This window comes from Henckelia pumila, chromosome 1 (assembly GCF_033568475.1).
Source record: "Henckelia pumila isolate YLH828 chromosome 1, ASM3356847v2, whole genome shotgun sequence".
Classification (NCBI taxonomy): domain Eukaryota; kingdom Viridiplantae; phylum Streptophyta; class Magnoliopsida; order Lamiales; family Gesneriaceae; genus Henckelia; species Henckelia pumila.
In genome coordinates, this window is record NC_133120.1 from 169,002,710 (window position 1) to 169,074,568 (window position 71,859).

General features: G+C 35.1%; 6 protein-coding genes and 1 non-coding gene across 11 annotated transcripts; 3 read left to right on the forward strand and 4 right to left on the reverse strand.

Annotated features, from left to right (window-relative positions):
• Positions 1–13,906: 13,906 nt before the first annotated feature.
• LOC140876778 (small nucleolar RNA R71) lies at positions 13,907–14,013 on the forward strand. The gene has a single exon (XR_012149012.1). It is a non-coding gene; the product is annotated as a small nucleolar RNA R71 (small nucleolar RNA).
• A 4,664-nt stretch (positions 14,014–18,677) lies between these two features.
• LOC140874434 (peroxidase 40) lies at positions 18,678–20,063 on the forward strand. Its single transcript, XM_073277723.1, has 4 exons — positions 18,678–18,935; positions 19,024–19,215; positions 19,402–19,567; positions 19,651–20,063. The coding sequence occupies exons 1-4, from the start codon at positions 18,678–18,680 to the stop codon at positions 20,061–20,063; spliced, it is 1,029 nt and encodes a 342-aa protein (XP_073133824.1).
• A 4,442-nt stretch (positions 20,064–24,505) lies between these two features.
• LOC140879086 (galactokinase) lies at positions 24,506–28,740 on the forward strand. Its single transcript, XM_073282733.1, has 13 exons — positions 24,506–24,944; positions 25,038–25,225; positions 25,606–25,652; positions 25,857–25,951; positions 26,069–26,151; positions 26,372–26,440; positions 26,664–26,849; positions 27,081–27,215; positions 27,427–27,561; positions 27,807–27,877; positions 27,979–28,056; positions 28,138–28,279; positions 28,368–28,740. The coding sequence occupies exons 1-13, from the start codon at positions 24,782–24,784 to the stop codon at positions 28,476–28,478; spliced, it is 1,503 nt and encodes a 500-aa protein (XP_073138834.1). The 5' UTR covers positions 24,506–24,781; the 3' UTR covers positions 28,479–28,740.
• Positions 28,741–28,996: 256 nt separating this feature from the next.
• Positions 28,997–31,706, reverse strand: LOC140875320 (protein REGULATOR OF FATTY ACID COMPOSITION 3, chloroplastic). Its single transcript, XM_073278982.1, has 5 exons — positions 31,289–31,706; positions 30,620–30,674; positions 30,434–30,490; positions 29,887–29,964; positions 28,997–29,590 (listed from the first exon to the last, which is right to left on the reverse strand). Exons 1-5 carry the CDS (start codon positions 31,550–31,552, stop codon positions 29,169–29,171), a joined length of 876 nt encoding a protein of 291 aa, XP_073135083.1. The 5' UTR covers positions 31,553–31,706; the 3' UTR covers positions 28,997–29,168.
• A 1,912-nt stretch (positions 31,707–33,618) lies between these two features.
• Positions 33,619–36,038, reverse strand: LOC140875325 (uncharacterized). Of its 2 annotated transcripts, none has more exons than XM_073278989.1 (3): positions 35,893–36,038; positions 35,346–35,611; positions 33,619–34,210 (listed from the first exon to the last, which is right to left on the reverse strand). In XM_073278989.1, the coding sequence occupies exons 2-3, from the start codon at positions 35,523–35,525 to the stop codon at positions 34,037–34,039; spliced, it is 354 nt and encodes a 117-aa protein (XP_073135090.1). In that variant the 5' UTR covers positions 35,526–35,611; positions 35,893–36,038; the 3' UTR covers positions 33,619–34,036. The 2 variants fall into 2 exon arrangements, with proteins under 2 accessions (XP_073135090.1, XP_073135089.1); XM_073278988.1 differs by having other exon boundaries at positions 35,873–36,038.
• Positions 36,039–36,887: 849 nt separating this feature from the next.
• LOC140875026 (uncharacterized) lies at positions 36,888–39,126 on the reverse strand. 4 transcript variants are annotated; one of them, XM_073278542.1, is made up of 5 exons: positions 39,062–39,126; positions 38,379–38,528; positions 37,960–38,155; positions 37,548–37,567; positions 36,888–37,183 (listed from the first exon to the last, which is right to left on the reverse strand). In XM_073278542.1, the coding sequence occupies exons 2-5, from the start codon at positions 38,492–38,494 to the stop codon at positions 37,153–37,155; spliced, it is 363 nt and encodes a 120-aa protein (XP_073134643.1). In that variant the 5' UTR covers positions 38,495–38,528; positions 39,062–39,126; the 3' UTR covers positions 36,888–37,152. The 4 variants fall into 4 exon arrangements, with proteins under 4 accessions (XP_073134643.1, XP_073134642.1, XP_073134644.1 ...); XM_073278541.1 differs by having other exon boundaries at positions 38,379–38,534; positions 39,062–39,122; XM_073278543.1 differs by lacking the exon at positions 39,062–39,126 and adding an exon at positions 38,904–39,023 and having other exon boundaries at positions 38,379–38,534.
• An 824-nt stretch (positions 39,127–39,950) lies between these two features.
• On the reverse strand, positions 39,951–43,818 carry LOC140891794 (beta-glucosidase-like SFR2, chloroplastic). Its single transcript, XM_073300446.1, has 10 exons — positions 43,582–43,818; positions 42,790–43,141; positions 42,500–42,638; positions 42,065–42,231; positions 41,567–41,788; positions 41,243–41,411; positions 40,928–41,161; positions 40,687–40,836; positions 40,469–40,598; positions 39,951–40,262 (listed from the first exon to the last, which is right to left on the reverse strand). The coding sequence occupies exons 1-10, from the start codon at positions 43,754–43,756 to the stop codon at positions 40,057–40,059; spliced, it is 1,944 nt and encodes a 647-aa protein (XP_073156547.1). The 5' UTR covers positions 43,757–43,818; the 3' UTR covers positions 39,951–40,056.
• Positions 43,819–71,859: the final 28,041 nt, after the last annotated feature.

Genomic DNA, 71,859 nt, shown 5'->3' on the forward strand with positions numbered 1-71,859 from the left:
AAACAATTCAAATCCAACACATCTCAAAAACCAATTTTTCGAATTATGCTTCCAAAAATCATAACAAATTCAAACGACGCTCTATTTCAAAACCGACTGAGAATAAACGATAAGAACTAGCTCAAGAGCAACATAACCGAAACTCAATCGATTCTAACAACATCCAAAAATAGAAGTATAACTGCTCGGAGAAATACTTACTATAGAACGAAGCTCTTGCTGCCGTGATCGCTAATCTGCCTTTGGATTTAAATTCTAACGGACAGATCGACCAGAAACCGGAATCACAAAGCTTGAAGAAAGCTTTGGGTGCCTTCAATGGAGAAAACGAGATGGGGAAGGTGATGGAGAATGAATACTAGTCAACCAAGCTAAGATATTATAACAAACTCCATATTTGCGTTTTAGTCCCTAAAAAATCCAAAAATTGCAAAATAGACCATGATCAAAATCAAGTCGGCTGTTAAATTCTGTAATCTCCGATTATCTCAAATAAACTCAATTAAGTTAAATTTGGGGCATTACATATGCAATCATCGTTAAGGAGTTACTACTATATACCTAGAAAATAATTTCCCGACTACGATAGATGTGGGCATCGAAAATTTTCAAAGCAATTCGTTGCAGTCCACTCAAAAAAAGCAATGGATGTCTGCATTAACAACAATATTAATCTTTAAAATTACTAAAAAAAATAAATAACTTGATGACTTGACTGATGGTTAGATCTACTTATTCTTCATTTTTTTGCACCTCAGCAAAACTTTAATTTCATTTAAGAGCAAAGCTTTACTGAAATCTTCTTAACTAAGGGTAAAACAACTTAGTTTGAATATGCAAGACAACTTGTTTCTCAACGCGAAGACGTCCGTTTTCCATCCTGCCTCCTTTTTGTGAGCGTCTGGAGAATATTTTGGGTAATTTTGGAGTCGAAAAATCGGATTCACGAGAAAGCTTTTGAAAAAACAAGTCAAACCTGTCCATTTAAAGATCAACATTTGCTGAAGGTTCGCCATGGATCAGAATCTTGCGATCACACCAAAGAAAAATGAAACATAAATACAATAAATAACAACAAAAAAATATATGCAATCATAGTTAAGGAGTTACTACAACATACGTGGAAAATCGTTTTTTGACTATGGAAGTCGTGGGCGACGATAATTGTCAAAGCAATCTGTTGCATCCCACTCAGAAAAGAGCAATGAATGTTTGCATTGACAACAATATTAATTTGTAAAATTACTAAAAAAAGAAATAATTTGATGGCTTGACTGATGGTTAGAGGTACTTCTTCTTAAATTTTTTGCAACTCAGCAAAGCTTTTATTTCACTGAAAGCTTCATAAATGAGGGTAAAACAACTCAGTTTGAATATGCAAGACAACTTGTTTCTCAACGCGATGACGTCCTTTTTCCATCCTGCCTCCTTTTTCATGTGCGTCTGGAGAATATTTTGGGGCGATTTTAGGAGATTAAAATCAAATTTGCGAGAAATATTCTGACACAACAATCCAAACTTATCCTTATACAGATCGATCTTTGCTGAAGGTTCACCATGGATCAGAAGCTTGCGATCACACCTAAAAGAAATTTAAATATAAATACAATCAATAACAACAAAAACATATGCAATCATCATTAAGGAGTTACTACTATATACCTAGAAAATAATTTCCCGTCTACGTTAGATGTGGGCGTCGATAATTTTCAAAGAAATCCGTTCCAGTTTACTCAGAAAAAATCCATGGATGTCTGCATTGAAAACAATATTAATCTGTAAAATTTAAAACAAAAAGAAATAATATGATGATTTGACTGATTTTTAGATCTAATTCTTCTTGACTTTTTTTTTAACTAAGCAAAACTTTCATTTCACTGAAAGCTTCATAAATGAGGGTAAAACCACTCAGTTTGAATATGAAAGACAACTTGTTTCTCAACGTGATGACGTCCATTTTCCATTCTGACTCCTTTTTCATAAGCATCTGCAAAATATTTTGGGACAATTTTAGAACCTAAAAATAGGAGTCGCGAGAAAGATTCTGATACAACAAGTCAAACATATCCTTATACAAATCGATTTTTTTGAAGGTTTACCATGGATCAGAAGTTTGAGATCACTCCTACAAAAAAATGGAATATAAATACAATCAATAACAACAAAAACATATGCAATCATCGATAAGGATTTACTACCACATACATGGAAAATCGTTTCCCGATTAGAAAAGTCGTGGGCATCGATAATTGTAAATAAAATTCGTTACATCGTACTCATAAAAAGAGCAATGGCTGTATGCATTGACAACAATATTAATCTTTAAAATTACTAAAAAAATAAATAATCTGATGACTTGACTGATGGTTAGATCTAATTCTTCACATTTTGGGAACTCAGCTAAACTTTAATTTCACTTAAAGCTTCATACCTGAAGGGAAAACCACTCAGTTTGAATATGCAAGACAACTTGTTTCTCAACGCGATGACGTCCATTTTCCATCTTGCATCCTTTTTTGTGAGTGTCTGGAGAATATTTTGGGGCAATTTTAGGAGTCTAAAAATCGGAGTCGCGAGAAAGATTCTGATACATCCTTATACAAATCGATCTTTGCTGAAGGTTAACCATGGATCAGAAGCTTGAGATCACTCCTACAGGAAAAATGAAATATAAATACAATCAATAACAACAAAAACATATGCAAACATCGTTAAGGAGTTACTACCACATACCTTGAAAATCTTTTCCTGACTAGAAAGTCGTTGGCGTCGATAATTGTCAAAGAAATCCGTTACATCCCACTCATAAAAAGAGCAATGGTTGTCTTCATTGACAACAATATTAATCTTTAAAATTAATAAAAATAAAAATAATCTGATGAATTGAGTGATGTTAGATCTACTTTTTCTTCACTTTTTTTCAACTCAGAAAAGATTTAATGTCACATAAAGCTTCATAACTGAAGGGTAAAACCACTGTGTTTGGATATGCAAGACAACTTGTTTCTCAACCCGATGACGTCCGTTTTCCATCCTACCTTCTTTTTTTCGTGAGCGTCTGGTGAATATTTTGGGGCAATTTTAGGGTCAAAAAATTGAAGTCGCAAGAAATGTTTTATACAACAAGTCAAACCTATCCATATATAGATCAACATTTGCTGAAGTTCACCATAGATCAGAAGCTTGCGATCACTCCAAAGGAAAAATGAAATATAAATACAAGCAATAACAACAAAAACATATGCAATCATTATTAAGAGTTATTACCGCATACCTGGAATATAGTTTCCCTATTAAAGAAGTCGTGGGCGTCGATAATAGTCAAGGAAATTCGTTGCATCCCACTCAGAAAAGAGCAATGACTTTTTGCATTGACAACAATATTAGTCTATAAAATTAATTTAAAAAAAAGAAATAATCTGATGACTTGACTATGGATAGATCTACTTATTTTCACTTTTTTGCAACTGAGCAAAGCTTTCATTTTACTGAAAACTTCCTAATTGATGGTAAAATCACTCAGTTTGAATATGAAAAACAACTTGTTTCTCAACGCGAAGACGTCTGTTTTCCATACTGCCTTTTTTTTTGTGAGCGTCTGGAGAATATTTTGGGGCAATTTTGGGAGTCGAAAAATCGGAGTCGTGAGAAAGCTTCTGGTACAACAAGTCAAACCTGTCCATAGACTGATCAACCTTGTTGCAGGTTCACCATGGATCAGAATATTACGATCACTCCAAAGGAAAAATGAAATATAAAAACAATCAATAACAACAAAAATATATGCAATCATAGTTAAGGAGTTACAACCACATACGTGAAAAATCGTTTCCCAACTATAGAAGTCGTGGGCGTCGATAATTTTCAAAGCAATCTATTACACCCCACTCAAAAAATAGCAATGGATGTTTGCATTGACAACAATATTAATCTGTAAAATTACTAAAAAAAGGAAAAAATAATATGATTGCTTGACTGATGGTTAGATCTATTTATTCTTCACTTTTTTGTAACTCAGCAAAGCTTTCATTTTATTGAAAGCTTCAGAACTGAGGGTAAAACCACTCAGTTTGAATATGCAAGACAACTTCTTTCTCAACACGAAGACGTATGTTTTCCATCTGCCTCTTTTTTTGTGAGAGTATGGAGAATATTTTGGGGAAATTTTGGGAGTCGAAAAATCGGATTGGCGAGAAAGCTTCTGAAACAACAAGTCAAACCTGTCCATTTACAAATCGACCTTTGCTGAAGGTTCACCATTAATCAGAAGCTTGTGATCACTCCAAAGGAAAAATGAAATATAAATACAATCAATAACAACAAAAAACATATGCAATCATAGTTAAGGAGTTACTACAAAAATACATGGAAAATCATTTCCCGACTAGGGAAGTCGTGGGCGTCGATAATTGTCAAAACAATCTGTTGCATCCCACTCAGAAAAAAGCAATGAATGTCATAATTGACAACAATATTAATCTGTAAAATTACTAAAAAAAAGAAATAATTTGATGGCTTTACTGATGCTTAGATCTACTTCTTCTTAAATTTTTTGCATCTCAGCAAAGCTTTTATTTCACTAAAAGCTTCATAAATGAGGGTAAAACAACTCAGTTTGAATATGCAAGACAACTTGTTTCTCAATGCGATGACGTCCGTTTTCCATCCTGCCTCCTTTTTCGTGAGCGTATAGATAATATTTAGGGGCAATTTTATGTGTTTAAAAATCGAAGTTACGAGATATATTCTGATACAACAAGTCAAACTTATCCTTATACAGATCGATCATTGCTGAAGGTTCACCATGGATCAGAAGCTTTGCGATCATTCCTACAGAAAAATTGAAATATAAATACAATCAATAACAACAAAAACATATGCAATCATTGTTAATGAGTTACTATTATTTACCTAGAAAATAATTTTCCGACTACGTTAGATGTTGGCGTCGATAGTTTTCAAAGAAATCCGTTGTAGTCCACTCAGAAAAAATCAATGGTTGTATGCATTGACAACAATATTAATCTGTAAATTACTAAAAGAAAAAAAAAATAATCTGATGACTTGACTGATTTTTAGATCTACTTCTTCTTCACTTTTTTTAAACTAAGCAAAGCTTTCATTTCACTGAAAGCTTCATAACTGAGGGTAAAATCACTCAGTTTGAATATGCAAGACAACTTGTTTCTCAACGCGATGACGTCCGTTTTTCATCCTGCCTCCTTTTTCGTGAGCGTCTGTAAAATATTTTGGGGCAATTTTAGGAGTCTAAAAATAGGAGTCACGAGAAAGATTATGATACAACAAGTCAAACCTATCCTTATACAAATCGATCTATGCTAAAGGATCACTGATCGAGCAAATACTAACACTTAAAATCGATATAAAAATCTTTCTATTACGCTCAAAATTATTGCAAGTTCACGACTCAAGTTATAGTAAAGTGCACTGAGTACGAGTATCGTCCTCAGGGACTATGTCGACAATGATTTATTTATCTTATATTTTCTACCCAAAGTATCAAAATTTTGAAAGTTTTATTATAACTAATGAAATCAACTTGAATAACTAGAATTAATGCAGATAAAGAAACCAATTTTTCCAAGATCGAAAAATATAATATTAAAGGATTTTGTTAGAATTTCGGTTCACCTTCCCCCTAATTGAACTGGACGCTTGAATCTTAATTTAATACAAATAAATTTGACAGAAATTCCTGAAGTATCGCAATCTCTCTCGATTTTATGTCAATCTAACTCAAGTTAATAAAACAATTAAATCTTTTTAATTATTTATCATTACTGATTGCTTTGCGTTCTTTGAATTCCTCAACTTTCAACCTAGTGGTCTATGGTTATCAACATGTACTAAATATTATATCTCTATGCATATTTTAAGTCCATGGATTTTATCACTCGTCCTAATCATGAATCTATATCTCGACAGGAGTTAACAACCTACGAATCTATGCTAAAGTTAGCTACTCCTCATCATAGAATAATCAACCATGATAAAATCAAATACTAGTATAAATCAAACTCAATTCATCCAAAGATTCAATCACACAAACATGTTTTGGGGTTCGGATCCCATAAATTCCAACAGAATATTGTTTTGTTACTACAACTCATCATAAAAATTCAATCTAATAATGTTTTTCAACGTAAGAATCCAGAAATTGTGAAGAAGAAAAACTCCCAATGAGAAGAAGAAGTCTTATATCTTCAGCAGCTGCCTCCTCTCGATCTTCTCTGTGTCAAACCCTTCTAAAGTCTTAAAATCTTCCTTTTATATTGCCCCCAAGATTCCTTTCCTTTTTAAACCCAAAATAATATTTTTCCAAAATAACACGGGAGCGCCCGACCGGTAGAAAACAGCCGCTCGGGCGCAGGATTTTTGCCCACCTTACTGTCTGAAATTTTGATCACGCGCGCGGGCGGTAGAAAATTACCGCTTGCGCACATGGTTTCTTCTTTGCTACTGTTTTCTTCAACGAGTGCGCGCGGGCAGTAGAAAACCACCGCTCGGGGGCACCCCCCTGTGAACCACTATCTTTGCTGCTCTCTGGTACAATTGACTTTTCCAAAATAAATACTTATTTTTCTTGTTTTCCTGCTTAAACAACCACAAAAACCAGAGGAGTGAACGAAATGCATGAGAAAACACTTAATGCAACAAGAATAAATTAAAAACAAACAAAAATGACATGAAACAAAAACAAAACACAACTAAACTGAGAATAAAACACGTAAAACGGACTCCTATCAACATCCCCAAACTAAAATTTTGCTCGCCCTCGAGCAAAACATGTGATAACTAGAATGCAAACACAAAAGAAAGTAAGACGGTTCATGGGAATTCATGGCCTCAGAGAAGTCCCTTCACAACACAACACAAAATTACCACCGCTCTTAACTTTTCATAATATACCTTCGGTTTAACGTGAACGTGTGTGTGTAAAATGTCATTCCAGTTTCATACAACTCAGACAGAATCCATTTCAAATCTGCTTAGCTACCTATGACAAATCAGTGCATGTTTCACTCTCAAGTATCCATTCCTTCTAACGACTCTAGACACACCCACCTCCCTTGAGATAATGAATTGCACACCTCCGGATTTTACACCCGGTATTGCTTTAGCTCCATTAATTAACCGCTGACTTAGCTATAACTGGCTAGGATATGAAAGTTTTATTTTATTTTTTTTCTTTCTAATCCCCTCGTCTATAGCCCGGATGGAGCATCAATCCCATGTAATCCGCATACTTAGCCTTTGATTTAATCATTTAGGATTTTAATCCTTTCAAGGCCCGAATGGAGTTGTATAAAAAAAATGTTTTTTGTTTTTCTAGGTACGCCCAAGATCATAAGTGTCATGCTAGTAGCACGCCAAAATTCATAGAAACAATTAAGATCCACAAACACCCATTGTCGTGCAATGGTCAAACAGACAGAAATTTCATCTAATCTTTCGTTACAATCCACTGTTCTAACACAAGTGCTTAAACTATTCACGGGTCAACCTACAGTTTCTCATGTCAAATCAAGAGCAAAACAACAAAAAAAATTCACCATAAATTCACAACTTCAAATCGTCATCGGCCCCCATTCATCGTCTCACTCAACACACATGCGAACAATAATGAAAATGCAAACACTTAATATTAAACAAGAATAACTTTAAAGTAAACACCCTCCCCAAACTAGAAACTAGAATTGTCCTCAATGCTAAACAGACACAACCAATTTCTGACACCTCGAAACACAAACTAAAGCAAAACACAGACTAGAAGGAAAAAAAAACGAATGACAAATAAAAAAAAACAAAACAAAATGAACAAGAAAACTATAAACTCCCCTGGCTACTGGTCTTTGTCATCTCCGCCAGCTGGTTCTTCCTCGGAATCATCAAAAAGCTCATGGATAGGTGCAACATATTTGAATCGAAACGGTGGTGGATAAGGTGGTGGTGCTGGAAAATTCGCAGGGTCCAAGCCAGCATTGGCGCACAACCCTCTCATCATAGCATGCATCGAGTCCATATAAGCAAAGACAACATTCTGGAACTTGTCATGATGTTGGGCCCAAGCAGATAGTTCATTCACCATCTCATTACTGGTGCGGCGAGCAAGTGGTGGTTTCAGGGCATGGCTCGAAGATTGACCGGTCCAGAACTTGCCCGCCCATGCGAAGTAAACTCTTGCAGTCTGAAAGTTTGCTTTGTATTCAAAATTGAATCGTCCACATCATGCATTGGATGTTGCCATTCCTCGTCGTCTCGCACTACCACTCCAGCTTGCACACAAAGTGCAGATACAATAGATGGGAAAAATATGCCAATATTCGTCGAGCGGATGGACGTGTACAAATCCCTATTGATGAGTTTGCCTACATTGATTGGCCAGTGTTTGTGCAAGGAAAACAACAAAAGTGCCCTGATTATCACCATGTCGTGCGTGTGGGACACCGGCATCATCCTGTGAGTTAGAAATGCATACCAAAAGGCCGGTTCCATCTTCAAAAACTTTTATTTAAACGACAGGAATTTGATCGAGTCCTTCCAAACGTTTCCATCATAGCATAGTTCAGCAGAGACTAGATTATAATCTGGGCTAGCCTTAAACGCTTGGAATTGGCTATCGTCTACCTCCGGTGTTTGCAATAAAACATTAATAGTTTCAGGGTCGATGAACTTGCCGTCGATAATGGTGGAGGAGGAAGAATAAGCACGAGAGGAAGCAATCTTTGATCTCATTGGTCCCATCTTGAGCAAAATTAGGGAAATAGAAGAGAGATACCTGCTATTGGGAGGACAAAAAGTGAGAAATAGGGATAAGAGGAGGCGGCTTAGGGTTTGAAAGAAGAAGAGGAAATAAAGAAATAAGAAAGTAAAAGGGATCGGGGCTTTTAAAAATCTGGATCTGCGTGAGCCGCCCGCGCGGTAGCACCCCTCTTTGAATAAAAATTTAAAAAACAGAGAGTTCGTGCGCGGGCGGTAGAAAACAGCCGCTTGGGCGCATACCTCTTTGAGCAAAAATCTTGAAACAGTGACTGGGCGCTCAGGCGGTAATAAATTACCGCTCGAGCGCACTGAAAATTTTGAAAACAGTATGAAAATTCACTAACTAAAAAAAACTGAAAATAAAATGAAAATAAAGTTTGACAAAACTAAACAAAAGAGAGTGAAGAAAGTAGTTCTCAATTTAAAGTCTAGAGCTTGACTTTTCTCCTCCCCAAACTAGTCTTGGTCAGTCAGCGTGGTGATGACTGGCATGGAATCAACGTCACCTCCCACATAATGTTTTAGCCTCTGAGCATTGACTGTCAAAGACTCATTTCGGGCATCTTTTATCTCAATGGCCCCCGATGGATACACCTTAGTGATTTTGCAGGGACCAGACCACCTAGACTTCAATTTTCCGGGAAAGAGCCTCAACCGGGAGTTAAATAACAAGACAGCGTCTCCTTCTCTGAATTTTTGATGGCAAATGCGTCTATCATGTATCCTCTTAGTCTGCTCCTTGTACGATACCGCCATATCATATGCGTTGTCTCAAAATTCCTCCAATTGGTTCAGTTCGAGCAGTCTTTTCTCACCTGCAGCAACAAATTCAAAGTTTAGTGTCTTAATGGCCCAATACGCTCTATGCTCTAACTCAACTGGCAATTGACATGCTTTACCAAACAACAGTCTATATGGCGAGGTGCCTATAGGAGTTTTGAAAGCTGTTCTACAGGCCCAGAAAGCATCATCAAGTCGAAATGCCCAATTTTTCCTGTTCGTACTCACACTCTTTTCCAAAATTTGTTTGATTTCTCGATTGGACACTTCTACTTGGCCACTTGTTTGGGGATGATAGGGTGTAGAAACTTTGTGCTCACCATATATCTTCAAAAGTTTTTCAAAGAGTTTGTTGCAAAAGTGGGTGCCACCATCACTAATAATTGCACGGGGTGTACCAAACCGGTTAAAAATGTTTTTGTTCAAAAATTTTATGACCACCTGTGCATCATTAGTTGCAAAAGCTTTAGCCTTTACCCATTTAGAAATATAATCGACGGCAACCAAAATGTATTTTTCTGTAAAAGAGTTTGGAAATGGTCCCATAAAGTCGATTTCCTACACACCAAATATCTCACACTCAATAATATTATTCAACGGAACTTCATGACGGTTTGAGATATTACATGCCCGCTGACATCTATCACACTAAATGACAAAATACCGTGCATATTTAAACAGATTGGGCCAATAGAACCCACATTCAAGTACCTTAGCTACCGTATTGATTGGCCCAGCATGGCCACCTACTTCACGGTCATGACAATGACTGAGGATACTTTTCATCTATCCTTCCACCACATGTCTCCGGATCATCGAGTCAGCACAAATTTTAAACAAGAAAGGTTATTCCCAAAAATAATGCTTTACATCCGACACAAATTTTTTCTTTTGATGAAAAGACAAGTTATGTGGAAGTGTGCCCGTGACCAAGTAATTTGCAAAATTAGCATACCAAGGTGAATTTTCTATGGCAAACAACTTTTCATCAGGAAACCAATCATATATGACCTCAATATCATTCTGTGCACAATCAGGAATGCATTCTAGTCTAGACAGATGATCAGCTACGACATTTTCTACTCCTTTCTTATCCTTTATCTCTAAATCAAATTCTTGTAAGAGCAGGATCCACCTAATCAACCTAGGTTTTGCATCTTTCTTAGAAAATAGGTGTCTTATGGCAGAGTGATCAGTGTATACAGTAATTTTCGAAAGTACAAGGTATGAATGGAATTTGTCAAGTGCAAAGACTACAGCTAGCAACTCCTTTTCAGTGGTGGCATAATTTAGTTGAGCTTCATTCAAGGTTTTGATAGCATAGTAAATAGTACGGAATACCTTGTCTACTCATTGGCCAAGTACCGCGCCAACAGCTGAGTCACTGGCATCACACATGACCTCAAATGGGAGATCCCAGTTAGGTGATGTCAGTACTGGTGCAATCATCAATATATCTCTCAGATATTCAAATGCCTGTAAGCAATTGGAATCAAACTAAAAGGTGTATCTTTCATCAATAAAGAAGACAGAGGTTTTGCAATTTTTGAAAAATCTTTAAAGAACCGCCGATAAAAAACCGGCATGGCCTAGAAAAATTCTGACTCCCTTGATCGTCGTCGGCGGAGGCAAATTCTGAATGGCGTGCACCTATGCCATGTCCACCTCGATTCCCTGCTCAGATATTCGGTGCCCTAATACAATACATTCTGTCACCATGAAGTGGCATTTTTCCCAGTTTAGTACAAAGTTCGTTTCCTCGCATCTCATCAAAATGCTATTCAGATTATTCAGACTGCATCAAAAGATTGACCAAAAATGGAAAAATCATCCATGAATATTTCTAGAAAATTTTCAACCATATCATGAATTATAGCAGTCATGCATCTCTGAAAAGTTGCAGGAGCATTACAAAGACCAAAAGGCATATGTCTATAAGCAAACTTACCATATGGGCAAGTAAAAGTTGTTTTATCCTGATCTTTAGGTGAAATCGCAATTTGATTGTATCCTGAATACCCATCTAAAAAGCAATAAAATTCATACCCAGCAAGTCTTTCTAGAATTTGGTCAATGAAGGGGAGGGAAAAATGGTCCTTGCGGGTTGCGTCATTCAATTTCCTATAATAGATACACACACACCAACCTGTAACTGTCCTAGTAGGTATCAGCTCATTTTGCTCATTCTTAATGATAGTTATCCCTCTTTTTTTTGGTACACATTGAACCGGACTCACCCATGCACTATCAGAAATGGGATAAATAATACCTGCATCCAGAAGTTTTATCGTTTCAGCCTTTACTACTTCTTGCATCTTGGGATTCAATCTCCGCTGTGGTTGGACCAAGGGGTTGATGCTCTCTTCCATTAGAATTTTATGCATGCAGATGGATATGGATTAATGCCTTTGATATCTACTACCTTCCAAGAAAACACACTCTTGTGATTTTTTAGAACATCCTGCAGTCTGGCCTCCATCTCACCTGTCAAAGAAGAAGAAATTATGACAGGTAAATTTTCATTCTCACCTAGAAATACATATTTCAGATGGGCTGGTAATGGTTTCAATTCAACAGTTGACGGTTCTTCAAGACTTGGTTTCTGGAGGACTAAATCCTTCCGGTCACCAAGATCTTCAAGTCTGAGCTTGCCACCTTTTTGCCATGACTAGTTATCATTCAAGTAAGCAGTCATTTCTTCTATTCCTTCATTGATTTCATCCTCATGAGGTGGAGATACAAGTTCATCTTCTAACGGTTCCTGAAACGTATCCTGCACATAATTATACATAAGTGAGTCCACAGCATATATTTGAAAACACTATTCATTACATTGTGAAAATTTAAGTGCATTAAAAACATAAAAGGAGATCTTCTCCTCTCCCACTCTCAGAAGTAGTTCTCCCTTTTCGACATCGATGAGTGATTTTCCTGTTACCAGGAAAGGTCTTCCCAGAATAAGTGGCATGTCCAAGTCTTCCTCCATATCAAGTACCACAAAATCCATCGGGAATATGAATTTGTTGACTTTCACCAGCACATCCTCTATTATCCCTCTTGGATATTTGATAGACCTGTTCGCCAATTGCAATGACATTCTGGTGGATTACGGCTCTCCCAAGATCAGTTTTCTGAAAATAGAATATGGCATTAATTTTATGCTAGCACCTAAATCACACAAAGCTTTATGAAATTGAACATCATTAATAACACAAGGGATAGAGAAACTCTTTGGATCTTTTTTCTTAGGTGTGATCTTGTTCTGAACTATTGCTGAGCAATTTTCTGTTAGACTGATCATTGCATGCTCCTCCAGTTTTCTCTTGTTGGAGAGAATCTCCTTCAAGAACTTATCATAGCTGGGCATTTGCATCAATGCATCGGCGAAGGGGATGTTTATATTCAATTTCTTGAATAGTTCTAGGAATTTAGCAAACTGAGAATCTAGCTTGGCCTTCTTGAGAGCTGCAGGAAAAGGTGATGGAACAACAATATTTGACTGTGATGTGGGTGGTTGTGTAGAAGTAGAAGACTTACCTGCAGTTTTCTCTGATATAACTGATTCTGGCTCTTTCTCGCCTCGTCTCTCAGGTTCGATTCTCTTCCCACTTCTCAGTTCAACAGCCTTGACCTGCTCCTTTGGATTTTTTTTTTCGTGTCACTTGGCAAAGTACCCAGCTCTCTGCTAAACATCGTTTTAGCCAACTGCCCTATTTGATTTTCCAAATTATTAATCGATGCATCCTGATTCTGAATTCTGGTTTTGGTGGATGATATGAACTTCTACATCATCTGTTCCATGCTTGACTTCTCCTCCTGATGTTGTTTTCCATAGTTCTGATTCCCATATGGCCTATTGTTCTGTCCTCCACACGAAAAGTTCGGATGCTGTTTTCACCCTGGATTATATGTATTTGAGAATGGATCATTCCTAGGAAGGTTTTGATTTCCTACATGGTTTACCATGCCTCCCTATGGCTGATATGATGGATTGCCTGTCTGACAGTCTTTCATGAAGTGTTCAGCACCACATTTCTCACACCACACTTCTTGAATACGCATCGCAGACTGCCCTAGATTTAGCTCTTCAATCCTCTTATTCATGACTTCAAGCTGAGCTGCTACTGAGGTGAATGCATCAACTTGATGCATTCCTGCGGGTCTCCTGGCTGCACTTCTCTCAAACTGAGGGTGATAGCTACTAGATGTCATATCCTCAATGCACTTATATCCATCCTCTGGTGATTTGCGTAATAAATTACCACCTGCAGCTGCATCTAGCATGGTACGGTTAGAGTGAGGAAAACCATAATAAAAAGTTTGTACCATAGGACCGTCTGGTAATTGGTGGTGTGGGCATCTCCTCAATAGATCTTTATAGCGCTCCCATGCTTCATAAAGTGTTTCCTGGTCTCCTTGAGCAAAAGTTGTGATCTCAGCTCTCAGCTTCATCGATTTAGATGGTGGAAAGTATTTGGTGAGGAAAGCTTTTGCGAGATCATCCCAAGTGGTGATGGAACCTGCAGGTAGATTTGTTAGTCATGCTTTAGCCTTATCTCTCAAAGAAAAAGGGAATAAACGCAAACAAATAGCGTCATCAGAAACTCCCTGCATCTTGAAAGTATCACAGATTTCTAGAAAATTTTTCAGATGAGCATATGGATCATCGATTGTCATCCCACCAAATTGGACTGTGTTTTGCACCATTTTGAATGATAGCAGGCTTTATTTCAAAATGATTTGGTGCTATGGTTGGCCTGATGATGCTTGGTCTAGCATTTTCGATGGATGGCAAGGCGATATCCATCATTGACCTGTACATAGGTGGTGCATTATTCTCAGCTTCTCCATCTCCACGTAGTCGTTCTTGTTCTGCCATTGTTTCTCTCTGTTGCCTTCTTCTCCTGCGAAAGGTTCTTTCGATTTCAGGATCAAAAGGGATTAGTTCCAACTCGAATGGATGTTGCATGCACTTCAAGAGAATCCTGCAGTTCAAAGATGAAAATAGTGATTAAAATTGGTGCAAATCAAATTAAATAAGATAAATCAAAGTAATCAATAGTCCCCGGCAACGGCGCCAAAAACTTGATCGAGAAAATACTAACACTTAAAATTGATATAAAAATCTTTCTATTACGCTTAAAATTATCGCAAGTGCACGACTCAAGTTATAGTAAAGTGTACTGAGTACGAGTATCGTCCTCAGGGACTATGTCGACAATGATTTATTTATCTTATCTTTTCTACCCAAAGTATCGAAATTTTGAAAGTTTGATGATAACTAATGAAATCAACTTGAATAACTAGAACTAACGCAGATAAAGAAACCAATTTTTCCAAGATCGAAAAATATAATATGAAAGGATTTTGTTAGAATTTTGGTTCACCTTCCCCCAAATTGAACTCGACGATTGAATTTTAATTTAATACAAATAAATTTGACAGAAATTCCTGAGTATCGACACTCTCTCTCGAGTTTATGCCAATCTAACTCAAGTTAATGAAACAATTAAATTTCTTTAATTATTTATCATTACTGATTGCTTTGCGTTCTTTGAATTCCTACAACTTTCAACCTAGTTGTCTATGGTTATCAACATGCACTAAATATCATATCTCTATGCATATTTTAAGTCCATGGATTTTATCACTCGTCCTAATCATGAATCTATCTCTCGCAGTTCACAACCTACGAATCTATGCTAAAGTTATCTACTCCTCAACATAGAATAATCAACCATGATAAATTCAAATACTAGTATAAATCAAACTCAATTTGTCCAAAGATTCAATCACACAAACATGTTTTGGGGTTCGGATCCTCTAAATTCCAAAAAAATATAGTTTAGCTACTACAACTCATCATAAAAATTCAATCTAATAATGTTTTTCAACATAAGAATCCAGAAATTATGAATAAGAAAAACTCCCAACGAGAAGAAGAAGTCTTCGATCTTTAGCAGCCGCCTCCTCTCGATCTTCTCTGTGTCGAACCCTTCTAAAGTCTGAAAATCTTCCTTTTATATTGCCCCCAGGAGTCCTTTCCTTTTAAAACCCGAAATAATATTTTTTCCAAAATTACGCGGGAGCGCCCGAGCGGTAGAAAACAGCCGCTCGGGCGCAGGATTTCTGCCCACCTTACTGTCTGAAATTTTGAGCACGCGTGCGGGCGGTAGAAAATTACCGCTCGCGTGCTTGGTTTCTTCTTTGCTACTGTTTTCTTCAAAGAGTGCGCGCGCAGGCGGTAGAAAACCACAGCTCGGGCGCACCCCCCTGTGAACCACTGCCTTTGCTGCTCTCTGGTACACTTGATTTTTCCAAAATAAATACTTCTTTTTCTTGTTTTCCTGCTTAAACAACCACAAAAACCAGAGGAGTGAACGAAATGCATGAGAAAACACTAAATGCAACAAGAATAAATTAAAAACAAAAAAAAAATTACATGAAACAAAAACAAAACAAAAATAAACTGAGAATAAAACTCGTAAAACTGACTCCTAACAATCACCAATGATCAGAAGTTTGAGATCACTCCTACAAAAAAAATATAAATACAATCAATAACAACAAAAACATATGCAATCATCGTTAAGGAGTTACTACCACATACCTGGAAAATTGTTTCCCGACTATAAAAGTCGTGGGCGTCGATAATTGTCAATGAAATCTGTTACATCCTACTCATAAAAATAGCAATGACTGTCTGCATTGACAACAATATTAATCTTTAAAATTACTAAAAAATAAATAATATGATGACTTGACTGATGGTTAGATCTACTTCTTCTTCACTTTTTTGCAACTCAGTGAAACTTTAATTTCACTTAAAGCTTCATAACTGAAGGGTAAAACCACTCATTTTTAATATATAAGACAACTTGTTTATCAACGCGATGACGTCTGTTTTCAATCCTTCCTCCTTTTTCTTGTGCATTTGGAGAATATTTTGGGGCAATTTTAGGAGTCTAAAAATCGGAGTCGCGAGAAAGATTCTGATACAACAAGTCAAACCTATCCTTATACAAATCGATCTTTCGTGAAGGTTCACCATATATCAGAAGCTTGAGATCACTCCTACAGAAAAAATAAAATATAAATACAATCAATTAACAATAAAAACATATGCAATCATCGTTAAGTAGTTAGTAACACATGTGAAGTCACTAGTTATTGTGATTCAAACTATGCAGCAGATCTTGATAAAAGAAGATCGATTTGAGGATATGTATATATTTACAATTGGAAAGAACATAGTGAACTAGAAATCAAGCTTACATAGTGTTGTAGCCCTGTCCACTACTGAGGCCGAACACATATCACTCACTGAAGCAGTAAAAGAAGGGATATGGATCAAAGGATTTGTTGGAGAAATGGGATTTGATCAAAAGGATGTTACTATCTTTTGTGACTCACAAAGTACCGTAGACTTGTCTAAGAATTATGTGTTTCAAGAGAGAACCAAGCACGTTGATCTTTGAGTGCACTTTGTGAGGGAAATTATCTCTAAGGGCCTGGATAAGGAAGATTGACACAACGATCAACCCTGCAGACATGCTAACAAAAGTGATACATGTGAGCAAACTCAAGGATGCTTTGAGTATGCTCAATATATTGGAGTAACTATTTTTCGTGTTCATGGGATCTCAGTTGAGCTCACTATAATCATCTAATAGGGCCGAAAGTGGAGATTGTGAAGACTTTAGTTAACCTCAATTAGATTTCAAGTGGATGGTCTAGATCACTTGTGGCTATTAATCTTGATCCAATGGCTGTAACTTGTTCAAGCTTTAGTTACTTAAGTCGTTAAGTTGGTTGAATGATATTAACAGCGGCATCACACAATTCCCCTCTGATTCTCGATCGTATTCTCTGAAGCCAGGGGTTCTTCTTGGAATCAAGTTCATCTCCAAGAATTCTTGGAATTGAGTTGAAGACTGGAGCAGATTTGCGACATTGATTCCTGTTTGTATAGCATAAGCTTTCTTTCATAGCTTGTAATTTTGCCCTTGAGAAGATTGGAATGATTGTCTTCATTGTTTTATAGTGGCTTTATAAGGATGTTCCCAGAACCTTGGAGGTAAGATTGATTACAATCCGGACCAAATAATTTGTGTTGTTCTTGTGTTTCTTGTCATTTACTTTCGACTATTTGTTATCTTGAATGTGTGCTATATCTGTTTTTGAGCTTAACATGCTACATGCACGTTGAATAATGATCAATGCTAAGAACCCTATAAACAAGAAAGTGATTTTGTCATAGCTAGTTAACGTATAAAACGATCATTTCACTCCACGTATCTTGGTTAGATCTTGGTATCGTTTAGATTCCAATATCGATCCAATAACATGTGAATATTTAATAGCAAACTAAAGAAAATTATTTGGCTCCACCTCCGTGTTTATTATTTGTAACACACACACACACATAAAAGTTGGGGTGCAATAATTGCCTTCAACTTTATCAATCGGTCCTACAACATCATCATGAAACTATTCATTCATTTATATTATAATTAATTCTACAAGTACAGATTTCTTGAAATTAATTTTGTTATTTCTGTGTATCATTTTCCAAACTGATATATATATGCACTCTTATATATAATATTAAAAGGGGGAAATACTAGCTAGTTTCCCTCTAAAATATAAATATATGCACAAATCAAGCTGGAGGTGGATTATAAACAGAAATTTTTGTCATCTTGCTTTCTCATTTGAAAAAAAAAATACTCTTATAATTAATTTTCATTAATTTTTAGAATTTATTTGAATAATACCAGGACTAGTTAAAATATATATGTAGGAAAACCACGTTACGCGACTAGATAGTAATTACTATAATAATATCGAAAAAAACTGGTCTAAGTGATAATGGCATATGCATGCATGCATGCACATGGCATTAGGTGAACAGTTATGGAGTACTGATCATCTCATACAACACTGACCTTTTCTTTCCATTGCTTGACTCTGTCTTCTTCTCACCAAATATTTGGTAAGTCCCACAAGTGCAAAATTTAAATATTTTTTTCTATATAAACAGTAATATATGTAATAGTTTTATGCCTTATTCCTAGCTAGCTTTCTCAAAACTAAGTTAATCAGAAGCAAAAATGTCTGTATACTTGGTTGCTTTGTACATGATTCTATTCAAGTTTTCAGTAGCATTGTGCAGCACACCAGACGAGTCTTTGAACAAGGAATGCATCGATGGTGCCACGGCCTCCATCGTGTTAACCTTCGGTTTCTACCAAAGCAGCTGCCCTGAGGCGGAACCCATAATTTTCTCTTGGGTTGAAAAGGCCGTGTCTGATGATCCTAGGATGGCCGCTTCGTTGCTTCGCCTCCATTTCCATGATTGTTTTGTTAATGCAAGTCACTTTATATCACATGCATGCACTAGCTAGAAAATTTGGTATTTATATATATGGAGATATATTTTCTAATAACTATGTGCAGGGATGTGATGCATCTGTGTTACTTGACGACACGCCGAATTTTGTTGGAGAAAAGACAGCCGCGCCAAACTTGAACTCGCTTAGGGGATTTGAAGTGATCGATGCCATAAAAGCTGATCTTGAATATGTTTGTCCACAAACAGTTTCTTGTGCTGATATTCTTGCTGTTGCTGCTAGAGATTCTGTTGTTTTGGTGAGAATATCACCTATTGCATGAATTTTCCAACCAAATGATCTAATATTACTATGCATCAAACTCTTTGCTTTCAAAAAAACTAAATAAACAAAGCATGAAGTGAGCAAACTAAAGTCCTCAAAAGAAAATTATTTGTGCATTGTGAAAAAGGGTTGCCAAAACTATAAAAGTTAATGTTTGTAGTCAGGTGGACCTGGATGGGATGTGCAAATGGGCAGGAAAGATAGTTTAAGTGCTAGCTTAACAGCAGCTAACAACAACATACCTGCTCCAAATTCTGATGTACCAACATTGCTATCCAAATTTCAAAATGTTGGCCTCTCACTTGAAGATATGGTTGCACTCTCTGGTAATATATATACATAATATTGGCCAAAAATATTCAATTTCCACTATATTTATATATTACATATTTCATGCATGCATGTGCAGGTGCACACACCATAGGTAAAGCTAGATGTTTCACGTTCAACGGTCGCATAAGCGGCAGCAACGGTACTTCCGACGGCCCCGACGTCAACCTGGACTTCCTGCAGTCGCTCCAGCAACTTTGTTTGGATTCCGATGCCAATGCAACGCTGGCCGATCTTGATCACATGACCCCATCGACGTTCGACAACCAATACTATGTTAACCTTGTTTCCGGCGAGGGCTTGCTTGGCTCCGACCAAGCTCTGGTCACCGGAAGCGGCGAGACGCAGCGACTTGTCGAATCTTACGTGGATGATGTGGGGGTATTTTTCGAGGATTTCAAAAGGGCGATGATGAAAATGGGAAGCTTGGCATCAGAAAATGATGGAGAGGTCCGAAGAAACTGTAGGGCTGCTAATCAATTCAATAAATGAATCCTCTTTTAGAAATATAAAAGCTATGCTAGTTAAGTAATGATCTATATAATCGAGCTTAATTCTCAAAAGCTATATATTGCTCCACTTGGTTTGAAATTTCCTAGTGCAATAAATTGTAACAATGTATTCGGTTCTCAAATTTTATAAAAACCTTCTAAATATATATATATATACATGTATATATGTTCTGTGTGGTTGGTAGATGTAAGATAGTAATCTTAATTATCCTATATATTAGCAGCTTAGAACATACGTGATGTGTATGATCTGTAAAAAATATATTTTTTAAATAAACATAAATTAAAGTTAATTTTGAAATGATAGAAGATAAAATATAGGAATAAAATATCTTCGTAAAATATGAAATTGAGTGGATAAATGACATTTTTGGATGTATAAAAAAGTTTCACAACACACCAAAACAGATTAATTATTTCTTCGTAAAATATGAAATTGAGTGGATAAATTACATTTTTGGATGTATAAAAAAGTTTCACGACACACCAAAACAGAGTAATATAACAATTTATTAAAGATTCAAATCGCAAACAAAACAAAAAGTACGTACACACTTAAATCGAAACTTTTGACATAACAAAATACTGAAATCTCAAAACGATAGTCGATAAACGTCCATTATCAAAATTATAATTATTCTATAATTTCAATATTAATAATATTATTTATCGTTTAGCCATATGGCGTATATTCTCAACTTTTCTTACCCCACTAAGTGGACAACGATGATTAAAGGCATATGGCCAGAAAAGTAATAAAAGGACAAAAAGAATGCTTTAATAAGCTTAGATCCCAAAGTTTCTGTCTGCCGATCGAAAATGACCATTTCAATCAAATAAATAATGGCAAGTTGTGGTTCACTTGCATTTTGTGATAAATAATGCTCCTTCATTTTTTTTTTATTTGGGTCATAGTTATTACAATTAGGATAAATGATTAACGGATGTGTCGATTATTTATCGCTCATCTGACAAAAAAATTTCAAATTTAAGACGAGTTTTTGTAACAATTACTTTTCTTCCCCTCAATGAACAAAAAATATTAATCGAAGTAACTAGATATCCAAGAGAATCCCCACCAACCAAAAAGTGTGTGTTTCCAAAAGTTTTAAGCATCTCCCATAATATTAGAATAAGTACTTTGTGAGATAGTCTCATAGAGTTTTTTTTTTTTTTTTTTAGGAGATGGTCTCATAGAGTTATATTCATGATATATGTTGACCTAATTTATATTTATAATAAAAAAATTGTTTTTTGATCATGTATGTTTGTCACTTTGCGATTTCGGTCATCTGTATTTTCAGATTTCATGTTAGTCCGTTGTCTTTGTTTTTTTTTTTTTTGGCAATTTTAGTCCATTTTTCGATGTGGTGCTGATGTAACACAAATGCAGTGTTGATATGGAGCTGACATGTATAGTGCCAGACTTTTCGAAAAAAATGGATTAATTGCAAAAAAATCGGAACATGCAGGACTAAAACTGAAATATGAAAACATAGTGGAGCAAAACTCAAAGTGACAAATATATAGACCAAAATTGCAGTTTTCCCTATTTCATAATATTTTTGACATAAAAAAGTAAGGAAAAAATATAATTTTAGTCTTGTATATTTGTCACTTTGCGATTCGGACCTCTATATTTTCATATTTCAGTTTTTGTTCTGCATGTTCCGATTTTTGGTAATTTCAGTCATTTTTCTTCGAAAATGCTTACGTGATACTATACGCGTCAGTTTCACATCAGCTCTGCAATGATGTCACATCAGCGCCACATCGGAAAAGAGACTAAAATTGCAAAAAAAATAAAGATAACGGACTAAAACTAAAACATAAAAACATAAAGGACCAAAATCGCAAAGTGACAAACCTACATGACCAAAAAAACAAGTTTTCTTAAAAATAATATTTTTTAATAAGTTGGATCGGCCGAAGATCTGTCTTACAAAATTTATCCGAGGATTTCATTCCAAGCACATGAAATTTGTTGGTTGAGCAGCTTAAAATTTTTTTTACCCACCCCCAATATCTTTTAACTTCCTATCCAAATATTAATTAAAAGAAATAACACACACACACACACACATATATATATATATATATAATTATATTTTGCAATACATAATATGTTTGGTGTATTATACATGCACTCAACCCATGTTCATGTTGGTGATTTAAAACAAAAGTGACTATGAATCTATGATACAGAAAGTGTAGCTTATTTAATTTCTTCAAATATGATTCATGATGTTAGAATTAAGAAAGCGACTTATATCACGCCTACCCACCCATTTACTATCATTGAATTCTTGTTACACGATGTGATGTTCATATTTAAAAATATTTTTTTATAAATTAAATTAACTATCTTTGAGTAAATTTTTTTACTTCGAAGTTTATGTTTAAGTTCTTATTTTGTAGAAGACGTAGTTGAAAAAGAAAATTTGTAAGTATATTATAAGATAATAATTGATACTTAAATAACTATATTGTCAAGGAAAAAATTGCTTTTTTGGTCCTGTATGTTTGTCATTTTGCGATTTTGGTCCTTTATATTTTCATATTGCAGTTTTAGTCCGCTATCTTTATTTTTTTGGCAATTTTAGTCCTTTTTCCGATGTGGCGCTGACGTGGCACCAATTCAATGCTGATGTGGAGCTGACGTGTACAGTGCCACGTCAGCGTTTTCGAAGAAAAAGGACCGAAATTTCCAAAAATCGAAACATACAAAACTAAAACTAAAATGTGAAAACATAAAGGACCAAAATCGCAAAGTGACAAACATACAAGACTAAATTTGCAATTTTCCCTATTGTCAAGCATGAACCATATATTTTTTAAATTTATTAACACTAAATTTAAATTTTTATTTGATGTTAGATATTGACAAAAAAAAAGTATGTTAAATTCTCTAGCTAACAAAAGATCTCAATTGTACTCAAATCTTATCCAAATTTAAATAATCCTATCATCATATCACTCTTCATCTAAACCAGCGCTCATTGCATGCAATACAAACATATACATAAAACTTTTTATTCTAATTATTTTTTATTTATATTAAGACTCGAACAAAGAATTAAATATTTAAAAGTTTTTTATGAATTTTTAAGATATATATATATATATATATATATATATATAATAGTTAAAAAAAACTAAAAACGGATAAGATTTGATATTATAGATAAATTTCAGATAAGTTATTTACACCATACTCTTTAAAATTGTTAATTACTATTCTATCGATGAGAATATAATTGATGTAATTTTGATATAGGTTTCATCAAATTAGTTGAAAAATAGTTAGCGCCAAGTGCATTATATATATATATATATATATATATATATTACATGTCCACAAAATATAAAACAAAGTCAATAGATTTTTATAAAACAATTAAGTCGATTTAATATTTGGTCGAATTTTTCTATTTTAGATAGATGATTTTGTTAATAATGACCAAAACAATTAAAAATGATTTACACGAGAAGATAAAATTAAGCGCAAAAGAAAAGTGCAAATTAGTTTGAGAAGTTAGGGGATAAAAAATTTTATTTTTAAAAAAACATTTTTCTTAAAATTATTTTGTTTGGTTGCAAAAATCATTATAAAAAAATACTTTAAAATGATTTTTTTAAATTTATAATTTCTATTTTTGTCGCTTTTGCTTCTAACCGTTTGGTTAGAGAAGCTAGAAAGCACTTTTTTTAAAAAATAAAAATAAAAATATTTTTCTTAAAAGTGTTGCGTTTAGTTACAAAAGTCATTTAAAAAAATACTTAAAAAGTGCTTTTTAAAGAACTAGAATTTCTATCTTTTTGAGCATTTGCTTCTAATTAAAAATATTTTTTTAACATTTATCTAAACACCAAAATGACTTCTGTTTTTTTAAATCAAAGCACTTAAAAAAGTTGAAATCATTTAAGCATTTTTTTAAGCTTCCAACTTCTGTATCCAAAATGGCTTAAAACTTTAAAAAGTTGAACTTATTTAAATATTTTTTTAAGCTTTCAGCTTCTGTACTTTCATGTACAAAAATACTATTTAATATTACATGTGTGTGACATCTTTGTAAATATAAATATATCAAATGTCACAAATTTAATGTCATTTTGGTAAATATAAGAAAAAATCTAATGACTAATAAAAGATAATGTCATATAAAATGACTAATTTGATTAATAATTTTGGTTTTGTTATAAATTAAATTGGGATATAATCATAATTTTATCTCAAATTTCATCAATTTAATGGAAAATTGATATATATATATATATATATATATATATATATATATATATATATATATATATATATAATATAATATAATATAATATAATATTATATTATATCACTCGTGGAAAACAATGCCCAAAATCAACAATTATTTTTAATTTTAAATGTTGATTTCTTCCCCCTGCTTCATCCACTCCAGTAGTTGGTTCAGTTGCACAAAAATAAGGAAGAACTAAATTTCAGGAGTCTACTTCTGTCATCTAAACTTTATCAAGAATCTTTTCCTTTCCTTTTCCTCGATCCGCAAAGGCAGTGCAACTTTTTGGAAAAAGATCAAATCTTTCTACAAAATTTATCTTAATCTCATCCAATTAAACCAACCCACAAGCCTACCCTCTCTGCAAGTTTTTCTCTCCAAAACATCTGAAAACTTGTGAAGAAGAAATATCCATCTGAATTCAATGGCGAGAAACGAGGAGCTGCCAGTGCCCATTTTCAGTTCTCTTGAGCCTGTTTACGGAACCGGGTCTCAACTGGAGGAGGCCGAACTCCGATTTGCCAAATTGAAATCCAAATTCGTCGAGTTCTTTGGCCATCCCCCTGATATTTACGCTCGATCTCCAGGTTATGTATATTCACATACCAGCTGCAGATTTGTAATCCATCTATATTGGATTGTTTTCCTTTTTTGAATTTTCTTTTTTTGTCTGTGTGCAGGGAGAGTCAATTTGATTGGGGAGCACATAGATTATGAAGGATATTCAGTTTTGCCGATGGCTATCAGGCAGGATACCATCGTGGCAATACGAAAATGTGACGAAAGTGGAGCGGAGAGAGTGCTCAAGATCGCTAATGTGAATAGTGAGAAATATCATATGTGCACATACCCTGCTGATCCTGATCAGGTGTGATGAGATTTAGCACAGAATGTGTGTGTGTGTGTGTTAGATCTTGAATGTGAGGTTTAAAGTGGGATTTTCTGCTGCAAATTTCTTCTCAGTTTAGATCAGTTTGGAGTTTCATTGCATGGAACTACAAAAAAAAGAAAAAAAAAATCTTTGTTAACGATTAAGATGGTTTAGGATTTTGAATACCACAGAGGCCAAAGTTATGGAAGTAAAAAAGAAAATTAAAGAGAGGGTAACGTTGACCTTTATATCTTTAGTAATCTGGAAATCTTACTTCTTAACCAAGATCTTGCATTTCAGTAATTTGTAAACACCCTATTTCGAGTAGTTGAACTATTTCTATGTCCCATTAAATGGTTTTTTTTTTCTTTGGGCAGGAAATTGATCTGAAGAATCACAGATGGGGTCACTATTTTATCTGTGGGTGAGATGCCTTTTATATTTGTTAAACTGGTGTACATTATTTTCCACTGGTCTCATGCCCTTAACTCCAGTGAAACTCTTATTAAGGCATGGTATTCATCCGGTTGTAGGATCAAAACTAACTTTTATATATATTGTTTGAATGATATTTAAAAATAGTGCAGTTTTTTCCATCCCATTCTCTTTATGTTCTTTTCTTTTTCAGGTACAAAGGCTTCTATGACTTCGCAAAATCGAAAGGTTTAGATGTTGGTGAGACATTGGGACTTGAGGTTGTAGTTGACGGCGTCGTCCCTACTGGTAATTTTATCCATTTTAATGAACATTTGTATCAAGTTTGACCCGCTGATCTTGATGAAAATTTTCATTAATTCCGCTATTTTATGTTTTAGTCTTAGATGGTTTTTTCTTATGTAGGATCTGGTTTATCGAGCTCTGCTGCTTTTGTTTGCTCATCTACAATAGCTATAATGGCTGCTTTTGCCGCAAACTTTCCCAAGGTATCTTACCAAATTTGTGCTTTAACTTTTAAGTCATAAATTAGTCCTATCCAAGACGCTGTATAACTTAAAGTCCATATATTGGTCTCTAACCGTTCTTGTGTTTTGTTCTTTAGCTTGTGAGTGGTGAGCAGCGATTAGTCAATAATAATTTCATGTTTTCATGCATGAATTGATTGTCAGTATCTCTAACTCTGCTTTTTAAAATTTCAAATTCCAGAAAGAACTTGCTCAACTTACTTGTGAGTGCGAAAGACACATTGGCACTCAATCTGGTGGAATGGACCAGGTATCTACTGCAAGAGTACTCCTGTATTATTTGTTGTGTATCCTTAAAAAAGCTGTTACTTCAAAAAAAAAATGCTGTGATAATTTTTTTCATGAATTCGACATTCTCATTCAAGATTTGCGCGCCTTTTACTTGCAATAATTATCTCATTTCCATGGAAAATGTATTTGGATTATCTCCATTACTTAATGTTTACAAGAGATTGTATTGGTTCACTTGACAGGCAATCTCTGTGATGGCTCAATCTGGTTTTGCAGCACTCATTGATTTCAACCCTATTCGTGCTACTGAGGTGCAGCTCCCTGCAGGTGGAACCTTTGTCATAGCTCATTCATTGGCTGAATCTCAGAAAGCTGTTACTGCTGCAACTAATTACAACAACAGGGTTGTTGAATGTCGTTTAGCTTCTGTGAGTTCTTTAACTTTGGGTTTTCCTTATTATTGGGCATTTGAGAATGCTGAAATCTCTCATTAATAATTGATTGTATCTCACAAATTCTTTCAATTGTCAATAATTTTTTGAGTTCAAAATGGTTTTCAACTGTCGGTAACTTTTCGAGCTCAAAATGGTTTATTTCAACAGTTTCTTTTCTTTTTCTCCCAATCTCTTAAGAGTGCCTTAATTGCTTGAATATTTCAGATTGTCTTAGGCGTAAAGCTAGGAATGAAGCCGGAGGAGGCTATAGCCAAAATCAGGACACTTTCAGATGTTGAAGGTCTGTGCGTGACATTTGCGGGTACGCATGGATCTTCTGATCCAGTTGTTGCTGTCAAGGTAGATATTCATCATCTAAAGTTCCTGACAAAAATCTTGTCACGGGATCCAGATATACTTGGTTATTAGATTGCCATAATCGTGCTTTGTGTGATCATTCAGCGGTTTTTGCCGAATCTGATTGTCTATCAAGTGCATTGATACTTTTAGTTTCTTGTGGACATCTTGCACGTTTTATACTTTGGGGTTTCATATTTGGTCTCATCCACAGGAACTATTGAAAGAAGAACCTTATAGTACTGAAGATATTGAGAACATTACTAATGAAAAGCTGCAAACTATATTTGCCAATTCTCCTTCCTCCTTGGATGTCCTGAGAGCTGCCAAACATTTTAAGTTGCACCAGGTGAATTTGCAGCTTTTTACATTTCTTATTGTCCGGTCTCTGATGACATTGATTGTTGCATTAACCGTCTGTTTCATATTTTAATTATTTTCTTGGTACTCAGCCTTAGTGTTTATAATTGTTCCAATTCTCCATCTCTGTCGACTATATCTTCCTAACCGATAGAAGCTCGATTTCCATTGTCGCCTTGTGTTGGTATGCTACATTTCAAATACTTTTTTGGCTAAAGTGAATTAAATTTTCAGAGAGCTGCACATGTCTACTCCGAAGCCAAACGTGTATATGCTTTCAAAGATACTGTATCCTCAAAGTCTAGGTGAGTTGAGAGTTTTATTATAATATGTTTTCTTTATGCATACAGAGTGTCTTAGTTTCTTTTCATATTTCCAGTTTTGATTGACTTTTATCTAATTACAGCGATGAAGAGATGCTAAAAAAGCTTGGGGACCTGATGAATGAAAGCCATCATAGCTGCAGTGTGTATTATGAATGCAGGTAAGAATAATAATAGAACTTATGGTTACATTTACTCATTCCTAGGTGTTCTTTTTTTCGCTCACCTTGTATAATCATCAGCTGCCCCGAACTGGAAGAGCTTGTGAAGATTTGTCGGGATAATGGGGCTCTTGGGGCAAGACTCACGGGAGCCGGATGGGGTGGTTGTGCAGTAGCTCTAGTGAAGGAGAACATTGTTCCACAGTTTATCCTTAACTTGAAGGTTAGTGTCTCTCCCTCCCCTCGAATGTGGTAAAATCCCCCTCAAACGGCCATTGAACATCAATGAATATTGGTTCTTTATGTGTCAGGACCAATTTTATCAAGCAAGAATTGATAAAGGGGTGATCAACAAGAATGATCTTGGCCTTTACATTTTTGCATCCAAGCCGTCGAGTGGTGCTGCCATTATCAAATTTTAGTCGCTCCGCTGCCTGATTAATCATCTGTGCTCATGGTTGATCGAGTGGTTTAGCCACTGGTACCGATGATGTATCGCTTTCTAGATATCTTTTTGGCTGCAAGAATAAAGATGCATTGTGTTCCCCTAAAAAAAAATTGTCCCATTTATTGGGGGGATTGTGCAGAGGAATGAATGATTTCAAATTTGAGTAGGTATGATTTCTATGCCGTGTAACTACTATAATTAGTATAAGAATAAGTTGTTAAAGTGTTTTGAATTAACTTATTTTAAACAACTTAAAGATGTTAACGTGATTGATATTACTATTATAAGATCTTTTAATGTAAGTCATCTTAATTTTTTTAAAAACATCTTATAAGCAATCAAAAATTTATTTTGATAACTTGTAAGTTTGGCAAAATTTACAAACCAAATTTTAAGAGTTTATACGATCGTAAGACTGAACAATTTATTTCTGATGACGCTTGTATTTCTCTTTGTCGATTTTCATTTTGAACCCTTCTGAGGCTGTAGAAATAAATTGGGATTAAATAAATAAAAAATAATAATCCTTACAAGCAACCGGAGTGCTTATTGATAGGGGAGAAAAAGTAAACTATAAATCCCAAAACGAGAAACTGGGGCATATCATATTGCTTGATCTCCTGGAATGACAATTGTATTTCAAAAGAATGCATAAACCAGAAAACTATCGGCCTGCTCTCTGTATTTTTTGGTTATTTCTCCCAAAACCACCACTCATTTCTCTGCTATCATCTGCATTTTCATCTTCATCATCCACATAGATGATAATTTCATCTTCATCATCCACATACTGATCATCATAATCTAAGTCATCCTCATCCTCGTTCGTATCTGAATGTGAAGATTGAAACTCCGGTGGCGGTGGACAATCCTCTGTCTCAGCCTTCTCTCTCTTCATCACAAGGTGTCTGATGATCCTCTCATCTCTGTCAAGCATGCTTTTAAAGTCATTGATCCATTGGGCTTCCAGCTCAAAGTTCATAAGGATATAATGAGCGTTTTTTGCTTTCTGTATTTTGTATGCCAGTTTACGCATACCCCAGTCACTGAATCTCCACATCCTGCCCTTCTTTTCTTTCAAGAATTCTGTTCAAGTGTGTGAACAAAAGAAAGAACGTCTAAGACAGAAGAAAACGATAAAATTATTTCACCGCATGATATGATCGAGCAAATAGAAAATAAGAGACTTGGAAAGCACGAAGAGGACAAGAATCTGAAAGATCAAGGATATGGTTTAATCAAAACCATCAAGAATGTGATCCAGGGCCGTACAACTCAGGATAGTTCAAAGGAGAGATGTTTTTACACGTGAAAGAGCTGGGTATTTCCAGAAGTAACAACTAATTTCTAACACCCAATGATTGAAGAAAAAGAATAATCACCTTGAACCTTTATGTTGACATTCTCCACTTCCTCCTTGTGGTTCTCATGAATCAGATACACCACTTCATAGTGACGCACTGCCCAAAGATAGAATGTGAATTATCACGTCAAACTCAAGGACAAAATCAAATGTTATATGTTAACCCTGATGAACATAAGAAAGACCAGAACTCTGAATCCATATAGCTTCTGCATGAGACCTAACCAAATCCCAAATCATACTTCTCCAACACAGAAAAAGGTATTGACAAAAGCGGTGCAAGGAAACTCTACTTCGTAGCAGAAAATACATTACTTGATATCATTAAAATATTTCAAGAATCAGACCAATCTTCTCCGTTCCTCATTAAACCTCTCTGGCAGATTACATAATGATTGACAAAGAAAATGGGTTGTCATTGCCATAAACGGCATTCAACTATGTTTTGAATTCAAGGGAAAAAAATGCTATAACATAAGAAACTTTCTTCCCAACCCAATCATCAACACAACAATCAAACACTAATTAAACCTGGCATGTAGGGAAGAGTAGGAGACACTTCTTACTTTGACCTACTTCCATATCGCTTTCAAGCTCCAGGTTCAGAAATTCAAAGAGTTCGCCTGCAAATCAAATTTTGGTCTCATCACTTCACTTTCCATTTATCCATTAAAGATTCTTGTTCGCCACTTAACAGATACTGTCGGTCCAAATAGAAAAGAAGATGAAAAAATATGACGGATAACACTTACGCTCTTCTACATCCGCAAACTCCGGCATAATCCTACCATCTTCCTCAATCTTTCTCTGCCAAAATAACCAACATAGCTCAGCAAAGTCCAATTGGAGGAGAAAGGAAATTTGACCAAATATATTTTCGCAAACATAAGAAGATAATCAACAGTTAGACAATCCTGCAATTATAATAACAAAGGGGCAACGTGCCAAGATCTTAAAATTCCAAGTTCTCCTCTGTTTTTTCAATTATCGAAAAGCTTCCAACTTTATCAACTGATCCAAAATAATGCCACATATCTAAACATGTGCTACCATATTTACAGTTAAAATCACAAACCCATATCAAAAGCTCCTTCACGGTAGGTATTACAGTAGTGTTTAAAATAGTGTTTGGGAGAGCTTATATAAAGCACTTCTTAGCTTTTTCTCATAAAATTTAACCCCAAAAAAAAAACTTAGCTTTTTCTTCATAAAATTTAACCCAAAAAAAAAAACTAAGAAATACTTCCTAAAAGTTCCCCAAGCACTACCTAAATATCCAAGCACTACCTAAATATGATTCAAAGCACAAGTAAACTCCAGAAGAACCCAAATTTAAAAAGACAATAAAACATAAATGCGTTGGTAACAAAAACGTACAAACTTCTTGCAACACAAGTGAATACGTATGCATAATAACCGACCTCTTTGAGGAGTACAGCTTCAGGAAAAGGCCCCGTGGCTTCATCAGGCTTTGGCGCAAAGCTATGGCCGTCATCTTTGTTCCTCTTACTAGAGTTTTTATTCTCTTTCTTGGCTGCTGCAACAGTAGTTGAGTGGCCTTTCAGCCTCAACCCCTGCGAAAACAATGGAAAAAAGCAAGACGACGAAGGGTATTTACATCGATCAGCAGGCGCCCACAGACGATTCTTGCCGCTGAGCACCAATTGAGCAGAATTTAGTGCCATGGAATCGAAATTTCTTCAGTACTCGCTTTCTTGAGATAAGGGAAGGTTTATACGATTTTCGAAGGGCTTTTGATGTTTCGAAGGTAGTTTTTGGGAGTATTTTTAGGAATAAAATGAAACGAAAAGCTGATAATTTCTTCTAACAAGTTTTTTCAAACACCATCCGAAGACTCTTGGGATTACATTTATGGCAAGCATTTATTAAGATATATTAAATTTTTTTCCCGACAAAGTTAAAGCATATAATTATCCCAAAATATTTTTTAAGATAGTTCTATTTACACTTTAAAAACTATTAATAACACTCAACTTCATATAATAAATCAATTATTAGACAAATTTATCCATACATATAGAAACGTCAATTTGGGTTAGGCCTGTCGGGTCGGCCCGACCCGCCACATAATTTAAGTGGGTTAAATTTTTTTAACTCAACAAAAGGTGGGCCTAGATGGGCCAACCCGCCTAGGCCTGCGACCCGCGCAGGTTGGCCCGCCGCGGGCCTGGAGAATTAATAATTTTTTTTTATTGTGATATATGTATTTTTTAATAAAAGTTGTGAATTTTTTTTTGTATTAATTACTTTATATGAAATTTATACACATGAAATCAATAATTAAAATTTTTATTAATATGTTTCTATTAATATTTATTTATGAAATGATATTTATAATTAATTATAATATATATTTTTTTATTTTTATTTGTCATGAGCCGGCCCGCCTAACCCGCAACCCACCTTGGGTTGGGTTGGGGTGAGGATTTTCAGCCCGCCAGGATAGTGGGTCGGTCCGCCATTAACCCGCCAAAAGATGGATTTTTGGTAGGCCGAACCGCCCCGCCATGGATTGACCCATTTGTCAGTTCTACTTATATATGCTTTCCTTAAATTATGAAATCTTGATTATCTAACAAAAAAAAAAAAAAAAAACTAAATATAAAACATTTTTACATTAACAACTAAAAATTTTATTTAAAAACCATAACTTAATATTTTAAAAAATTGTCATATTTTTTATAATATACAAATAAAATATTTTTTATTATATACAAATAAAATATAAAACAACGAAAAAATTATATCGAGGTACATAAAATATTGGTTAATTTTTTATTTAAGATATATAAAAGTATGAGATGTATATATTTTGATCTTTCAATTATTTAAAATCTTAGAATAAATTTTTTCTAAAAAAATTAATGTATCATAATTTTTTAAATTTTAATTAAATTATATTTTTAACAAAAATAAATTTAATATTCCATATAAATTTGATTTAATTTTGGCAGTTAATTTAACCAATTGAATTTTATATTTTCGTTGGTAAATTTGACACTGATACACTCCTATAGAACTCGTTTGACAAGAATGAACATATGTTACACTTATTAAAATCCATTATGCAAAAATACAAGAAAAATATAAAGAAAAAACGACACACAATATTCACAAATCGAAGAAATATATATATATATATATATATATATATATATATATATATAGATAGATATGAAAGATTGATTGGTTATATTTTAATATATATATAATATAAGTTTAATTCTAACCACACGTCTTATAAAATAGAAATGACGTCAAATAAGTAATATTTGATTGATTTTGACTCCGATGAAAAAAGGATCAAAACCCAAAAAAATGTCTAGGTTATTTAACTAAAACCAAACTTTGAAAAATTATATGACTAAAATAAAAAATAGACCAATTTATAGGACTAAAATTGCAATTCTCTAAATTTTTATATACTTTTTTTAAAAAAAAATTATATTTGCATTTTTTTAAAAAGATACTTGAATTGAAAGAGGGAAAATGATGCGATTAAAACATAATAGATTATTTGTTGCGAATGATAATACAATACACGATTATACATTCTTTATCAATTCAGTAATTGACTTAAATATGTTAATACCTTAATTTATTATCCTTATATTATATATAATTAACTCATCCCATCAACAAAAAATAAATCCAAAAAGGAGTTAAAAAGTAGGGATCAATATGAGATATAGTTCGAGCAGATGAACAGGAATTAATCATATTAAATTTTTTTTTCACATGAACCATGGCTGCACCTTATAATTCATGCAGGATTTCATGGCAACAAATGGATCTTAGATCACTGGTATTTACAAAAAACAGTGTTTAAAAATCTTTCGAATTAATAGAGTAAGCAAACATTTAGTTAAGAATATGACTATTTCTTGCACAACCCTCCTCACCAAGCTCTCCAATTTCTTTTTTCATAGATGCCACACAACAACAACAAACAAACGCAGCAGAACACAATGCCTATCTTCTGTTGTTGTTCTTCGATCAACAATCACGACATAGCATGATGGGAGGCCTGTTTATATGTTAGTTGCGCGAATGTCTTCTGGGAATGTAGAAGGCCAGAGCAACCAATCAGTTTTCCATTTTAGCAGCAACTATAATATGTAACATGGAGTCGCGATTTCTGTGACGTCTCATTTCTTTGCCTTGGCAAATCTCAGGCAGCGATACTTCTCACCACTTACGGTTATTTCTAGAGCTCCATCTTGATTGTCTTGATTTGATGCAGTCCCCATCAATACACTTTTCTCTTTCTCAAGATTCTCTCTTTCGATCTTTAGCCTTGCTTCCTGCCTAGCAATCTCTGCCTGAACCAATATAAATGACCTAAATATAAGAAATCATCGAGGCCCAGAAATAGTTATCATGTTTATTCGCATATTATTTATAAGATTCTTGTGTAGGCTGAAAGTTCAGAGAAAAAGGCATGGCTGTGGACCTTGCCGACGGTATGAAGATTTGAAGTACGTCTAGCTCAGATAGGCAACACTGTGTGCCCCAATTAATATTCTTTTGGCACTAACGTGATAAACTTGGTTCTAATATGTCTTGTTTAGGAGCATAAAAAATTTAGAATGACAGTAAAAGAACATTTTATATATGCAAATGCATAAATACAGCGCATGCCAACTAATACACTTGAAAACAGGCAAATGTCCATGGAGGGTGACTAATGGCTGGTGACTGGAAAATTCAGATGTTCTGTGACATTCAAGTGTCTCCATACAAGTGCTCAGTGACATTTTCCCATCTATACCACCAGATAACAAATTGAAGGGTCCATAGAAGCATTAATTATGTTAAGGATAATTTGTACTCATGTTCATTTTAGGGCGGCTGTCTGCCAGTCCACGGATACTCTCATCAGTACACATGATAAATCAGACTCTTAATAGAAACCCTCACCCAACTTGGTACTACCAAAAAGTAAAATCTGGATATGACAAGTCTTCATACTGTTACAAAATATAAGCCTGACGAAGCAAATTATTACCTTGCAACAGACACATTGAGATGTCAAAAGCTCAACTCAGAAAGCAAGCAAGTCTTGGCTACCTAGGCAAATATATGAGAATGTCTTGCTACTTACTGTTTGACAACTTTCATATGAGCATCAGCAGACAACCACGAAAATTATAGAGTAGCAGAAAGCTAAAAACTCAAACAAAAGGGAGACAAACATACGAATGCCCACTAGTATTACACAAATAGCACCATTTTTTTTTCCATATTATATACATTGGAAAACTTTGGTTGATACTTTGAAAGGGTTGATCAGTCCCTCAAAGGAATAGAATAAACCACAACTTGCATCATGGGAAATAGGCTAATACAACAGGATACCAGCAAAAAAGAGAGTCCCAAGCAAGAAAAACACTTCGAACTTTGTCATGGAGATAAAATTAAATCTTGAACTCAAAAGCACAATGATTAGGCAGCTACCTCCCGACGCGAAAGTTCGGCTTTCCAGGCAGCTTCACGCTCAGCAACTTCTCGTTCGCGTTCCTCAATGTAACTCTGCATCTCTCTTTCCTTCATAATCCTATCCTGTATGTCTGCATCCAAAGCCTCCTTCAGCTCCTGTACAAACTTATCTACGACCACTTTTATCCTCAGAGACATTGATAAACCCTTTCGCAAACAATCACCCAATATCTATAGGCGAGCAATTCACTCGCTCTTCAGCCTTTAAGCCACAATACACCCACCTGCAGCACAAATCTTATATCCTTCAAAGCTTCCTGATAATTTTCCAACAAGTTCACGAATATTTGGAACATGAAATTCAAATCAAAACAAATTGCACACAAAAGACAACAAAAACAGAAACAAATCACACGCTTTCTAGATATTCATCTGGGTCAAAAATTCAGGACCCAAAACCCATATGTTTTCTTCCAATCTGAGTGGAAATGAGCATATGTATGAAAAGTTTCACAAATTTATTACGAAAAAAAGGGAGGAAATACCGAATCAGGGTAGCGCAAACCTTTGAGGGATCAATCGGGAAGAAATTACAAAGATTTGTGGATACAGAAATTGAAATCTGTGTGGGTATGCTGGAAATTGAGTGGGAAGGGAAACAAATGGCAGTCCACAAAAACTAGACGGCCAAGAAAAGCTCCGTTGCTTAGTTGCTTTGTTTTGTTCCTTCCTTGCCGCATAATTTATTTCACCTTTTTTTAAAAATAAATTTTTTTAATTTGTACTGTAATAAAATAAAATGAAAAAATTAGGATTTTGGCATCGGAACTTGCCTTGTTTTCAATTTCAGTCTCATAATTTATCAAAGCTTAGTTTAATTTAATAAATTTTATTCTTATTTTAATTTTTTTTAATCAGATCACTATAACTCACTTGGCTTAGTTGTGATCGATATTTTCTACTACGTGGTCCATGTGATGATAATAAACTTGTATTATGTATACATAAATCTATCTAATCAAAATGAAAGGTTTTTTTCATCTCATTTTGAAATATGGAGTCTCATTCTAGCTTATTGTTTCTCATTATTTTTGTTCAAATGAAATTTAATGCGTGTAACATGGATTTTAATTGCACCATTTGAGTTAAAATCCGTGTCAAATATGCAAATATTTGACGAGTTTAATAACTTCCGGGGACAAAAAACCAAAATCAAAAAAATCAAAATTATTATATCAAAATCTAACTTTTGACAAATTACAAACTTAAAATATAAAACAGACCAATTCAGTGGATAAAAAAAATCCCAAATTTCCGAAATAAAAGTTCTAAATAAATAAGCTCCAATGCTCACAGATCACAAAATGTAAATTCCAAATTGCAGGATTTATAACTAGGAGGAACATAGGGCAAGAGATAAAGACACATACGACAGAGTGTTGTTAAATAAACACATTCGATTTTTATGAAAATTACACAAATTTTATTTTTTAATTTTTTTAAAAAAATCCACGGGCATAATAAATTTACGTTAACCGAATTATTCATCGAAGAGCAATCTTGAATCATATAAATGCATTTGATTCCGTGGTTAAAAGTACATCCACAATGTTAACGAGTCAAAGGCTTCAGATACGCAAACAATTTGGTCACACAATGTGGGATAAAAAAACAATTCATTCTATAGCAACCTCAAGGACTAATGTTTCTCCAAAGCCAGGTTTACATCACCAGAACTACTTAAAAATTTTAACATTATGATTTCACCGAGCGTCTTTCCCCTTCCTCTGGTACTTCCGAGTGAACAACCATCATAGTGGATTCCTCAGAAAATATGCACGAAGTCGTAAGCAAATCTTCTCCAAGTCAAGGAAAGAAAGCAACAAAGAAGCATATGTAAATAGAGTAATCATTAGGTATCACCTAGTTATCCCACCTTGATAAAAATAACAGTTAGAGCAGAAGAAAGTTTGTGCAAGTTACAACCCCAAAGGTCATAACACAGAGATTCAGAAATACGATTAGTTTCAAAAGGAGGTTGTGCATCAGTCATCACCCTGAATTACAGGCACGAGACGAAACCCTATCACAGATAGAAGATGATCTAACACAAGTATGCGTTGGATGGATCTTGAGTATCAATTTAAGCACCCAGCAAAAGAAAAAGAACCAAACTCAATCACTAGTAGATATAAAAAAATTTAGAAAGCAAAAGGATACGTCCAGAATAACACGAATGACTGCAAGAAACAAAAATAACAATGATTAGATATTACTAATTAACAATGGAAATCAGAATAAATTAAACACGACAAAGATATAAAAAAAATTACATGCACCAAAGGTAAGTCTTATTTATCAAAAGTATGCAACACGCATATGTCCCACCTGAGAGAGGAACATCTCTTTGATAAACCATGCAGAAAGATAAAATCTAGATGTCAAATGACCCTCAACAACAGTTGGAACATCGTTATAGGGGCCAAACCAACTACATACGTGACCTAGTGACCCAAGGGACCAGCATGAATATAACACATGCTATAAGCCTCAAACAAGTGTAAAGTAGATCGGTACGAAATTTAGAATCAGAAGTTCCAAAAAGATGCCAATAGCACAATAAAAATTATACCATAAGCCCACCAAGAACTCCATCAAGCGTAATCTTGTTCCAACTATCAAAATAAGAATGAACAGAAAACTCGGCCTTGGCAGCAAGTCCAGCTGAAGTGATAGCCATGACTATGAAATAGAAGACAAATCCCGTCAAACCGGTAAATCCCAAAATTCCGGCAATGACCCCACCTATGATTGACATAAAAGTGCGGCTGAATAAAAGAGAAAGACCAAGGTTCAGTATGAATGATATATATTCAATTTCTCACAAAATGGCACAAAGTTGGAATCATATTATTGTTGCACGCGATTAAAAATAATGTGTAAATCTCCTAAATTGTTTCTCTCACCCAAGACATCAAGCTAAAAGCATGAGCAATTACGAAAAATGTGGCCATTGTGCAAAATCACATGATACTAAGTTAGAGAACTAACCAGTAATTAATAACTCTTGTGTTGTTTTGCATATTTTCAACATTGATCGTAGGTAACTCATCTATGGCATCGATTGATTTCCTTCTGTCTCCACTTGTATCTTCCTGGATCGCCATGACCTTCACTTCGTCTGATGTTAGTATCACCCTTCTGAAGCTAGGGAAGAAAAATCAAAGCTAAAGATCAATCATTACAACCCAACACGACCACCTACCGATCAGGTAAAAGGACACCACACAACAAGACCTTTAAGATTCAATAAAACCGCGGAAATAAAATTGCACAGAAGGTAATCCCCACAATGTAACAGAAGTCAAATCTGCATGATGTTCAAGCAATGAGTAATATTGGGTTAAAAATCTAGCTTTAGATAAAATTTGTGTACTTCAACACCAAATCTAGAAACGTAAAAAAACAGAAAAAACTTGCAACAATTACACAAAACGCATCAGCAACCCAGACACACATTAATTTGTTAAATTTCAAGTAAATTTTACGCAACCCACGATGAATATCATAACATACAATTCGGTCCTGAAATTAAACACAATTTGATGCTAGTAATCCATCCAAAAAATAACATAAACTCATAAATTCGAAATGATATGTGCAAAAGGAGCGAATTTATTTGCATAATCGGCTAGATCGAACAGTAATTGAAGCTAATAATTACGAGCAAAGACCTGAGTTTGGGGAAGACGAGAGGGATCTGTGCGAAAACACTTCAACTTTGTAAAAGATGTCTCCCGCATGGAAACGGGTTAACCTGTCCCAATTTGGGCTGACCCAATTACATTGGGTTTACTAGAAGAAGCAAGCCCACATTAGGGAGATGTAATCAGTAGCCCGTAATTCGTGTCCATTCTCTTGTAACTCGCAACCAAAATTTCGAATTCCAATTCAATTTTCGAGTTTCAATTATAACTATGTTTGGTTAGGTATATAGTACAGAAGAAAAGTTATATGACATTAGTTAGCATGGTAATATATTTTTTAAATTTTTTGTTTTTACAGTAATAAATATGGCCAAAGAACCACATCAGATTATAGAAATAATTTATTCAAAATTATATATCGATGACAAAACCAAATCTTTTAGTTTTTGTTCTAAATTGAAAAGAAAATGTCAAAACATATTAGAAATTAATGGAGCTAATTCTTGATATTTTATGTATACCAAAACATAAAAATAAAAATTTACATTTAAATACGGTAATTTTACTTTGTTAATTTGCAATAAAACTATATATCATGAATTCATTTTAATTCTTTTAAAAAATATGTTTCCTTCTAGTTTTCCTATCCACCCACATATCAGAAAATGATAACTTTCATTTTATTTTACTTTTTTAAAAAAGGCTATTTATTCTACCATCTTTTTGTTTTTCTTTCATTTTATTATTTTTTAGACCCCACGCATGTGACATACATGATAAATCATTTTTATTTATATTTTCACTTTTTTGAACATTAAGTAATGTTTTTTTTTTTGGGGTAAAGAAAAAGAATGTTCGATATAGTTACTCAAAGTGAAGTGAAATCGAAAGATTTCCACACCCACAGAAACACAGGTAGAACTTAGAAGAAGCAATGCATTGAATAACTAAAAATAGTACAACTATTTTTTGGTGCAACACTGAATGGTTGCAACAGATGCTGCCAAACTTCAAATACATCATCACAAGCTAACATTTGATTCCAGAGGCTCAAGAATCAAATCTTCATCATAATCATTCTCAGGCTTCACTCTACTCAGGATGGACAGAGGTCCGAGCAATAGTCGTAAAAACCGGCAAAGCGGATCCTGCAGACCTTCCATTTCATAATGCCCGAATCGCCAGTCTCTCTCAACATAAGATCGAGATATTGGTATGTCAAGCCCCCCTGCGTAAACGACAAGTATTAAGAATAATATTTCGAGTCTGATATGGTGTTGGATCACTACGTCGTCTTAAAAGACGAAACAGCTAGATATGTGCTCTGTCTATACCCCTGACTCAAGATGTTAATTGCTAAGCCCCTATTCCGAAGTAGACATAACCAGGAACGATTAAAGGAAACCATGAGTAAGAGAATGTATATATGATTACCAGCATACATGAAGCCCTTTTTATTCACCGCGCGATAAAATGGCCTTGTTTTTCTCTCCCTAGCAGCTCTTTGAAGTTCACTCCACGCACGTACCCTATCCAACCGCGTGATTTTACGCGTCTTAACAACCTGAAAGTAGGTTCCCAGTCACGTCATCAGTGGCAAGAACTCAAGCGCTGACTCTGTGTAAAAGAAAGAAACATACAATAATTCTTACCTTCGAAAACAAATGATATGATGGACGGGGGATTCGAGCAAGATTGTTGGACCGATCAACCGCTACCAATCCAAACTTGGGACCATACCCATCAGCCCATTCCCAGTTATCAGATATCGTCCAAAACAGGTAACCAAGAACGGGTACACCCTAAATGATAGGCAAACGCAGATCAACATCAGCACTTAAACAAAATATTTTTGTAATTTTCATAGTATTTATAAGCAGTTTCAAATCAAACCAATCTCATTGCTGCGTAAGTTGCCAAAAGATGTTCCAACATGTATGGTCGTCTGATTAAATCTGTCTCATCAGAGACACCATTTTCGGTAATAATGAATGGTACACCTAAATGTTTGTATCTCTCATGGAAATGTAGCAGTATACGAAACAAGCCATCAGGATATACTCCCCGTCCAGATTCACTGTACTCATCATTTCTTACCAGCTTCAATCCTGAACGAGAAACTATCTCCTACTCAAAAAGAAAAAAAAATAAATATTCAATAAATAATTAAATAAACGTCGAAATCAGAAACAACCAGACATACAAAACCTGTCCATAATAATTTATCCCAATGTAGTCCATCTTTTCAGCTATTTGGTCAAAGAACGGAAAAAGTGCCAACGAATTAGCAACTGATACAGCAGCAATGTCAAAGAGTCCGTATGGTCGAAAAAAGGAGACGTGGTGTGCTACACCAATAATTGCATTTGGGTTCATGCTGAAGCAAAGGCCAAAAAATTCCTCATATTAGATGTATATCACTGTAGATGTAATCACACAGTAAAATAAAGTTCTATAGCAAGAGCTTCAATCCATTAGGACCTGAAATACACAAAATTACAAACATAAAGAAAATAGAACCACGGAGAAAACCTTTTCTCATGGATATAGTCATAGGCCTTCAAGTGTGCAATCGCCATCCAATGCATGGCCTGGTTAAAGACCCCAGTAGGTAGTGTCGAAGTGGCAGCCTCGAGCATATCAGGATTGCCACCAGGCCAAGCACCAGCAGCATAGGTGAGCAAACAAAAAACGTGAGGTTCATTAAAAGTCACCCAATAATCCACAAGATCTGATAAGCTCCCCACAACCAGCCTGGAAAATGAAGAACATTCACTAAGGCTGCACATTGATTGATATTCAACCAAGTATATCTAGTTTACACAATTTAAAGCTTCCAGCATTTCTATCAAGTGCTAAATGGTTCAACAGTGGCACTTAATCGTCAACACAAATGGTTTTCATCAATTGATCTTTGTCGGCTTAAGTATCCTCAAAATTTATGAGAGGGTTTGATGTGATCAAAAGCATATACAGGATGGATGAATTAGATATAAAATAAACCACTAAAAAACTGATCGAACGCCTAACCTGGTAAAGTCCATAAAATGATCAACAGTCCTTTCCACTTTCCACCCTCCGTACTCTGCTGCCCATGGTGGCAAAGAATGATGGAACAAGGTCAACATTACTTTCATTCCATAGGAATGAACTTTTTTTATTATCCACTTATATCGCTCCAATGCAGCAAAATTAACCTAGAGGGCACAGTTGAATCAATTACTATCAATTGATATTGTGCCGGTACCACATTTCAAAAGAAACATGCATGAGCAATATAAAAGATCAACAAAACTCATAACTCTTATTCTAGTATGGACAACACGACAAGAAACAATATAGCTAAAATGAAAATGAAAATTTTTTCGCCGTTACCATCAACCTGAACCTTACCACTTGAAAGGAAGTAGATACTACAGAAATTCATTATGGATTTTAATTGGAGTTGAGCATTGCCATTCTTACAGTTTCTTTAAGACCATTCATTGGATTCTCAGGTATTATCCTCGTCCAATCTACTCCCATCCGAAAAACTTGCACACCGGTATCACTAGCCAATTTCAACTCTGTATCAGGATCAGACCAGAATCTTAATCTCTCCTTCCTGCACATAAAAACACTGATTACTTTGTGGAATACTTTTATTATCACCAATAGTTTGGAGAAGGACTACTATGCCTTATGTAAGCAATAATTTAACAGAACTAATTCTTATTCCTCTAAAAAGTAATTTAAAAACTATATATAACTCGTACGGGTTGGGAACATTATGCCATGCGGCAACGGTATGATGACATTCTTCATCCAAGTTGGCTTCTACGACTTCTTCGCATTTTTCATATCCTCTGATTTCTGCTTCCATTGCAATCCTAACTTGCTTTTTCCTCTTCGAATTCTTATCCTCTTCTTTATCTGGAATTGTAGCTGGCTGAGAACCACCATCTGCTCCAACCGTAGCAACAACTGAATCCACTGGTTCAGAGCCTTTTATCGACTCCGGTCGGTCGCACGGGTTTTCTTCAGCAAACTGAACCCATGCATCATTGAGCTTGTCCTCAACGTGCGCTGGTGCTGTGGCTAATCCAAAAAAGAATCCTTTTTCCCCATCTACAAAAATTATATGCAACATAAGTTGAGCCACACACATTTTGTCAGAATTCACAGTCCACAGCAGAAAAAGCTTTTGCAAATATCGATGACCTTGCCAGCAAAGTACACTAAAGTCTAGTTACTCTTTGACCCACGTCCTTCTAAAGTTTCATTACACTCTAAACAGCTCCTAAATTGATAATCAATTTGCACACAAGAAAACAAGATTTCTCTCTCTTTCTATTATCATTAAGAAAAGCACGGTTGTACCAATTGTGGCCAACATTCAAGAAAGTCTAACAAAAGCCAAACATAACAAATTACATACTTGACCAGAGACCACAATTAATTAATAATTAAGAAAAAAAAAAAGTTGAATCAACTTCGAAAGCTACCTAAAAAATAAATAGTGATCGTTCGAATTAATGATGAAGTAATCGAGCTGAGAATGAAGTTACCTGGGGTAGAATTGAAGTCGGCAAGAATGTGAGCGGACTCGTCAATGGGAGACTTGAACCGCTTCAAATTCTTCCGCCGGTAGCATGAAAAGGAGTAGGCGTTGGCTGCGACGGTGACGGAGACTAGAATCCCGGCGAGCTTGGAGGCCGTCACGAACAGCGTGATCAGCGTCATATCGGCCGATTGGGAGACTGGTACATTCTTTTTTTTGTATTGTATTGTAATGTAATGTATACATGTGATGTGAGTACGGTTTTATGTGTATGGATGTTATCAAGAAGAGACGAGAGATCAACACGTGTGTCCCCCCACAGACTTTACGTAATGAAATTTTTTATCTTGTTTCGCGTGCCATTCACTCCAACAACAGCCCAATTTTATATGGCTTATTATGTAAAAATATATATATTTTCTTCTCACAAACAAAAATTATCTTTTTTTTTAATTACGTGGAAATCCGCAACTGCTATTTTTTGATATATACTGGGTAAACCCTCGAATTAACGCAATTACCTACAATAATCTGTCTTCTTTCCGTCATATATATATATATATATATATATATATATATATATATATATATATATATATATATACACTAGCGACACATTGCACGCGTTACGTGCTTGCACAAAAAAAAAACCACGAAGTTAGGTCAATTTGTATCTCTACTTGCTTATATAAGGATGATTTGTAATTAATATGGGTATTTGGAATTTTTTTGTGAACTATATGGGTATTTTGCAATTTTTATAAACCATGGGGTATTTCGATAATTTTCATAAAATATAGGGGTGGTTTGCAGATGTGTCAAAATGGGCTAGGCCCATCGGGTTGGCTTGTCCCGCCATAAAAAATTGGTGGGTTGGGTTGACAATTTTCCAACCCGCCTAAAAGGTGGGCCGGTCCGCACCGCCCTGTCTAATGGTGGGTTGTGGTGGGTTGCAGGTTGGCCCGCAAAAACCCGCCAATTTACACGTGAGCCCGCCGGATTGGCCCGTCCCTCTACCTAAAATAGGTGGGTTGGATTGGTGTTTTTTCAACCCGCCTAAAAGGTGAGCCGGCTCGCCCCACCCCGCCCCATCTAATGGTGGGTTACGACGGGTTTTGGGTCGGCCTGCCCCGCTGGCCCATTTTGACACCTCTAGTGGTTTGGCAATTTTATATGGCTTATTATGTAAAAATATATATATTTTCCAAAAATTCCAATCTTTATCTCTATCTTTTTTTTTAATTATGTGAAAATCCGCAACTGCTATTTTTCGGTACACATTGGGTAAACCTCGAATTAACGTAATAACCTACAATAATCTGTCTTCTTTCCGTCATATATATACTAGCGACACATTACACACGTTACGTGCTTGCACAAAAAAAAAACTACGAAGTTAGGTCAATTTGTATCTCTACTTACTTATATAAGAATAGTTTGTAATTAATATGGGTATTTGGAATTTTTTTGTGAAGCATATGTGTATTTTGTATTTTTTATAAACCGTGGGGTATTTCGATAATTTTCATAAACTATAGGGGTGGTTTGGCAATTTCTACAATGCCATACCAAATTTAGTTGACATACCAAAATTTTATCTCTATTATCCACAATCTTAATATATACTAGGGGAAAAGTACACTTTTGAACCTCTAATTTGTACATTTTTCATTTTTGGTCCGGTTAAAAGTAAATTTGCAATTTTAGTCCTGTAACTTGCATTATTTTTTCATTTTTGGTCCTATTAACATTGAATTCGCATTTTTAGTCATGTAACTTTCATGAATTTTCATTTTAAGTCTTGTTAACACCGAATTTACAATTTTAGTCCTGTAACTTGCATTTTTTTCATTTTTAGTCCTTTTTGCATTGAATTTTCACTTTTTTGTCTTGTAACTTCCATATATTTTTTCTTATTCATATTATCGATGAATTTATATTTTTAATTCCATAAATTTCATATTTTTTTATTCATAATATATTATGATTTACATATTTTAAAGCTTTTAAAATGTAAATGAATCAAAAAAAATTCAACTAAAACTATTCAAAAAACTTTTACACTAAATATCATCTTATAAAATACAAAATATAAATAAACATATTAATATAATGTGAATCATGTTTTTTTGGGTTTAGTTTTGATATATAATATGAAATCGAACCATATAATTTTATTTTATTTTTAATCATATTAAAGGGAAATTCAATGGTCTTGCTAACGGTTAATTTTTATTTTTAGTCACATTAAAAGAAAATTTTTATTTTTATACCATGTAATTTGTAATTTTGGTCGGATATTTTTAATCATATTAAAGGGAAATTCAATGGTCTTGTTAACACTTAATTTTTATTTTTAGTCATATTAAAAGATAATTTTTATTTTTATACCATGTAATTTGTAATTTTGGTCGGATATAAAATTTAAATTAAAAAATTTTGATTTCATATTATACATAAAAACTAAACCGAAAAAATGATTCACATTATATTAATACGTTTATTTATATTTTTTATTTTATAAGATGATATTTAGTGTAAAAAAATTTTGAATAATTTTTAGTTCAATTTTTGTTATTTAATTCATTTACATTTTAAAAGCTTTAAAATATGTAAATCATAATGTATTATGAATAAAAAATATAAAAAAAAGTATGAAATTTATTGAATTAAAAATATAAATTCATCGATAATATGAATAAGAAAAAATATATGGAAGTTACAAGATAAAAAAAGTGAAAATTCAATGCAAAAAGGACTAAAAATGAAAAAAATGCAAGTTACAGGATTAAAATTGTAAATGTTAAGAGGACTTAAAGTGAAAAATTAATGAAAGTTACAGGACTAAAAATACGAATTAATGTTAATAGGACAAAAAATGAAAAAAGAATGCAACTTACAGGACTAAAATTACAAAATTATTTTTAACAGGACAAAAAATGGAAAATATGCAAATTATAGAACCAAAATTGTAATTCTCCCTATATACTAGCGACACATTGCACACGTTACGTGCTTGCACAAAAAAAAAACCACGAAGTTAGGTTAATTTGTATCTCTACTTACTTATATAAGGATGGTTTGTAATTAATATGGGTATTTGGAATTTTTTTGTGAAGCATATGGGTATTTTGCAATTTTTATAAACCGTGGGGTATTTCGATAATTTTCATAAACTATAGGGGTGGTTTGGCAATTTCTACAATGCCATACCAAATTTAGTTGACATACCAAAATTTTATCTCTATTATCCACAATCTTAATATATACTAGGGGAAAAGTACACTTTTGAACCTCTAATTTGTACATTTTTCATTTTTGGTCCGGTTAAAAGTAAATTTGCAATTTTAGTCCTGTAACTTGCATTATTTTTTCATTTTTGGTCCTATTAACATTGAATTCGCATTTTTAGTCCTGTCAATTTCATTAATTTTCATTTTAAGTCTTGTTAACACCGAATTTACAATTTTAGTCCTGTAACTTGCATTTTTTTCATTTTTAGTCCTTTTTGCATTGAATTTTCACTTTTTTGTCTTGTAACTTCCATATATTTTTTCTTATATTATCGATGAATTTATATTTTTAATTCCATAAATTTCATTTTTTTTTATTTTTTTATTCATAATATATTATGATTTACATATTTTAAAGCTTTTAAAATGTAAATGAATCAAAAAAAATTCAACTAAAACTATTCAAAAAACTTTTACACTAAATATCATCTTATAAAATATAAAATATAAATAAACATATTAATATAATGTGAATCATGTTTTTTTGGGTTTAGTTTTGATATATAATATGAAATCGAACCATATAATTTTATTTTATTTTTAATCATATTAAAGGGAAATTTAATGGTCTTGCTAACGGTTAATTTTTATTTTTAGTCACATTAAAAGAGAATTTTTATTTTTATACCATGTAATTTGTAATTTTGGTCGGATATTTTTAATCATATTAAAGGGAAATTCAATGGTCTTGTTAACACTTAATTTTTATTTTTAGTCATATTAAAAGAGAATTTTTATTTTTATACCATGTACTTTGTAATTTTGGTCGGATATTTTTAATCATATTAAAGGGAAATTCAATGGTGTTGTTAACACTTAATTTTTATTTTTAGTCATATTAAAAGATAATTTTTATTTTTATACCATGTAATTTGTAATTTTGGTCGGATATAAAATTTAAATTAAAAAATTTTGATTTCATATTATACATAAAAACTAAACCGAAAAAATGATTCACATTATATTAATACGTTTATTTATATTTTGTATTTTATAAGATGATATTTAGTGTAAAAAAATTTTGAATAATTTTTAGTTCAATTTTTGTTATTTAATTCATTTACATTTTAAAAGCTTTAAAATATGTAAATCATAATGTATTATGAATAAAAAATATAAAAAAAAAGTATGAAATTTATTGAATTAAAAATATAAATTCATCGATAATATGAATAAGAAAAAATATATGGAAGTTACAAGATAAAAAAAGTGAAAATTCAATGCAAAAAGGACTAAAAATGAAAAAAAATGCAAGTTACAGGACTAAAATTGTAAATGTTAAGAGGACTTAAAGTGAAAAATTAATGAAAGTTACAGGACTAAAAATACGAATTAATGTTAATAGGACAAAAAATGAAAAAAGAATGCAACTTACAGGACTAAAATTACAAAATTATTTTTAACAGGACAAAAAATGGAAAATATGCAAATTATAGAACCAAAATTGTAATTCTCCCTATATACTAGCGACACATTTCACACGTTACGTGCTTGCACAAAAAAAAACCACGAAGTTAGGTCAATTTGTATCTCTACTTACTTATATAAGGATGGTTTGTAATTAATATGGGTATTTGGAATTTTTTTGTGAAGCATATGGGTATTTTGCAATTTTTATAAACCGTGGGGTATTTCGATAATTTTCATAAACTATAGGGGTGGTTTGGCAATTTCTACAATGCCACACCAAATTTAGTTGACATACCAAAATTTTATCTCTATTATCCACAATCTTAATATATATATATATATATATATATATATATATATATATATATAGTAATAGTAATAGTAATAGTAATGTATTTTGCAATAAACCGTGGGGTATTTCGATAATTTTCATAAACTATAGGGGTGATTTGGAAATTTCTACAATGCCACACCAAATTTAGTTGACACACAAAAAAATTATCTCTATTATCCACAATCTTAATATATATAGTAATAGTAATGTATTTTGCAATTTTTATACACCGTGGGGTATTTCGATAATTTTCATAAACTATAGGGGTGGTTTGGCAATTTCTACAATGCCACACCAAAATTAGTTGACATACCAAAATTTTATATCTATTATCCACAATCTTAATATATATATATATATATATATATATATATATATATATATATATATATAATATATATATATATATATATATATATATATATATATATATATATATATATATAGTAATAGTAATGACATACCAAAATTTTATCTCTATTATCCACAATCTTAATGGATTATTCTATGCTACACCTTGAGTACTTTCCCCCCATGATGTGGTCAAATATCAATCATTGGATCATCAAGACATATGTCAATTTTCATAAAAATATATGGGTCCTACGTGATCTAATGGTATTGAAATAGAGGGAGAAACACTCCCGGTGTAGCATAGACTTACCCCAATCTTAATATATATAGTAATAGTAATGACATACCAAAATTTTGTCTCTATTATCCACAATCTTAATATATATAGTAATAGATATATATAGTAATAGTAATAGTAATGTATTTTGCAATTTTTATAAACCGTGGGGTATTTCGATAATTTTCATAAACTATAGGGGTAGTTTGGCAATTTTTACAATGCCACACCAAATTTAGTTGACATACAAAAAATTTATCTCTATTATCCACAATCTTAATATATATAGTAATAGTAATGTATTTTGCAATTTTTATAAACCGTGGGGTATTTCGATAATTTTCATAAACTATAGGGGTGGTTTGGAAATTTCTACAATGCCACACCAAAATTAGTTGACATACCAAAATTTTATCTCTATTATCCACAATCTTAATATATATATATATATATATATATATATATATATATATATATATAGTAATAGTAATGATATACCAAAATTTTATCTCTATTATCCACAATCTTAATGGATTATTCTATGCTACACCTGAAGTACTTCTTCCCCCATGATGTGGTCAAATATCAATCATTGGATCATCAAGACATATGTCAATTTTTCATAAAAATATATGGGTCCTACGTGATCTAATGATATTGAAAAAGGGGGAGAAACACTCCCGGTGTAGCATAGACTAACCCCAATCTTAATATATATAGTAATAGTAATGACATACCAAAATTTTGTCTCTATTATCCACAATCTTAATATATATAGTAATAGATATTCTGGTAAAAGTAATAGAATTAAACCTCAAGACTGTTTTATCTAGATCTCAAATCTCAATGTATGGTCTCATACAAAAAATTTAGTGACCCGTCCCGCAATCACTAATTAATCAAATCTTAAGCATGTAAAATAACTTAAACTCGATAAGCTGATAAATCCAGCGGAAACTTGAATATTTCAAACTAGAATCTACCGACAGAATACAACAGGTCCAAATCAAATACTACAAATACCAATGGTATTATGCAACCTCATCGAAAAGCATACTAAAATCCAACAACAAATAAATGTTGGAGAACGCGGCATTCAGATCAATTATGATTGATACCCGGTGCAGCGGAAGTTTAAAATTTTTGTATGGAACGATTCCATAATAGGTATCAACCTTACGATTAAATTGTGTGTGTAAAAATTAAATAACGATTATAAATTTTTACCTTTAATCTCGAATCGAGATTTTGGACACCAACAGATTTCTCTGCTCTTGTTGTATATCCCTGGAACTGATGGACGAACTGTTCTTCAATCAGGTCCACGAATAGATATTTAATCCCTCTGATAGATTGCACTAGAAAATCTATCAGAAGTTTCTACGAAGAGATTAACGAATTTGATCCGTTAAACCAGACTGTAATTCAAAATCACAGGCTAGATTTTTCTCGAGTAGACAGGGAGGGGGGCGGCCACTCTTGTTAGAAAAATACTTAGGTTTTCGAAAATTGTGACCTTGTTGTGTGTAATTTCTGTACTGCAATAACTTATTTATAATGTAGGCCACTAACAGCTTAGGGCCCATTAGTCATAAGTTCAAGCCCGACAAGCAAAGCCCGCATGTTCAGAAATTAATATAAAATTCATCGTGACTCCGATTGATAAACCGATTTCACCAATGTGCACAGAAACCATTTCTGCACCTTTTAAAGTCAAGATAAATTTTTCTGAATCCGAATTCAGTGATTTCCAAAAATGGCCATCCCTATGTCATTTTAGGAAATCTTACTCCTCTACTCTTAAATAAGAAGTCCAACTTCTTCGTTCATTAAATTTAACTCTTTAAATTTAACTATCTCAACGGGAATTAAAAATCCATTACACTGTGTGACCCTCAATGGTTTAGGGATACAGCTAGCCGTGGGCTCACAACTCCTTGTGACTCGGAACAACAATTTTCGACTTGCCCATCGAATCATGGTATGAGCGCCTAGCAACATCGCCCCATGATTCCCTAGGTATCACTGATAGTGCCTACAAGAACCAGTAGATTTTAGTTAGCGTACAGTACGGTCCCTTCATCCATATATCCCGATCGAATCAACAACCATTGGTATATCGAGAGTCGTTCGAGATTCGATAACTATGCAATACATCTTGAAGATCAAATAGTGACATCGCATGTGCTACTAAGAAACCATTTCTTAAATCACATCATGTACTCTGGCCAGAGATTCGTCACACTAATATCTCCTCAGATCGCATAGGATATCCACACTCGCAAGTATGTGGTGAATCCTTGACAACAAAGCATCGACTCCTATATGTGTTGTAACTGTACCCAATCCCGACACCTGATGACCCCAATAGAGTCGGTAAACGAGTCAAAGCACAGTACTAGCATATAGAGTCTCAATGATGTCTCAAGTAGTAAGGAATAATGGTGTACAACCAAAACCGCGGACTTTATCCACTCGATAAGTGATAACCACTTGGAAAGTCCGGATAGGGTAGTTCGATCATTCATCATATGAATATCCATTTGCATGCTTCGAACATCTCTATGTTCCTTACCAATGAAACGTGGTACTCTGCATCGCAAATGCTAGTCTCAAACTCGAGCGATCCTTATCCTTATTATCGGACGGCTCAATCGACTAGGAACAGTTTAGAATATACAGTGACTATAAGATGTGTTTCATGATAGACATCTCCATGTTCTACCACATATTACATACACTATAGTATATTCAAGGTCTTTATCAAAACAACAATAGTATATCACAATATAACAATATGAAGAAAGATAAAGTCATTGCCATTAATAAAAGTGTAAATTATATTAAACAAAAGATTGTTTATACAAAGAGTCATCAAAGCCCTTAGCCACAAGTTGGCTCACCGAGCACCCACTCTTTCAATCTCCCACTTGCCCTAAAGCCAACTAGTCATACTACGTAGACCCATTGCTTCGCGATATTTGTCAAATAATGGTCCTGGCAAGGGCTTAGTAAGTGGATCAGCGATATTGTCTGCAGAGGAAACTCTTTCGACAGTGATGTCTCCTCTTTCCACAATCTCCCGGATGATGTGGTATTTCCTCAGTACGTGTTTGGATCTTTGATGAGACCTTGGTTCCTTTGCCTGAGCAACGGCACTCGTGTTGTCACAGTACACCGGGACTGGACCAACAACTTCAGGAATGACGCCCAACTCTTGGACGAAATTCCTCATCCAAACGGCCTCTTTAGCAGCAGCTGATGCTGCAATGTATTCTGCTTCAGTGGTGGAATCCGCTGTGGTATCCTGCTTGGAACTCTTCCAAGAGACAGCACCACCATTGAGCATGAACACAAATCCAGAGGTTGACTTCGAGTCATCCACGTCACTTTGGAAGCTAGAGTCGGTATAGCCTTCCAATTTTAGTTCTCTTCCTCCATATACCATGAACATATTCTTAGTCCTTCGTAAGTACTTAAGAATGTCCTTCACGGCTTTCCAATGCATTTGACCGGGATTAGCTTGATATCTGCTCGTGACACTCAGAGCAAATGCTACATCCGGTCTGGTAGATATCATCCCATACATGATACTACCTATGGCTGACGCATATGGTACATGTGTCATTTTCTCTATCTCTTCATCAGTCTTGGGACACATAGACTTGGATAGAGAAACTCCATGACACATGGGTAGATGTCCTCTCTTGGACCCATCCATTGAAAACCGTTTCAATATGGTGTCTATGTAGGTTGATTGAGTGAGTCCTATCATTCTCTTAGATCTATCTCTATAGATCTGTATCCCAAGAATATAGGATGCCTCACCCAAATCCTTCATCGAGAATCTACCTGATAACCATATCGTTGTTGACTGCAACATCCCTACATCATTCCCAATGAGTAAGATGTCATCAACATAAAGTACTAAGAATGTCACAGCATCCTTAACTACTTTCTTGTACACGCATGGTTCCTCCGGGTTCTTGATGAAACCAAAATCCTTTATTGTTTCATCAAATTTCTGATTCCAACTTCTTGATGCTTGTTTTAGACCATAAATTGATCTCTGAAGCTTGCATACCTTATGCTCGCTTCCCATGGATGTGAACCCCTCAGGCTGCTTCATATAGATTTCTTCCTTAATGTCTCCATTAAGAAAAGCAGTCTTCACATCCATTTGCCATATCTCATAGTCATACCATGCAGCTATGGCAATAAGGATTCTTATGGACTTGAACATTGCAACTGGCGAAAAGGTTTCATCATAGTCAACTCCTTGTCTTTGAGTATAACCTTTTGCCACCAATCGCGCCTTGTAGGTCAATACCTTACCATCAGGCCCAAGCTTTCTCTTGTAGATCCATTTACACCCTATTGGAACAATTCCATCGGGAGGATCTACTAGAGACCAAACTTGGTTTGTATGCATCGAATCTATTTCCGACTGCATAGCTTCAAGCCATAAATTTGAATCCGCATCAGAAATTGCTTCCTTGAAGTTTCTTGGATCACATCCAACATCGGGTTCATCTTGATCCCCTTCAAGAAGAAGACCATATCGAATAGGAGGTCTAGAAGTCCTCTCGGATCTTCTAGGTATAGGCGTGTCCAGCAATGGTTCCTGAGGTGTAGGATCGTTTTTTTGTATTTCGGGTTCTTCTCAAATTTCTTCAAGTTCCATCATCTCGACTTTCTTATCTAATAAGAACTCCTTCTCCAAGAAGGTGGCATTCCTTGAAACAAACACCTTTGTTTCAGCAGGATAATAGAAATAATATCCGATTGAATTCTTCGGATACCCTACAAAATAACATAAGCTGGATCGACTATCCAACTTATCTTCCACTGTCCGCTTCACGTAAGCAGGACATCCCCAAATCCTCAAGTACGAATACTTAGGAGCTTTGCCATTCCATAACTCGTATGGTGTTTTGTCCACTGCTTTAGTGTGGACGTTGTTCAACAACAATACCGCCGTTTCAAGCGCATAGCCCCAAAACGAAGGTGGAAGCTCAGTGAAGCTCATCATGGACCGAACCATGTCCAACAAAGTTCGATTACGACGCTCCGATACACCATTAAGCTGTGGTGTCATAGGAGGAGTCCACTGAGAGAAAATCCCATTCTCTTTTAGATAGTCCAAAAACTCGGTACTCAAGTATTCTCCACCTCGATCCGATCGAAGTGCTTTAATACTTTTACCTAGCTTGTTTTCTACTTCAGCCTTGAATTCTTTGAACTTTTCAAATGCTTCAGACTTATATTTCATTAAATATAAATACCCATACCTTGAATAATCATCAGTAAAGGTAATGAAGTAGGTGTGGCCATATTGAGTCCCAACTCTAAATGGACCACAAACATCTGTATGGATCAAATCCAACAGATTTTGGCTACGTTCAGGTTTCCCCTTAAAAGGAGATTTAGTCATTTTTCCTTTTAGGCAGGATTCACAAGTAGGTAGAGAGTTAATTTTAGACATATCAAACATGCCCTCTCCCACTAGCTTGTTCATCCTCCTTGAGGAAATATGACCTAGCCTAGCGTGCCAAAGGTTTGCCGGGTTTTGGCTATCGATTTTCCTTTTGTTTGTTGTTGCCGGTTTATCAACATAATTTATTGGAACGTCTTTTAGTTTTAAGTTGTATAGATCGTTTTCAAGTTGTCCATTTCCAATTAAACATTCATTCTTGTAAATATTGCAAATCCCATTCACAAAATTGCAAGAATAACCATCTCTATCAAGCATAGAAACAAAAATAATGTTTTTAATCAAATCCGGAACAAATAAAACATCTCTTAAAAGTAACTTAAAACCGTTCTGCAAAATTAAATAAACATCTCCCACGGCTTTTGCTTCAACTCTGGAACCATTTCCGAGCCTCAGCTGGGTCTCACCCATCCTAAGCCTGCGACTTCTTGTCATCACCTGCAAATCATTGCAAATGTGAGATCCACATCCGGTATCCAATACCCAAGAAGTAGTATTAAGTGAAACATTTATTTCAATATAGAACATACCCTTCGCAGTTCGCAACTGCTCTAGATATTCCTTGCAGTTACGCTTCCAATGACCGGGCTTCTTGCAGTAATGGCAAACATCCTTGGATTTTTCCATGTTTGAAGCCTTTGTCTTGTACTTCTTCTCGGGTTCGATTTTCTTGGGTGGGGCAGAACGTTTCTTACCCTTTGTACTTGGCCCTTTCTTAGCAGAAGAAGAGGAGCCCACCAAGAAAGCCGGTTTATCCTTCTTTAATGTGGATTCATATGTCACAAGCATATTGACCATCTCTTCAAGGGAGGCCTCTATCTTGTTCATATTGAAATTTACCACAAATCCGTCAAACGAAGAAGGAAGAGACAGAAGTAGTAAGTCCACGTTGAGTTCATGCTCCAACACCAAATCAAGGGTTACCAACTTCTGTATGAGCCAAATCACTCGTACCTCATGATCACGGACCGAAGTCTCTTCACGCATGCGACACGTCATTAGCTCCTTTACAGTAGCGAACCTTTCAGCCCTCTATTGAGCCCCAAAAAGTTCCTTGAGTTGAACGTGAATGTCAGCAGCATTCACGGTGTCCTCAAATCGCCTCTGGAGTTCATCAGACATCGAGGCTTGCATATAGCATTTGGTCTTGATATCATGGTCCCACCATGTATCAAGCTTGGCTAACTCCTCCGGACTTACGTCAGCTGGTGCTTCCTTCGAAGGAGATTTTTCTAACACGTAGAGCATCTTCTCCGAAGTCAAGACAATCTTCAACTTATGGAACCATTCCGTATAGTTTGCGCCAGTCCACTTATTTTGTTCGAGGATCGAGAAAAGTGGATTACGCGAATTCATCGTATGAAATACTGAAAAGAAACAGACAAATATCAGTGATTGTTTAAGCAATTTACTAAGACATAAAATAGGCGAAATTTATTTTATGAATCTCACTCCCACTATTTTAACGATTTCACTACCCTCTAGTGAAAACGGGAAACTGTTTTCCTTAGTGAGAACATGGAGTCCAATTGACAAACTTATAGTCCCGAATAATATCAGCCAACCATAATTTTCAAAAGGTAGAGCCCAATTGCTTCCAAAGCAACCTCCACGTTTTTTACCTCATGTCCAATAAGGGCCCAATAATATGACGCCGATTATTGTGACATGTCAAGATGACCCATCAATATTAAGTTGTGATGGACGGTCGCCATGTGGATCCCCCAATAGTATGAGCCGATCCCATGGGAGTTCCACCCAACTTACAACATGTGTCGATCCAATGTACAGCTTTCCGACGAACGGGCCCCCCCAATAATATGAGCCGGACCGTATCCGCGGGTAGCATCTCATACATTAATCGTTGATGAAAGGTAGGAACATTTAAACAAATTTAAATTTTCTTTATTTATCTTGATATCAATTTTAAATCATATTTAAAATGAGGGATTTTTAATTATAAAAATTTGTCTCATCATTTTTTTAAATTTTTGTATGCTTGTTGGATTCACACAATTATGTCTAAAACATGCATACAACTATAATATCACATATTATATAGGATGATCGATTCCATTTCTAATCGACCCGTGGTTGCCAATCACGAGTCTTAGTCCAATCCTAGGTAATATGCAGTATGCAATGCAATCCTATTACATTTGCTTCCAATTTACATTTCTTCTGTCTTTATTGTCTGCTGGGCCCACCTCCATCTTCAAATCTTGATCTCCCACTAAATCTAAATTTACAATAAATAACAATGACAAGTAGGGGATACATTTTTAAGGGGTGGGAACGGGCCATAAACCAAGCCCACTTTTATTACATATGGCATTCATATTGGGCCATAAACCAGGCCCATTAATAAAACCAACAACAATAAAAACAAATGTAAATTCCTAACATACACCTACAAAATTGGTCATGGCAATCGATCATCCTTATCCAATAACATTTAATTCAAAATTAATTTATTGGATAACATGCAATGGCAATTTAAATTTAAAAGGATAAAATCATATTTCATACATAAAATCTTATTTTACATACAAAATCATATTTTATCTTTTTATCAAATAAAATCATATTTTATCTATAAAATCCAATTTTATACATAAAATCATATTTTACTCAATATATCCATAAGATCATATCTTATCATCAATTGTACCAAAAATAATTAATTTCAAAATTCAATTAAAGGATAAAATATTAAAATTTTCCAAAAATTCAAATTTATCCAAAAATCAATTTTAAAATTTTCGGACTCGAACAATTCGATCCGACGCCTCGTGGACCAATCAAAAACGATTTTCGATCGAACCAATAATAGAATTTTAACCTATTAAAATTTAATTTAAAAATTAAAAATTAATTTTTCCGCGGGCCGCCCGGGACATTCCCGGGCTGCCCGCGCCCCGTAGGGCTCGGGCCGAGCAGCCCGGCTGCCCCTAGGGCAGCGACGATCGCTGCCCTGGGCAGCGATCACATCGCTGCCCATGGGCAGCGCACGGCGCTGCCCGGCGCAGCGCCCTGCGCTGCCCTGGGCAGCACCGTGCGCCGCCCTGTGCAGCGCCCAGCGCTGCGCAGGGCAGCGACGATCGCTGCCCCTGCCCCGGGAAGTGATCCAATCGCTGCCCGGGTTTTTGCCCGAAAAAATATTTTTATTTTTAAAATATTTATTTTGTTTCAAAAACCGAGGCTTAAAAAATTTTTGTACAATCGATTAATTTAATCGCTTGATCTGAGCAACCTGGCTCTGATACCACTGTTCGAGAACGCGGCATTCAGATCAATTATGATTGATACCCGGTGCAGCGGAAGTTTAAAATTTTTGTATGGAACGATTCCATAATAGGTATCAACCTTACGATTAAATTGTGTGTGTAAAAATTAAATAACGATTATAAATTTTTACCTTTAATCTCGAATCGAGATTTTGGACACCAACAGATTTCTATGCTCTTGTTGTATATCCCTGGAACTGATGGACGAACTGTTCTTCAATCAGGTCCACGAATAGATATTTAATCCCTCTGATAGATTGCACTAGAAAATCTATCAGAAGTTTCTACGAAGAGATTAACGAATTTGATCCGTTAAACCAGACTGTAATTCAAAATCACAGGCTGGATTTTTCTCGAGTAGACAGGGAGGGGGGCGGCCACTCTTGTTAGAAAAATACTTAGGTTTTCGAAAATTGTGACCTTGTTGTGTGTAATTTCTGTACTGCAATAACTTATTTATAATGTAGGCCACTAACAGCTTAGGGCCCATTAGTCATAAGTTCAAGCCCGACAAGCAAAGCCCGCATGTTCAGAAATTAATATAAAATTCATCGTGACTCCGATTGATAAACCGATTTCACCAATGTGCACAGAAACCATTTCTGCACCTTTTAAAGTCAAGATAAATTTTTCTGAATCCGAATTCAGTGATTTCCAAAAATGGTCATCCCTATGTCATTTTAGGAAATCTTACTCCTCTACTCTTAAATAAGAAGTCCAACTTCTTCATTCATTAAATTTAACTCTTTAAATTTAACTATCTCAACGGGAATTAAAAATCCATTACACTGTGTGACCCTCAATGGTTCAGGGATACAGCTAGCCGTGGGCTCACAACTCCTTGTGACTCGGAACAACAATTTCCGACTTGCCCATCGAATCATGGTATGAGCGCCTAGCAACATCGCCCCATGATTCCCTAGGTATCACTGATAGTGCCTACAAGAACCAGTAGATTTTGGTTAGCGTACAGTACGGTCCCTTCATCCATATAACCCGATCGAATCAACAACCATTGGTATATCGAGAGTCGTTCGAGATTCGATAACTATGCAATACATCTTGAAGATCAAATAGTGACATCGCATGTGCTACTAAGAAACCATTTCTTAAATCACATCATGTACTCTGGCCAGAGATTCGTCACACTAATATCTCCTCAGATCGCATAGGATATCCACACTCGCAAGTATGTGGTGAATCCTTGACAACAAAGCATCGACTCCTATATGTATTGTAACTGTACCCAATCCCGACACCTGATGACCCCAATAGAGTCGGTAAACGAGTCAAAGCACAGTACTAGCATATAGAGTCTCAATGATGTCTCAAGTAGTAAGGACTAATGGTGTACAACCAAAACCGCGGACTTTATCCACTCGATAAGTGATAACCACTTGGAAAGTCCGGATAGGGTAGTTCGATCATTCATCATATGAATATCCATTTGCATGCTTCGAACATCTCTATGTTCCTTACCAATGAAACATGGTTCTCTGCATCGCAAATGCTAGTCTCAAACTCGAGCGATCCTTATCCTTATTATCGGACGGCTCAATCGACTAGGAACAGTTTAGAATATACAGTGACTATAAGATGTTTTTCATGATAGACATCTCCATGTTCTACCACATATTACAAACACTATAGTATATTCAAGGTCTTTATCAAAACAACAATAGTATATCACAATATAACAATATGAAGAAAGATAAAGTCATTGCCATTAATAAAAGTGTAAATTATATTAAACAAAAGATTGTTTATACAAAGAGTCATCAAAGCCCTTAGCCACAAGTTGGCTCACCGGGCACCCACTCTTTCAATAAAACCTGATATAGTACAATCCACCCTGCTGCTCAACGACCACTACCACCCGATCCGTCCAACCTAAGTCCTACCTCGTGGAATGGGGTGTCCAGAATAAAAATCGAGGACGTGAGCTAACAATGCTCAGTACAGATCTATGAGTATATACATGCTATGAATGCTAAATGCAAGTGAAGGGTACCGAAAACCTATTCATATAGAATCCTGCTCAGTTGAAGGCGACATAGTATGTAGTACGCTGGGCCGTCGCATCAGGAGGCACTTCATACCATAAATCATGGACATAACCGGATCCAAAATCATGGCATTCATCCTCAAAATATCATGGGTCTGAGTGAACCCTCTACAGGTAATATATATCAATGGTAAAAATCCCAACATAATAATGCATGCAGCATAATATCTAAAGTCAATAAAATTTTTTGCTAATTATTTTGAAATAGTCTAAACAATTTTTTTCTAAGTTAGGGGTTTCGAATCTCTTCTAATAGAGTTTTGTATGTACAAGTTTTTTAAAATTAATATTGATTTTTTCATTCCAACGTAATATATATATATATATATATATATATATATATGTTAATGACTAGGGATGAGCATTATTTCGGTTCAACTGAATTAATCGATCGAACCGAATGAATTCAAAAATTCGGTTCGGTTAATTCGAAAATTTGGTTTTAGTGTTAGGAAATTTTGGTTAACTCGATTCGATTTTTGATTTTCGTCCAAAAAAATTCGGTTAACCGAATTAACCAAATTATAATTATTAGGTTTTACATATAATTTATAATTTTTTATGTGTTTATATTTAATATTGTACTTAAATTTTGTTATTTAATTTTTTAAAGCTTAATGTGTTTTATTATGATAAAAATATCATATTTCAATCATTAATTTTATAAAATTTTGTATTTTATAATTTATTTTATAAAAAAAATCGGTTAATTCGGTGATCGCTGTCAAATTTTCTTCGGAAATGCACTCGCCTAGCGCGGGACACTGATGTTAGGGCGCGGGTGCGCCTTGTGCGACACTTATTTCTTGTTCCGAATTTGCTGTTCGCTCTTTTGTTCGCTTCAATCTTGTCTACTTCTCCTCATTTTATCTCTTTTAACGTTTTTTACATAATAAAAATTGATTGTTACCTAAATTCCTAAAAATGACAAAAACAAACACAAATACGCATAATATCGCTCGATACATAACAAAAAACAAGTTAAATAATATAAAAAATAAGCGCAAAATTCCACTTATCAGAGATTACATATTAGAAAAATCTAAAAAAACCATATCAAAATGATCTGTCATCTTGTTTTATTGAAATAATTTAAAAATATAAACCACAAAAATGTTGATTGCAAAAAATTTATTTTATTTAAACACATAAGTTAAAATAGACTCGAGATTTTCATTTTTAAGTGCGAATTCGGAGGTTCCTAACCCATTTAGTCTATATTTGAGTGTTTCTAGTTATATTATCGAGGGTCAGCAATGACCAAGGTGTCGTAGCCCGGCTCCATTTTACAAGATTAATAAAGTAAAAATGGTTAAGCATGGATTAAGGGCTTAATTTGAAATTAATCGGACAAAATATGATGTTTTGGGCTAAGGACAGTTCGGAACTTCCGAACTCAGGATCGGAGCCTCCGACCAGTTCGGAAGCAATGGGGTAGTTCGGAAGCTACGCCAGGATCGGAGCTTCCGAAGTGAGATCGGATCTTTCGATATGCTCTCAGCCATGCATGCAATGAGGTGTCAAGGTTTATCGGACACGTGCAGGATCAGAGCTTCCGAGGGCAGGATCGGAGCTTCCGATCGTTGCCAATCCACACATGGCCTGCATGCAAGATCAGAGCTTCCGATCTTTGCCTCTAAATAGGCCATCCGAGATTCACAATTTTCACACCAAATTCAAGTTCTCTCTCACTCTCTGAGTATTAGAGTAGGGGTTTTTGAGGTGTTTCCAGCCTTCCTAGGATTGGTCTGGAGGTTGGCAAGGTGCTCCAAGGCTGCGGCGGAGAGATGCCCAAGTTCTAGAGAAGTCGTCATCAGCGGACTGACGATGGATGCAGGTATAGCTCTGGCTCCTTATAGTAAATAGAGAGTATGGTATAGTCTAGTTAAGACTTTTAGAATAAAGTTATAATGCATGAGTACTTTGCATTGTAGTGCGGACTATAGGCTTGGACTTAGAGCTCACTACAAAAAAAAAAAAAAGCAAAAAGACAACGGATTTTATCCGTTGTCGTAGGGAGTGAAAAACTGTTGTAATTGACGATGTTGTCAAAACTGCGACCCTACGAAAACGGATAAAATCCGTTGTCGTTGCCCTCAAAGACAACGGATCAAAGACAACGGATTTTATCCGTTGTCTTTGAGGGCAACGACAACGGATTTTATATGTTGTCGTAGGCATAAATCTGTTGTCTTTGAGGAAAACGACAAGTATTTTATTCGTTGTCGTAGGAGCACAGTTTTGACAACACCATCAATTACAACAGTTTTTCACTCCATACGACAACAGATAAAATCAGTTGTCTTTTTCTATATAAAAAACAAAAATAAATAAATATTTTTATATAATTTCAATATTATAAATAAACCAAAATTTAAAATTTCATAAATAAAATTTAATATAAAAATTTTTAGTATTACAAATCACTCGAAATTAAAATTCTAATTCAATGCACACTAAAAAAAAATTATCGACATGGTGGTCCGACCCTTTGCATCCTTGATGGTGTATAATGTGAAAATTGCTCGCAAGCGTACGAGTGTCAAGTTTTAATATAGTGAATGAATCAAGTGTCGATCTCACAGGTAGTAAAATGAAAATATTCAGTGCTTGTAATTAAAATAGTCTAAACTTTATTTAGAAAATTAAACTTTGAGAATTTTGCAGAAAAATAAATAATCAATGAGTTTAAAAGCACGCACACAACTTTCAGATAAATATCAATCAGAGAAAAATGGTCTAGAGGTATAGATTTCACCTGGTTTCAACAACAGTCAATCCTAAATGATTAATCTTCATGAATTTCAGTCAATTAATAACCAAGAACACTTAAGTTTATTATTTCCCTCTCCCGAGCAACAAATAATGTTTATCAACTACAATTCAATTCCAATATTTATATTAAAAATTTATCGCAGTGATCTATCACAAAACAATGTTCTTTTTTAAAAGCTCTGTTAAAATCATACACTCTCCCGAGCTGTATAAATAATTAACAGTGTAGTTTCTACTGTCCTATTCAAAATCCCCTCTCCCGAGCAATGATTTCAAATAAATATAACAAATCAATTATTGATCTGATAATTGAAAAGACAATCAATTCTAGAAAAAACAATTAATCTAGAAACAAAACTCAATTCAATAAAATCAAAAATTCATGAAAGCGTCTACACCAGGTTCCATTTGACCTCTAGACTCTAAAAATTTAGTTCATAATAAAATTATGAATAAACCAAAACATGTTCAAAAATCCAAACATATTCAGAATAAAATAAATAAAAGATAAAAAAAACAAATCCGTCGTCGACGCCGTGTCCGGTCTATCGAACTCCGTCTTCGTTCTTCAATTAAGCTCCAGATTTCTTCCCAGAAATCTTCACAATCTCGATCAATCCCTGTTCTCTGATATGCGTATGATGTGTTGTGGCGGCTCTCTTCCAAGTCTGATAAGAATTCCCTTTTATACCATGTACAAAAGCCCACTCAAAAGCCCATAAAATAATTGCCCGAAATAATAAAACTTTCCAATCCAGCAACGGGGCGAGCGCTCAAGTGAAGGAGCGGGCGCGCCTTAGTCTCGATTTCAATTCTCTTAGAAACATAGCATTGCGCGATTGCTCTAGTTTAAACGCTAACAAGAAGCGCTAATCTTTGGCCCAATGAAAAGCCTAATAACTTTTTTTCTCCTTGTCTGATCGTTTCTTTTCCTTTTACTTCTTTTCTCTTTATTTTATTTTCTTCTCTTCTTTTTCCTCCCTTTTTCACATAAAATCAATAATTCCCTACACTCACAAAAACAACAAAACACCCACATAAATATGCTCGAAACAAACAATTAATAATTAAAATTATATATAAATTAAGTGTATAAAATACACTTATCAAATACCCCCAAACTTAGACTTTTGCTAGTCCCGAGCAAAACTATTCAAAACAAATAACTTCCAAAAACTCAAATCATCATAAACTCACAAGAATAGTCAAGAAATATTATGGAGCAATGACATCAACAATAATTTCAAAAATATCAAATCCAATCTCATCCAACCCAACTAACACTTGAAAGTTTCAATCATAACAAAATAACCGCATAAACTCACAATCTCCGCAACTCAAGTTCAAAACACCATTCTCCAAGTTCAATTCAAACATTCATAGATCATGAGAACTTTTCAAGGTAGCATAAGATCAAATAAAGGATATAAAATCAAAAACACTCACAATTAGGTAAATGCAAAGAATAATAGTATTTGCGTGTTTCGATCAAAATTCATAATCATTAAAAGTATCAATCAACAGTCCATAGGCTAAATTCTCGTAACTCTTCTCCACTAGTATATTGGGCAACTGAGACTCGGTCAATAGGACTTATTCAGCTTATAATGTAAGGCCTGGCTCATGGCTACAAATGAAGGATAGGAATTAAAAACAAGGAGTAATTTATATTTATGCTTAAACTCTAATTTCAACTCCTTTTCTTTCACACTTTCACACTTAATTTTTTTTTCAATTCACTTCACTGATTCAACTTTTTCTCACAACTTCTTTCACAACTTTTTCAAATTTTTTTCTTTCTTTCTTTCTACTACCTCTTTTCATCTTTTCAATTCATCCACCACACCATTCCATTTTCACAAATATCAACTAGGAGCATAAAACAATTTAGCATTCAAATTACTCCCTTAAAGGTAGGAATTAGTGTATAAGCTATTCAGGTAGTCAATGTAGGACCTTGAAATAATGACGAATGGGGGTTTAATCACACGTTTACACGCATGCCATTTGATTTTCAATAAAGCTCAAACAAGGTATTAGAGATACATATTAATCAGAGGGTAGCTTGAAAGGCTCAAACTCATTCAGAAAAATTGCCTAAATCATTCCTAATCTCAGTTTTGCCCGTATTTCGCCTCGAAGAGTGTTCAAACTAGTTCTAGACAAGTCTCAATCCACAATTAATTCATACAAATACCGATCAGTGCAGAAAAGATAATCATCAGTAGTTAACGATTATTTTCAACAAAATTTCAGATTTTTCTGTACCTCAATGTACGTGTAGGCTCAAATAGGCAACTAAGGATAAATTATTTCAATGAAAATTAGGCCAAAAAATTCAAACAATGCCTCAATCATATCTATGTCTGTATGTTTTAAAACTCAGATTCAAGTATTAATCACAGAGTATATAAGAAATTATTCATTCAATTGGTTCCATTTTCTCAAAAATATTTGTCAGATAGGTGGACAATCATGGATTTCAGTTATAGCACAAAACAAAAATTTTTCAGCCATGCATCCATTTCTTTCTCGACTCAATTCAATTCAACTCAACTAACAACAACAACTAAACTCAACAAAAATTTTATCTATGAAATTCAAAACTTAACTTTCAACCAAACAACTAAATCAAACATTGATTCACCCCCCCAAACTTAATGTAATCATTGCCCCTAATGATTAAAAACAATAAAATAAACGAGGGACGCGTACCTTCGACACCGAGCATCAGGACTCGGCGTCATCATCATGATCTCCATAGAAAGAAGGTGCAGTAGCAGCAGTATCATCAGAAGACCACTGCGGAGGAGGTGGATAAGGCACAACAGTGGGAGGATAATTCTGTGCGAGAGCGGCAGTGAAGTCATGCATGTATGTCATATGTGCTCGCATCATCTTCCACTGCTTCTTCATCTGAGCAAGCACAGCCGTAGATTCATCACGAGTAGAATACTCAGCATCCGGATGCGTCGGTAGTGACATAGGTCCTTCCAAATGGGAAGGTGCTGGCTCAAAGTGTGGTAGTGGCTCAGAGGGCTGCGGTGGTTCAGCTGCATGTTCAGAATTACTGGCTGCTTTCTTCTTCTTATCTCGTTTCAAAGCACCAGTAATTTTTATAGGACCTCGTATCTAAAGAATCTGCTCAGTATCATCCCACACAACACCGGCACTCTGACAAAGCTCAGTAATCAAAGAGGAATGGAGTAAACTGATAGTCGAAGATCCCCTAGCAGCAGCAATGATAGACTCTTGAATTACCCTCCCAGTATCAACAGATTTTTTGGTCACAATGCAGCAAACAAGAGTGGCCTTAGCCTTTGTCACATTTGATGTATGCCCAGATGGCAACATCCTGGCAGCTACAAACTCATGCCAGTTATTCGCTTCTCGTCGCAGAAAAATCGATGGAAAAGTAACAGGTTCTTGCCTGGCATTTGTCTTCCATTCCACCCCTTCATGACACAAAGTCTGAAGTACCAGATCATCGGGAAATGACACATTTTTGAATGCCTGATACTCATCGTCTTCAATATTTGGCATGTCATAGAGATCATTAATTGTGCGACTGTCAAACGCCACCAGTTTACCTCTAACTCTAACCTTGAGATTCACATCTTTGACCATGAGATTGGCGTAAAATTCACAAACCAAAGATATAACGACCTCTGACGGACTCTTAACAAACGTTTCCCATCCTCTTCTTCTTGCTTCAATTAGTGCCGGAGCATCAAACTCTCTCTGGCTCATTCCTCTTTCTTTCTGCATTCCCTTCTCCGTCAAATCAACATAATTGGATTCGGCTGTTGCAATCCAAAACCGATGACGATCATATGGGGCAGTGGAGGATGAAGACAGTGATCCCTTACCCTTAGTCTTTGGCGGCATTATAACTCAATAATTCAACACAAATCCAATGCCACTATGAATTGATCACAATTTCAAATACAAAGAGCAGCAATTTTGACAAGATTTTAGCCCAGAAAATTCATCAAACACCTCTCATGCACTACTTCAATGCTATTCAATCACACAACATCCACTACTCCCATTACCGCAATTCATACAAAACAAACTGCCTCCAATCACAATTGATACAACACGGATCAAATTTACCAGAAAAATATAGCTTATTACCAATTCAAGAAATTTGCACAACCCCTCGATGAGCCTCCTGGTTTTTGTGCGAGAGCATGGATGAATCAGAGAAAAAGTGATGAAATATGAGATGCTCTACTTGTGATCAAGATAAAATCCCAAATATGTTAGTACTTTGGTGGACTCTAGGATTTTAGAAGTGAAGTCTGGAGATGGAGTGTGAGTTTTTTTTTCAGAGTGAGGCGACGAGCTTGTGATGGGATTTGGTCAAGCGTGAAACAGATATAATACCTAGCTTTGGATGCGCGATTGCGTTTAATGAAGCGCAGATGGGTCTTTTGTTCGCGCTAGGTGTTGCGCTAAAATCATGCGCGATTGCGCTAGGAGTGGCGCTATTGGAATCCTTTGTTTGCGCTTAATTATGCGCGGAAAGTATGCATGATTGCGCTGGTTTGAGCGCACTTGGGAAGCTCTTTTGCGCAAGAGTAGGCGCAGATGAGTGGCGCGATTGCGCTGGTTTGAGCGCAGATGGGGTTTTGTTTGCGCTAGGATTGCATTAGTGATCCGAAGTGTGAGCGTGGGCGCTTAATAGGAGTGGCGCGGGCGCGTCTTTAGTTCTCTACTCAACCCAAAATTTTACCCACACAAAGGGCGGGCGCTCAATTGATGGGGCGGGCACCTCCTATGCTCGAATTTGAGATTTCTGGAGCCTGAAAATTTTGAAAATTAACAAGAATTAAACTTTAAAAATTGAAAATAAAATAAAAAAAAACTTAAAAACATTTAAATAACAAAAAATTAAATAAACTAAAAAATAAATGCAAATAAAAAAATAAAAATGCTTGGGTTGCCTCCCTAGTAGCGCTTGGTTTAAAGTCATCAGCCTGACTTTCATTTGTGTTAGATCTTCCCTTTCTCTTTTACGCGCCAAATAAATTCCACGAACCGCCTTTTAAATTTCGCTCTCTTTTTCGTGGACTTATTTTTTGATAATTTTGGCGCTCTCTCCTTCAATGAATTAACCGCAAAATCAGCTCTTTGACAGCTCTCCAACTTCATAACTGGTTCAATTGAGCATAAGTATTCGATGGGTGGATTAGGTGCTTTCATAAATAGATTAAAAATCACCTGTTCGCACTCCACACCCATCGACAATTCACCCTTTTTCACTTCAATTTTTGCATCAGCCGTAGCAAAAAATGGACGTCCAAAAATCAACGGAGTCCCATGATCCGCTTCAATATCCAAGATCACAAAATCCGCTGGGAAGATAAATTTATCCACCTTGACTAGAACATCTTCAACAATGCCAAGGGGATATGTAATGCTCCGATCCGCCAATTGCAATGAAATCTTAGTCGATTTCATGTCTCCCAACTCCAAGGACCTATAAATAGATAACGACATTAAATTAATACTGGCCCCTAAATCACAAAGTGCATTATTAAAATAAGAACCACCAATGGAACAAGGAATAGTAAAACTCCCTGGATCCTTAAGCTTTTGTGGCATTTTCTTTTGAAGCACCGCACTGCACTCTTCAGTCAGATTGACAACCTCATTCTCTAGCAGTCTCCTTTCCTTGGACATCATCTCCTTGATGAATTTTGCGTAGTTCGGCATTTGCTCCAAAGCTTCAGCAAAGGGGATGTTGATGTGAATTTTCTTGAAAATCTCCAAGAATTTGGAGAACTGCTCATCCAACGCCTTCTTCTTGAACCTCTGCGGGTAGGGAAGTGGAGTCTTGTACATCGGTTTCGGCTCAGTTTTAAGCTCCTTCTCTTCGACTTTCTTCTCAAATTTCTCCTCTTCAACAGCAGGTTCTTGGACTCCAACTTCTTTCCCACTCATCAACTCTATGGCATTACACTGCTCTTTTGGATTTACCTCAGTATTGCTAGGGAATTGGCCGCGGTTGTTGTCCTTTAGTGCATTTGCCAACTGCCCAATGCTAGTCTCCATGGATTGCAACACCGCGCCCATGTTGGCCATGTGCGTCTCCAAACTGTCAAGGCGAGACTCAGTTCTCGTCATCCTCTTACTTGATTCCTGCACAAAAGTACTAACCACATCCTCCAAAGATTGCTTACCATCACCCTTATTAGTATTGTTAGCATATGAAAAATTTTCATTATTCCGCAAATTAGGGTGAAAAGTATTGGGAATAAGATTACCTCTGTAAGCTCCATAACCTCGGTAGCCATTAGGATGGATATAATTAACTTCCTCTGGGTTATGTGATCCTTCAACTCCAATGGAATCTGCAACAGTGATCTTATTCAAAGAAGCTACCTGTGTAGTTAGTGCAGATAATTGGGCCGTGATAGATGTGAGAGGATCTACTGCATACACTCCAGCTGGCTTCTTGACTCCCACACGCTCAGATGGCCATTGAAAACTATTTATCGTCATCTGTTCCAGCATATCATAAGCTTGAGTGGGGTCCTTTGCAAAAATAGTTCCTCCAGAAGCAGAATCCACGTTCATCCTCGTAGGCGCATTCAGTCCGTTGTAAAACCACTCGATCTGTTCCCAATCTGCAAAATTGTGGTTAGGACAACGTCTAAGTAGTTATTTGTACCTTTCCCACGCCTCGTAAAGCTGTTCAGAATCCATCTGCCTGAAAGTGCTGATCTCGATCTTCAACTGGGTGGACTTGGCAGGTGGAAAATATTTAGCAAAAAATTTTTCTGCCATCCCCTCCCAAGTAGTGATGCTTCCAAGCGGCAGTGATTGCAACCAACTTCTGGCTTGATCCCTGAGAGAAAACGGAAACAAGCGTAAACAAATAATATCCTCAGGAACACCGTTAAATTTTACCGTATCATTAATTTCTAAAAAGGTCCTGAGATGCAAGTGAGGATCAGTTGTGGCACTCCCATTAAATTGGTTCGATTGAACCATGTTGATCAAGGCCGGCTTTAGCTCAAAATTGTTGGCATTGATTGTTCCTCGAGCTATTCCAGAGTAGTGAGCCTGGATCGTCGGCCTGAAGTGATCTCTGATAGGCACCAGGGGAGCTTGATTCACATTCTCTTCAGCCATGTTATTAATTTCTTCTCTTCTCGCTCTTCTCAAAGCACGTGCAGTTCGTTCGATCTCCGGATCAAAAAGTAAAGAATTCTCACTTTGAGATCGTCGCATAAACTGCAATTAAAAATAAGAAGCAATTAATTAGTAACTTAAAAATAAAATAAAAACTCTAAATTAAAATCTAGACTAATTGGTAACAAGATTAAAAAATAATCAAAATTTACTCCCCGGCAACGGCGCCAAAAACTTGTTGTGAAAATTGCTTGCAAGCGTACGAGTGTCAAGTTTTAATATAGTGAATGAATCAAGTGTCGATCTCACAGGGAGTAAAATGAAAATATTCAGTGCTTGTAATTAAAATAGTCTAAACTTTATTTAGAAAATTAAACTTTGAGAATTTTGCAGAAAAATAAATAATCAATGAGTTTAAAAGCATGCACACAACTTTCAGATAAATATCAATCAGAGAAAAATGTTCTAGAGGTATAGATTTCACCTGGTTTCAACAACAGTCAATCCTAAATGATTAATCTTCATGAATTTCAGTCAATTAATAGCCAAGAACACTTAAGTTTATTATTTTCCTCTCCCGAGCAACAAATAATGTTTATCAACTACAATTCAATTCCAATATTTCTATTAAGAATTTATCGCAGTGATCTATCACAAAACAATGTTCTTTTTTAAAAGCTCTGTTAAAATCATACACTCTCCCGAGCTGTATAAATAATTAACAGTGTAGTTTCTACTGTCCTATTCAAAATCCCCTCTCCCGAGCAATGATTTCAAATAAATATAACAAATCAATTATTGATCAGATAATTGAAAAGACAATCAATTCTAGAAAAAACAATTAATCTAGAAACAAAACTCAATTTAATAAAATCAAAAATTCATGAAAGCGTCTACACCAGGTTCCATCTGACCTCTAGACTCTAAAAATTTAGTTCATAATAAAATTATGAATAAACCAAAACATGTTCAAAAATCCAAACATATTCAGAATAAAATAAATAAAAGATAAAAGAAACAAATCCGTCGTCGACTCGGTGTCCGGTCTATCGAACTCCGTCTACGTTCTTCAATTAAGCTCCAGATTTCTTCCCAGAAATCTTCACAATCTCGATCAATCCCTGTTCTCTGATATGCGTATGATGTGTTGTGGCGGCTCTCTTTCAAGTCTGATAAGAATTCCTTTTTATACCATGTACAAAAGCCCACTCAAAATCTCATAAAATAATTGCCCGAAATAATAAAACTTTTCAATCCAGCAACGGGGCGAGCGCTCAAGTGAAGGCTGGTATCCAAAACCAGCCTAGAAAACCAAGTAGGAACACATCATTATATTTCTAGAAGCGGATTTGGGGGAGTATCAAGAGCTCACATAAAAAATTCAACAAAATTCACGTATTATAACATAATGCATACAATATTTAAATAAAAAATCCAACAGAATATTGTATTTCAGTTATACATTCCTAGGAAGTTCAAATTTATAACTGTAAAGTTTTAATGATTACTTCAAGCCTTCATCAATGTCTTTACGAAACATAACGGGTATTAAAGTTTCAAAATTAAAAGTAGTTTTCAAAACTTTACCGAATAGCATGACATGCCATGATCACCTTTGCAACCCAATCAGCAAATTCCTTCGCATTGGGAACTGTAGCTGAGAGGAACACGAACCGGGAGTTCTTTGGTGCCATAACGATGCTCTATTCCCACACTACACCCCTCTCCCTGTCTCTCATGTAATGCACCTCATCAAAAATGGTCCATGCTACCTCCCTTATAAATTCAGATCCTTTGTACTACTGCATGCTTCGCCAGATCTCGGTAGTCATCACCTGAAAAGGACTATCAAG

Coding starts and splice junctions, on each gene's coding strand:
- LOC140875325 (XM_073278989.1), bottom strand. CDS start 35,525: ATGTCTCTGAGGATAAAAGTGGTCGTAGATAAGTTTGTACAGGAGCTG. Junction 34,211..35,345: donor CCGAACTTTCGCGTCGGGAG/GTAGCTGCCTAA, acceptor ATATTGGTTCAG/GCAGAGATTGCTAGGCAGGA.
- LOC140879086 (XM_073282733.1), top strand. CDS start 24,782: ATGGCGAGAAACGAGGAGCTGCCAGTGCCCATTTTCAGTTCTCTTGAG. Junction 24,945..25,037: donor TATTTACGCTCGATCTCCAG/GTTATGTATATT, acceptor GTCTGTGTGCAG/GGAGAGTCAATTTGATTGGG. Junction 27,878..27,978: donor ACTGTATCCTCAAAGTCTAG/GTGAGTTGAGAG, acceptor ATCTAATTACAG/CGATGAAGAGATGCTAAAAA.
- LOC140874434 (XM_073277723.1), top strand. CDS start 18,678: ATGTCTGTATACTTGGTTGCTTTGTACATGATTCTATTCAAGTTTTCA. Junction 18,936..19,023: donor TCCATGATTGTTTTGTTAAT/GCAAGTCACTTT, acceptor AACTATGTGCAG/GGATGTGATGCATCTGTGTT. Junction 19,568..19,650: donor AGATATGGTTGCACTCTCTG/GTAATATATATA, acceptor ATGCATGTGCAG/GTGCACACACCATAGGTAAA.
- LOC140891794 (XM_073300446.1), bottom strand. CDS start 43,756: ATGACGCTGATCACGCTGTTCGTGACGGCCTCCAAGCTCGCCGGGATT. Junction 43,142..43,581: donor CGACTTCAATTCTACCCCAG/GTAACTTCATTC, acceptor TAATTTTTGTAG/ATGGGGAAAAAGGATTCTTT. Junction 40,837..40,927: donor CTTACGCAGCAATGAGATTG/GTTTGATTTGAA, acceptor CCTATCATTTAG/GGTGTACCCGTTCTTGGTTA.
- LOC140875320 (XM_073278982.1), bottom strand. CDS start 31,552: ATGGCACTAAATTCTGCTCAATTGGTGCTCAGCGGCAAGAATCGTCTG. Junction 29,965..30,433: donor CGATATGGAAGTAGGTCAAA/GTAAGAAGTGTC, acceptor ATCTTTGGGCAG/TGCGTCACTATGAAGTGGTG. Junction 29,591..29,886: donor TGTCAACATAAAGGTTCAAG/GTGATTATTCTT, acceptor ACACTTGAACAG/AATTCTTGAAAGAAAAGAAG.
- LOC140875026 (XM_073278542.1), bottom strand. CDS start 38,494: ATGGCGATCCAGGAAGATACAAGTGGAGACAGAAGGAAATCAATCGAT. Junction 38,156..38,378: donor ACAAGAGTTATTAATTACTG/GTTAGTTCTCTA, acceptor TCTTTTATTCAG/CCGCACTTTTATGTCAATCA. Junction 37,184..37,547: donor TCATTCGTGTTATTCTGGAC/GTATCCTTTTGC, acceptor GACTTGGAGAAG/ATTTGCTTACGACTTCGTGC.